This window comes from Syngnathoides biaculeatus, chromosome 8 (assembly GCF_019802595.1).
Source record: "Syngnathoides biaculeatus isolate LvHL_M chromosome 8, ASM1980259v1, whole genome shotgun sequence".
In the NCBI taxonomy this organism is placed as follows: domain Eukaryota; kingdom Metazoa; phylum Chordata; class Actinopteri; order Syngnathiformes; family Syngnathidae; genus Syngnathoides; species Syngnathoides biaculeatus.
In genome coordinates, this window is record NC_084647.1 from 17,787,759 (window position 1) to 17,854,276 (window position 66,518).

A 66,518-nucleotide genomic window follows, 5' to 3' on the forward strand; every position below is an offset into this window, starting at 1 on the left:
ACGGCTCGCTTGCGCCCGCGCGTCGGCAGGCAACTCTCGGAGGAGAACGCCAACCTGCACGTGCACGTGGAGAAGGAGAGCACGGAGAAGAAGCGCCTGAGCCGCACCAACGAGGAGCTGCTATGGCGGCTGCAGACGGGCGAGCTCAGCCCACGCATGTCGCCCGGCGGCTCGCCCGTCCACCGGCAGCCTTCTCTGCCCGGCTCGCCCGCCCGCCCCCACTCCTACCACCAGTGACCGCGACCACCTGGATGCTACACTCAGGAGTGCTGCCATTAGTGGTGTTTTTTTTTTTTTTTTTTTTTTTAAAGACAAACTGATACTTTCATTCTGCCCTTTTCTGTCATCCACCACTCAGGACGACGGAGGAAATGAATGTCGTCCATTTTCTGCCACCAGCGACCTCTTCTAAGGACCAAAAGAATAGTTGTTTCTTTTTTCTTCTTCTTTAAACACACTCGGGAAATGGGCAGCTTCCATCTGGTGGCATCTTGGTGCCAAGGAACTGTTCAAGTGAGCTGAGGAGGTTCATTTTGACAAAAGTGGTCATTGCCAGGCGGCACGGTGGATCATCTGGTAAAGCGTTGGACTCACGGTTCTGAGGTCCCCGGTTCAATCCCGGCCCCGCCTTTGTGGAGTTTGCATGTTCTCCCCGTGCCTGCGTGGGTTTTCTCCGGGCACTCCGGTTTCCTCCCACATCCCCAAAACATGCAACATTAATTGGACACTCCAAATTGCCCCAAGGTGTGATTGTGAGTGTGGCAGTTGTCTGTCTCTATGTGTCCTGCGATTGGCTGGCAACCAGTTCAGGGTGTACCCGGCCTCCTGCTTGTTGACAGCTGGGATAGGCTCCAGCACTCCTCGCGACCCTCGTGAGGATAAGCGCAAAAGAAAATGGATGGATGGATGGATGGATCGTCATTACCACCGTCTTGTGGCATCTCAAGGTAATTACAGTACTTTCTAAGTGGGTTTCTATAGTTTTGGTGGCCACAGTTGTGTTCCAGGTCAAACTTGATACTACCTACACCCCCCCCCCCAAAAAAAAAAAAGTTACACATCTTACAAATAGTGTTTCTCTTGTCAAATGCTTTTGAGAATTAGTGTCTTGGATGACCCCTTCACTAAGTGATAGACAGAGTTTTACCAGTAAATTACTTTCTTCAAATTCCGTTAATCAGCACGTATGATATACTTGTCAAAGATATACAGTAATAACAATACCATATTGCTGATGAAAGTACGTAGTGCACATGTTCCAGATAAACCTCCATCACAGTTTTCCGATCCTTAATGCACTCAAACGTAATGTTTTGTGTGTGTGTGTGTGTGTGTGCGTGTGTGTGTGTGTGTGTGTGTGTGTGTGTGTGAAAATTTCATTTTTCATGGATGGTCAATGAGGTGGCACAGTGGATCAGCAGGTAAAGCACTGGCTTCACAGTTCTGAGGACCCGGATTCAATCCCGGACCCGCCTGTGTGGAGTTTGCATGTTCTCGCCGTGCCTGCGTGGGTTTTCTCTGGGCACTCCGGTTTCCCACCGCATCCCAAAAACATGCACCATCAATTGAACACTCTAAATTGCCCCTAGGTGTGACTGTGAGTGCGGCTGTTTGTCTCCACATGCCCTGCAATTGGCTGGCAACCAGTTCAGGGTGTACCCCGCCTCCTGCCTCTTGACAGCTGGGATAGGCTCCACCACTCCCTGCGACCCTTGTGAGGATAAGCAGCTAAGAAAATTGATGAATGGATATATTCAGTGATTTGGTGTAATTTAAAGGATTACTCAAATTGCAACAGCCCCCCCCAAAAAAAAAAAGAAAGTTGCAATTAAGGTGAATACGGTAATTAAATTCATAATTAACTCTATGAAAGGCACCGCTGGGTGTTACTTCAACTATAAATATCATTTATGCTGTCAAAATTTTCAAGGATACCTTTTGTTTAATCATTGGAGTGATCTTTTCACATTTTTGTGATGGTAATGCATTACCAAAAAAATCTTACTGCAATTTTCATGCACTTAGAAAAATCTGAAATATTTTCTCAAGTGGCCACTAAAAATATAGCAACCCCCACAAACCATTTTGGTGAGGTTTTCCGTTACTCGAGTTCAGCGAGTTGGGTGCCTTGCTCAAAGGCCCGATCTGTATACCGACCGCAGGAATCAAACCAGTTGGAGGCCACATCCTCATGTCCACCGGAACACGGGTATTTTTCATATTTTCTTGTGCTATGAACACATTTGTGACGTTGCTACAGAAAGGAAACCAGAGATGACGTATCGAAGAGAACAGGAAATTGAATTTTATTCAGGAAATTGGTACACACATCTCTTTCTGTCCATTCAACACTAAGATTGAAGGTGCAAAAAAAAAGAAACAAATGGAATGGAAAATAAAAAATATTTTAAATTAATATAATGTTCATAATATGCATAAGCAGCCAAATGAATAAAGGACATTTTTTTCTTTTTTTAAAAAAACGTGTTCACATTTCAGTCATCTTTGCAGGATGTTTGTATAAAATGAGCTGTATCGCATATTTTAAAGTTCAATATGAAAACTGACTAATTTTACTTTAGTAAAAGGCCGGTAGACTTTTAAAATTAGGACACATTTTAGAGAAAAAGGAAAAACTGGTGCGAAGAAGAAGTTTTAAGGCCACGCCTAAAAGAAAAATACTGCCTGACAAATTACACTTTAATTTATAGTAAAGTTGTGAAATCACAAAAGTTGCGATCGTAAAATTGGAATGAAACACGAAATGTTGTAATAATTAGAAAACAAAGCGGCTGTAGTTCTACAGTGGGTGTCATATAACCAAAAATGTGTAACAAGAACAAATTTGTGAAAATAAGTCATAATTTTACATAGACTAAAGTCTTACAACAAGTTGAAAAAAAGACCTAAAAACAATGAAGTTGCAATATTGACGTTTTCCCAAAACTACATTTGTAAAAATATGACAATGAAGATACTGCGCCAAAAAACAAGCTGAATTTTATTACATCGCTCACATTTTGACAGCAATAAAGCCCAATATTGCCATGATATAAAAACAAAACCATATTATAATAAACCATAATGAAAACAACCATAGTAAAAACTATATGTGGAGTCAATAATTTTACGAGTGGTTATGTTGCTTTAAGAGTAAAGCTGGGATTGTTTGACAAAAAAAATATTTAAAAGAAGAATTGTAATATTATGAGAGAGATATACTTTATAGGAATAAAAATTCTAATTCAATTTGTAATATTTCAGGCAAAAACAAATATCGTGTTGTTTGTTGGTGTGTGAATTTTGACACACACGTCATTAACAATTCAAATTACAAAATTTCCTTTGTTAACGATATGGCCCTGCTACATAATACGTCGACTTTATTCTTGTAATATTATGTCGCTTTTTTTTTCTTTTCAGCGTGGCCCTTCTCATATTTTGCAGCTCCTCGTTGTCATCACTGACAGCATTGATTTCTCAGTCTATGTTTACATTTCTTCAGATTGTATTTATGGATTTGTTTTGTTAAAAAAAAGAGCATGTCCTTGTGGGTTTTTTGTGATGAATATTTATTCGTTTTCTTTTTCATTGGTCCTTGAGCAGAACTGCAAATGTTATCTTGGCGGTTTGCAAATATTTGTATCATTTCCACTGTACATGTTTGCACTTTGTAATCTAGTATTAAAATCAGAAAGGGAAATCACGGAGTGAAGATGAACCTTTGAATACAGTACACATATTTATATATAAGCAGAGTAGAAATTGTGTGACAATATAGAAACCGATCAGGGTTCCTCACTTCCTCGGTAAAAAGCTCTGCAGTATGTCGATGGGAAGCGGGAAGACGATGGTTGAGTTCTTCTCGGCGGCGATGCTGTTAAGCGTCTGCAGGTAGCGCAACTGCAGGGCGGACGGAGCCTCTGCGATGACCAGCGAGGCCTCCTTCAGGGCACGGGACGCCTTCATCTCGCCCTCGGCGGCGATGATCTGCTCGCGCGGTCGTCGCGAAAAGACATCAGAAGCGGTTTCTCAGTCGACGTGTCATTTGTCAAAGAGCTTTTTTGCCATTTTGCTGCATTTATAGGCAATTACAAACCATTTGAGATCGGCATCAATTACTCGCAGATATTTGCTATTTGTTGGGCGGATCAATCCCCGTCCCACTTGAATTGTTGAAAACAGTATTTTGTAAGTAGAGCAGAAAGTAAATGTTCATAAAGTAGTTCTGATATGTTGCGTGTCAGATGTAAGGCAAGAAGCGGATTATAATAATGCCTACTGTAATGCAGCTGACAGATCATGTGATGGATCGTGATTGTGGTCTTGATTGACTATTGTCGCCAACCAGGCATACAGTGAAGAAAATAAGTATTTGAACACCCTGCTACATTGCAAGTTCTCCCACTTAGAAATCTTGGAGGGCTCTGAAATTTTCATCGTAGTTGCATGTCCACTGTGAGAGAGATAATCCAAAAAGAAAAACCCAGAAATCACAATCGATGGATTTTTTTTAACGATTTGTGTGATACAGCTGCAAAGAAGTACTGGACACCTGAGAAAACCAATGTTAACATTTGGTACAGTAAGCTTTGTTTTTGTAATTACAGAGGTCAAACGTTTCCTGTAGTTGTTCGCCAGGTTTGCACACACTGCAAGGGGGGATTTTGGCCCAATCCTCCACACAAAACTTCTCCAGATCAGACAGGTTTCTGCGCTGTCGCTGAGAAACACGGAGTTTCAGCTCCCTTCAAAGATTTTCTATTGGGTTCGTTTTCCATTTTCTAATGATTGCTTCAACAGTGGAGCTTTTTTCACCAAGCTGCTTGGCGATTTCTCCGTAGCCCTTTCCAGCAGTGTGGAGTTGTACAATTTTTGTCTCTGGTCTCTTTGGACAGCTCTTTGGTCTTGGCCATCTTACAAGTCGTATTGATTGTATGGGGTGGACAGGTGTCTTTTTGCAGCTACCCACCTCACACAGGTGCATTTGATTCAGGTCTTTGAGGGTCAGAATTCTACCTGATAGACAGGTGTTCAAATATTTATTTGCAGCTGTATCACACAAATAAATTGTTAAAAAAAAAAATCCTACATTGTGATTTCTGGGTTTTTCTTTTTGGATTATCTCTCTTACAGTGGACATGCAACTACGATGAAAATGTTAGACCCCTCCATGATTTCCAAGTGGTAGAACTTGCAGTATAGCAGGGTGTTCAAATACTTATTTTCTTAACTGTAAGTCTAAAATTGATGGGGGGGGGGGTGTGTTAAGATTGAAACAAGACTAAAGACTAAAAAAGTAACCTGTTCCTTTGCAAATGGAAAGAAGGACCGCTACGCGACTTGTGGCCCACCTTGGCGCGGGCCTCCCGACTGGCCTCCGCCTCGGCGGCCATGGCTCTCTGCAGCTGCTGAGGTAACTTGACGTCTTTAATTTCCACGCGCTCCACTTTGATGCCCCACGCGTCCGTGGCCTCGTCCAAGGATTCCTGACGTCCGACGTCTTTATCAGTACAGCGTCAACATCTCCAAGCTCAACTTTAAGGGATAACTTTTCAACTCAAGAACTTTACGACAAGTACTAAAGTGGGAAGTACCATATTATTGACAGGGATAAGGTGTGTTGTTTTGCGACAGGACCTGCATGCTGAGCGAGATGCCTTCCCTGTCAGATAGCAGCTCGGCCAGGTTCTTGGTGCCCAGCACGTTCCTCAGGGTGGTCTGAGCCAGCAGCCTCGTGGACGAGTGGGCGTTGCTCACGTTGGCCACCGACAAGATGGGGCACTGGATGCGGAAGTACACCACGCCGTCCACGCACACCGTCACAGAGTCCTTGGTCAGGATCTGACCAGGTAAGAATGATAAAACAAAGCAGATCAGTATCGTAGAGCTACAATATGGTAGTATCACGGTAATGCCCGTGTGTGTTACCTCTTGTGGCGGGATGTCAAAGGAGACAGTTCTCAGGTCGACTTTCACAAAGTTATCAGTGCAAGGGATCACAAAGAAAAGCCCTGCAAGCAAAAACAGATCCCGTTCATCACCGGCGAAGGTCACGGAAGGCCCAGAGCCGGCCGGAGGCTGCCAACTCGTACCCGGTCCCTTGGCTTTCCTGTCCACGATTCGACCGAGTCTGAAGATGACGGCTCGCTCGTACTCCTTGACGATCTGTGTGTACACAGGAGTTCATTGATAATAGAGTTCAAATGGAGTCAACAGCTTTTGTCACTCTGCAGCAATTAAATGTGAGTTTGTGGTGTCCTCATCTTGGCCACCTGGGGGCAGTATAAAACAAACAGATATGCTGTTCATTGAGTTGTTCTTATGAAACCCACTTGGGCTCTAGCCAATCATATTCCAGCAGACCGTGTCTTGCCCAGGAGTGGCCTTCCTATTAACATCTGAACTCCTCTTTGAGATCGTCAGTGTGACATTAATATTAGCTGTTCTACGCAGGGAATATGACTGAGTACTGCTATCTGCCTCCATGTTGTTTCTGAACCGTTTGTGTTCAATTTGTTGCTTAAAGGGTTAAAGCACCACAACATAGATGCTAAACTGTCATTAGCATTAAGCTAGTGGGACCTTTCTGCGGGTGGTTTGACTGTTTTGAACACACAAAGTGTAATCTCTTTGTTTTTGGGTTTGTTAGATAGCAACAAACAGCATGAAGCAGTTTTTGATGAAATGTTAACTATTTGATAAAACGCCGTTTATTCTAAAGTATGTTGGGTTCATGGCCACCATAATATGGTCATATCTTAAGGATGTACTTGCAAGTAAAAGCAAAAAAAAAAAAAAAAAAAAAAAAAAAACCACGACTCGAAAAACTCGTAAATCGGGTCACTGGTATGTCAAGGCACCATTGTAACAGATACAATCAGGTTCTTCTTTACCACCTCATGCTATGAAGATTTTAGCCCCGTTACTGGCTCAATTTTGCCATCGTGGTAAAGTTTTCATTTTTTGTCAAGAACAAAAAATAAACGAGCTAGTCGGTGTGTGACATCATCCACAATCAACGATTTGATGTCGCGGAAGACATGGCACCTTGAGGTGGACCACTAGGATTGTGCCTCACAATCGCAACTTGCCTCCATTGCTCGCCATTGTCAACATTCATTTGCTAGCATCGTGGCAAAGAGAAAAAGGGATGAGTGGAACAATAACACTGAAATCAAAGCTCGTCTTTTCCTCTCTGGTCATTGTGGCTGCCGTTATCGTCTTCTTTTTCTTTCGGCTTGTCCCGTTAGGGGTCGCCACAGCGTGTCATCTTTTTCCATCCAAGCCTATTTCGTGGTAAAAATACAGGATACGGTGTGACTGTAAATCTATATTGTGGAGTGTTTTCAGTGTTCTGACCGAGACACGACAGGATTTTCCGGCATTAAAATAACATAGTGCCACCGTGCGAGCCCAAATTTGTCTTGTAGTCTGATCGAGGGATTTTACAATCTCATTGAACTACTCGTGTGTTTACCTTGACACACATGAATAATGTAATTGGGAACGTGAGCCCGATGAAGAGGAGCGAAATGACCACCAAAATCCACCCGAAGCATCCCAGTCTGCCTGATGTTTTATCTGCAGGGAACACAAGAAAGACACATCAGGGGCCCTTTTCCATGATGACACAAGCGCTAATGCTTAGCTACCGTCGCCGTTGGCACTGGTGGCCCCCAAACACGGTAAGAAAGTGTCCTTTCATTGAGAAACATGAATGAAAATCTAATAGTCACCTTCAACAACGTTCATGGAGTTGATCTCGAGTTTACCCTGCGTCACCATGTTGGCTGTGCTGGACGTCGTGGAGATCATCTGAGATCAACTGTAACATTTGCGTGTGTGTTGTGTTGTGTTGTGTTGTGAGGGGCAGGGCCCGAAGCGACGAGGGGCCCGTCCTCGCGGGTGCCAACGGGGCGGCGGCTACGAGGCACGCGCCTCTTTGCGCGGTCACGGGGCAACTGCGACTCTGCTGAGTCATGAATAATCGAAGCGTGCCGTGCGACCCGACACTCGCCTCAAGCTCGGGTAACGTGAGCATTTCGGACAGAATCAAGTCAACGCGTTAGCGCAGAGAAATAATACTGTGCTCTACTACTATTCCGTTTGTTTTTTTTAGCTGTTTTTTTTTGTGCACAAATCTGACATCGAATTAGTGCTTTGGGGCTTTGTGGTATCTTGGTGGCAAGGAGCACTCCCGCAACCCTCATGAGGATAAGCGGCACAGAAAATGGATAACATTGAGTATATGTTACAAGTACTGTTAAAAATGGTCAAATTGTTGCAGTGTTGAGTATTTACACTTGCTGGCCACAGCTCAACGCGAGATAGCTCTCATTCATTTACGTCTCAGTACGGCAAAGTACTCAGGTGCGCCACTCCATGCTAGATTTACAATCATGAACATTTAAAAAATTCAAACACAAGTCGACGTTTCATGTTTTTTTTTTTTTTTTTTTGAAATCACAATTTCAATACAGCTCTCATTAGACTGACCTGAACTTTAAACAATGAAAGCCTTAACAAAAATGTTTTGCATTGGGAGAAACAACGCGATCCACATCAGGCGCCCACTGCGTCTAGCATGAACTTTCGAGTAACCTCGTAGGCCAAGAAGAGGGCGCCGTTGGCCGGGAAAGTTCGTATCATGGTGGGCGTGAGGCCTGAGTAGAGAGCCCGGAACCCTGCCAGACAGAATAAAACCTCATTTGCGAAAGGCTTCTAGAAAAAAGTCCCGCAACAAAACTATTTTAAAACGTACCCTCGTTGCGTAAGATCCCCGCGAAGGTCTTCAGGAAGCCCTCTTGCCTCCCGGCTAAGGAGTACACCTGGATCCTGGACTTCACGCAGTCGATGGGATAGATCAAAAGCCAAAGACAAGCGCCGCCGAAACCGCCGCTGAACATGAGCGGAAGAATACCTGCAAAAGTTTGGACTGCTAAGCTTCGGAAGCATGTGACAAGTAGACGGAGGCGTGTTGCGACGTAACGTACCGATGCCCTCCTTGTTCGTACCCAGGTAGCGTGCAAACGTGGAGCGGCTGAGCTCGTAGCCGCCAAAGAAGCAGAAGTAACCCGGAAACTCCCTGATAATGGAGGACGTCAGACCTTGGTAGAAACCCAGCGGACCGTTTGTCTCCATCACCGACTTGACCACAGTCCAAACTCTGAACAAGTCACAAAAACACAACCCTTCCAAAAGGACGTCCACCTGACAACTTTTAAAGGTCTTCCGTCCACCGCACGGACCTCTGCTGTCCTCGGGCGATCTTGCCGGATGCTTCCATTTCGTACATGGCCTGCAGGCGACACTTGACCAGCTCGCAGGGGCAGAGCACCAAGGATGAGAAGATGGAGGCCAGGGACCCGGAGAAGGCTTTCTGAACATCACTGATCAGTTCAAAGAAGTGCAATTGAATGGCGGAGTTGTCATTTGGGGACATCTTCAGGAACAGGTACCGAAGCAATTGCTATCACAAAACACACCCAGCAATCTACTTGATATCTAGAGGTCGCAAAGACTATTGCCCCACCAAATGACGGACCTGCCAATACTGCTCTGACTAGGACACGAAGTACCTACAGAGCAACTGAAGTATAACAACCTTGGACCCAACTGACCTACTTACCTACTGGTTGAGCAAACTACATCTGTTACCTTGTACATACCTACCGTCATTGGACAACCAAATTACCCGGCGACACAAACTCTGTACTACCGACCAATCAAAGTATGTACCTAGCTAGGATCCAGCTGACCTCCACTCAACCTATAAGTTGACCAAAATACCAACCAATCTACTGATCTGCAACCTGATAACTGACTGACAAATCGAGCAAGCTACCAACCTTGCTAACCTAATAAGTGACTGAATAACTAACCTGCCAACCTTGCTACTTAACAATAAATCTACCGCTCCTATCGATCAAATTGCCGATTACCAACGACCAAGCTATTGACCAACCAAAGGATCTACCTTCCTATGATCAAACTATCTTGCCAACAAAGAGAACCATCTTACCAACATCGACCAACCAACCTACATTGTTACCTATCAAACAACCGAGCTACAGTATTTACCTACCAAGTAATTGACGAGGCACCCAAACCTGGTGGCTACCAAAATAGCCTCTTCTGTACCTACCACATGAAGGCCCAGCCAACAAACCTACAGTAACTACCTACAGACCAACCAAAAGTGCTGCGTAACTAAGAATGAACTGACCTAAAAACTGGTCGATCAACAAACCTCTCAATCTACCGACTGACCAATCAATCTGTCCCTCGAACTGACCGTCCAAACAACTTGCCAAACTTGCTTCCTACCTGTTGACCAATCGTAGATAATAACCAAACGACCTTCTTAGCTACCAACCGAGCAACCGGCCTACGCATTTTTTCCAGTAACTGACCGACAACCAGCACGCAAATCTAACCTACTGAATAGTTAACAAAGATGTACTAACAACGCTTGTGGCCGTGAATTTAAATAGATCAGAATATGCATAATGAAGTCATCAAACAGGTCTTTTTTTGTGTTGTAAACTGGGAAACAAATTTTCAAAGCGAGCACGATATGTCACACCTGAGTTCGGCGCCGGCGTCTACGGCGGCCAAGGAGCGAACGGCGTCCTGGCAGAAGCCGTAACTCAGAAAGAGCACCGAGTTCTCGCAGACGTTGGCCAGCAGGGCCGGCGTGGTGCCCTTGTAGAGGCCGCGGATCCCAACTTGTCGGAAGGTGGACACCAAGCAGTGGGCGAAGCCTCGGTACATGTTGGGGAACGTCTGCATCTTCACCTTGGTGGTGTCCAGCGGCTGCCCGCTCAGAACACAAGCTGTGCCACCTGTGACCACACAATAGCAAGAATCACAACAATAAATATGGAACACTAATTTAGTATAGTGATATGGAGAAAAAGGCTAAGGGTGCCACCGCAGTTGTTAATGATTTGTTGACATCACACCCCAGCTCATGACCTCATTTATTTCCTGAAATATGACAGGTGTGCTGCTCTTAGTCCTCCTGGGTCACGGGAGCGACTTTGGCGAACAATTTCCATTCTTTTCATTCAGCCTTGCCAAGAACAGGCAGCCCAGAGCGGGAAACCGACGGGGCTGAACCGCCAGTACAAGCATTGGGAGCATGAGTCAACGTACGTGTGTTGCAAAACTGCGTGTTTGATTTCTTTTTCATTCTTTATTTTATTTTTTTTTTCCCAAGTTTTGTTTTGACGTGAACTTGCCTGCTGCTCCAGCTGTGAAGTCAATGATGGCCTGGACAATGGGATTAGGAGCCATGTTGTGTCTGGATGTGCTGGAAACCCTGCAAAAAGAGAAATGACCTTAATGTATGTATATCTATCTATCTATCTATCTATGGAAACGAAGTATGCTTGCATGTGCCTCAGTAAAGCAATCAGTATTGCACATTGACTTCCTGCTCAGCTCACCTCTCTGAGTAGCTATCCAAAAGTATGTGGAAGACAAGGCCACTCCCAAGCAACTAAAAGTATCACGACTCTTTTTACTCTTTGTTGCTCCATGAGGGCGGGACTTCGAAAAGTCCTCTGCCGTGATGAGGGCAAATCAATACTCGAGGCGAAATGAATATTTTCCGGGGAATTAAAGCGTACGCCAGACGCCAAACCGGAAGTAACATATCACGGTTCACAGTTTTTAGCTTTCTTTAATATTGTTACTAAATTAATGCGTATGAAATTATTATTCGGATTCCCCGTCAACATAAATGCCATTTTTTTTGTTTGACACTAGATTTTGGAATGCGGAGGTGCGTTTGGCTGCTGTCACCCTTGAACGCCGCTAGGGGTCAGTAGCGCCCTGCACTTATCCTCCACGAGTCAGCTGACGACAGACAACAGACTTGTTGCTTTATTTACAACAGAAACATATCCAACAAATTTATGGTAACTGTTGTTGCCACTTTAAGATAAGCATGAGCTGAATTTGCAAGCTAGCTGACGGTGAACGCGAGTAATAAAGTGGTGACGGTTAAAAAACAAAAAGCAAAAAAATAAAAAAACACGGACCCGTATTTACTGGTTGCGTGCGTGCGTTTCATTTACATTCCGTTTATCTGACATTTGCTTCTTTTGTTAAGGATTTTATCCAATTCCACTTCAATATTTATTTCAAATTATTAATCTATTTATTGCGGGGATGTATAGTGACAGACAGAGCAAGGAAGTAGGAGAATGTACAGTTGACAGAATCGCTGTCAGTGTTGTTTTTTTTTTTTGTTTTGTTGGGTTGTGATTTTTCTTTTTTTTTTTTCTAATGTGAAATATGTGCCTTATTTTGATGTAAGATGAGGAAGACTAAAATAGAAGGCCGCGGTTGAAGAGACCAGATGTTTCAAAAAGACTTCTTTTAAAGTTGTCAATCACAAAAGTTCCCTTTTAAAACATGTCACCATGACAGGAATTCATTGTAAGCCAGCAACCTTTGGGTGCCCTCTTCTGTTTACTAGGCCAAAAGAATGAAAACAGGTCGCCTTACCCCCCACCCCCCCCCACTTCACCCCCCACCCCTTTTTTTTTTTTTGCTCTTTGCCCCGCCCCCCGCGCAAAGCCCACGGCTCCCGCTCATTGGCGCGCAGCTCCTGCCAATGAAGAAGTGGGCGCGGCCAGGCGCCCCCAAAACGCCAGTTCCGGTAAAAGCGCTCGGGCGCACGCACGCACGCCGCACATTCGACGCGACGCGCACAGGCAACAGGCTGCGCACTTACGTGACCTTCTTTTTATTCGCTCACAACATCTTTTGGACACCATTGTATTGTTTTTTTTTTTTTTTGTCAGAGTTTAACTTTATAAAGCGGTTTTGGGATGTGACTTGCAGAGTTGAGTGACTTTTTGCGGAGTTCCCGCGTTTCCCGGACATTTGTTTACTTCGCGTTTGATTTTTTTTATTTTTATTTTTGCACCGGCACCGCCGAAGGGGGGACGACGCGGTAACTCCATCCCTTCGGCCTCTCGACCACCATGGCGGAAGCGGGGCAGAGGCAGCGGCAGCCTGCCCAACTGGTGGACATCGACCCGGACTTCGAGCCCCTGGCCAGGCCCCGCTCGTGCACTTGGCCCTTGCCCCGGCCGGAGTTGGTCAACCCGGGCGACTCCGACACCTCGTCGCCGGTGCCGTCCGTTAAGCAGGAGCCCGCCTGCAACGAGTTCATCAGCAACCTCAGCCTGCTGGAGGAGAACGAAGACCTTTGCGCCGACTTCCAGTGCCCGGAGACTTGCGTCCACCGGCATCCTTGCACCCCACTGGCGCAGCATCAGCATCACCCCAAGCCTCCACTCCAGCAGCATTCCCATCCGCAGCCCCAGCAGCAGCAGCAGCAGGTGGCCCTGCTCTCCTCCCCGGTCACCGGCTCGCCGTCCTCGGCCGCCGCCGCCGCCCAGAGGAAGACCAGCTCGTCCCGGCGCAACGCCTGGGGGAATATGTCGTACGCGGACCTCATCACCAAAGCCATCGAGAGCTCCCCGGAGAACAGACTCACCCTGTCTCAGATCTACGACTGGATGGTGAAGAGTGTGCCTTATTTCAAGGATAAGGGGGACAGCAACAGCTCTGCAGGATGGAAGGTATTTCTTTATGCTTTCTTTTTCTCAAGGAGTTTCGCAAACTTTTTTGTTTCTTTGTTTGCAAATACCACCTTGGTGACGTTAAAAATCTAAAAGGCCTTTAGTGCTCATCCAGAATGAGGCAGAGAGCCAACCCCCCCCAATAATGTAATTATTGTAAGCTATCGTACATTTACAACAAGAAAGTCCATCTATCCATTATCTCAGCTGCTTATCCTCACGAGGGTCGCGGGGAGTGCTGGAGCCTATGCCAGCAGTCACCGGGCAGGAGGTGTGGTACACCCTGAACTGGTTGGCAGCCAATCGCAGGGCACATGGAGACAAACAGCCGCACTCACAATCACACCTAGGGGCAATTTAGAGTGTCCAATTAATGTTGCGTGTTTTTGGGATGTTGGAGGAAACCGGAGTGCCTGGAGAAAACTCACGTAGGCACGGAGAGAACATGCAAGCTCCACACAGCTGGGGCCAGGATTGAACCCTGAACCTCAGAACTGTGAGGCATTTGCTTTAACAAGTTGCGCCACAGTGCCGCCCTAAAAGAAAGTTAAAGAAAAAAAACGTATTGTATTGCACAAAGTTAAATTAAAATTGTACACAAGTAAATATTTGAGCCCTCTTTTTTTTAATATTTCATGCAAATGGATTTTACATAAAATTTTGATACAAGTGAACTTTTCTCAACAAGTGTACTGTATTGGATAAACAACAACAACAGCAAATTTGATGCCTCATCTACATAACGCACAATTTGAATTTGAACTAAGGGATTCTTTGGCCTACCACTAGAGGGAGCCCAACATAGTAACGACCCTTTTTTTGTAAAAAAAAATTTTGCAAGTTTTCCCCAGGTACAAAAACACATCTTAGGTTGGGTATTTCGGGTGTTTTAGTTTTTCATGTCTTGGAGCACATTGTAGTTAAAGTTTTGCTCAGAAGAATGTTACGACTGTGAAACCTTATTAATGTACTGTATTAACAATTACCTCCTCGTATTATTACAAAAACAAACGAAAGCCCTAATAAATTTTAAATTCGAAGTAAATGAAAGTAGCTTGTCCAACAGTTGTTCAATGTATTTTTAAAACCTTTAAAACAAAAAAAATCTCAATGTTATTACAATTAGCGGTGAGTGGAATTGCAAGCAATGCACTCGAGTAAGAAGTACTTTTACTTGAGTATAAAATGACTGAAAAAAGTCATACTCCAAATAATTAAGTAAGTTAGTACTCAAATAACGAAGTGGTAAGAACCTTTTTCAATAAGCGCGTGAATAAGTGAAAATATAAACGACAATTCTCATCAAGTATGCAACTTGATTCTCATAAAATTGCAACTCTGTTCTTTTACCATAATGAGTGTAACTACACTTATTGTTGGTGGAATGAGTATTGCGTGTACTGACTACTTCATGTCGTTCATTCATGTCAGTAGTTCATGTCATTCTTGTAATATTGAAACTTTAATCTAAAAAATATATACCGTATATTTTTCTGTGCTACATGACTCATCTTAACAATATATGATTTAATTATCGTAAAATTTCAAAGAAATTACCTTATCTGACTATTAAAAAAATCTGCAGTTTTATAAAATTATTACCTTATTCTCATAAATGATCATTTTGATTTAAAAAAAGATTTTTCTCAAATAAGTATGACATCTCACGTGTATAAAATTTTATTCTCTTGAAATTTGGACTCTTTTTGCTAATACAACTTTGTATTGTTGTATGTTTGAATTGAATCCCATTTTTTTTTGTGGTCTAGAAACACGTGCACCCTATCAAACTATTGTTTTGTACTTTTTTTTCCTGGGATTGTAAACACCAAGTAGAGTACGTCATTATTGTAATTAAATGAAAAACAACATTTGTGATGTTTTAAAGTTCACCCAAATTTACCTGAGCGGTACACGAAAGCCGGGATTTTGCCGTTAGCTCTAAAGTCCGATAAAAAGCGGGTTCTGTCAAAACAATATATCCAACTTTTTTCTCGGAATATTCAAAATTCTACCTAAAAAAAAAAATATTCAACTTACTTTTTAGGTCTTCATTTCATTCTCGTAACTTTACGACTTGAGTCTAACGTGTATACGAGTTATTTTCCTCGACAAGTATGCAGTTATGTCCTCCTAAGATTAAATCAAGTTTGATTTCATAATGTATTTTTTTTTTCTTTTCATTGTGACCTTAAAACCCTTTCGTAGCCTTCTGTGGCAGAACACACACAATTAAAAAAACAAGAGGGGAAAAGCCAAAGAAAAAGCAAAAATACACTTGCGGTTATTTCGGAGGAAAGTCTCTGGAGATTTGTCAACGTGATCATGGCGGCGTCAATTCGGGTTTTGCCGTTTGTCATCATTCGTTTTCCTCCTGCGCCTCACCCGAAGCGTCCAATTGAGTTTCATCGCTATCGCGCTCCTTGACAGTCATCGAACCCCCCCCCCCCCCAACTTTGATTCGACGCCGGGGCGCGTGATTCTCGGCTAATTTGCGCAAAAAATGAAAAGAGCCAGATGAAAAGGAACCCGTGAGTCGAGACTGGACGGGACGCGAGGGACGGCTCGGGGGGGGTGGGGGGGTTTGGTTGCCGAGGTTCTGGATGTGGCGTGACCGGCCAACTTGAATGCTGTCTGGACGTAAATTGATGGCGTGAAATCCATCAGCGATTCATCACGGTCGCAACCCCCGACGGAAGTTGAAGCGCGCCGGCGTGACCCCTCCGTGTCATTAATGAGGCGGAATTCAGCCGAGCACACACGCACATGCTGTTCGCCATTCATCCGTTTGACCCGGCTGTTTACAAAAGCTCCCGACTAATGTGGGGCTGTCGGATTGCGTCCCGTCAATCAGATTAGGCCAGTGGGCAAAAGAAGGGGAAAAAAACTCGCTCACTGTGGCCGAAACTTGAAAAGGAAAGTTCCAGGTGCACGCAGGAGGATGAAATCGGGGATTGCGATAAGCGGCGCAGTGGCGCATTCTGGAAATCTCGCAAGCTAGCTTCATTGAGCGTTTTTAGCTTCCCCAGCTCACCTGCAATTAGCGCTTTCAGCACATTTGCTCATTTTCAAGCTCCGGTGACAGATCGACTTGCCCGATTGTTCGGACAAACGGCCTACAAACGACCTCCAAAATGGCGACACATGCGATACGTTTAAATTTGCATGAAGTCGACGTTAACGCAGTAGCTTAAACGTTGGTTGACGTGTAGACGCCTTAAAGCGGGGCTCAGCAACCTTTTTGAGGCTGAGGGCTACTTCGTGAGCACCGATCATATGAAGGGCTACGTGACCTGTTTGTGGCAAATTTTTAGACTCAGTTCATTACACGTACATGAAATATTTTTTTCAATTTATTGTCTTAAATGACATTACAGGTATTTTAAAATTGTATTTCACGTAAGCAAGTCTGATTCAAAATTTAAAGCACAAATAATGGTAAAAATTTGTGACAAATGGTATTTTTACAACATACCTCGCAGGCACCTTATATGGTCCTCGCGGGCTACCATTCACCCGCGTTGGTGACCCCTGCCTTAATGAGCCCCCCCACACACACACACACACACTCCCCAAAAAAGCAGCATTAGTGAAAGATTCTTTAGCTAGCACTGCCTCCGTAAACGCTGCAACATACAGTGTAGCTAACGTCGCGTTGTAAAATTTGGGCGACATCTAAATGCATCAAAGTTGCTCGTTTTATCCGTAGATATCAAAGGGGAAGAGCCCCCAAAATATTTGCTCAAGTAGGAGTACCACGACTAACTAACTAGTACTGAGTAACTAAATTATAATATACAAAATCCACTGCTCCCTTCAATTTTTTTTTTTGTTTCGAGCTTTTGTGTTTTTTTGTACATTTTTTAAGCTAAAAGAGTAAAAAAAATTGAAATGCTTCATGTGATGTAAAATTAGTTTTATCCTCGAGAATATGTTTTTTTAAATGATTTTTTTTATGCCATTATCTTTGGATCATGATGTCACTGTTGAAACATAAATATAACTTATATGCTCAAACAAATACTTAAAACTCAAAAGTTGTCCAGTAGGCGCACGGTGGATCAGCTGGTAAAGCGTTGGCTTCACAGTTCTGAGGTCCCGGGTTCGATCCCAGCCCCGCCTGTGTGGAGTTTGCATGTTCTCCCCGTGCCTGCACGCGTTTCCTCCAGGCACTCCGGTTTCCCCCTACATCCCAAAAAACATGCAACACTATTTGGACACTCTAAATTGCCCGTAGGTGTGATTGTGAGTGCGGCTGTTTGTCTCCATGTGCCCTGCGATTGGCTGGCGACCAGTTCAGGGTGTAGCCCGTTGACGGCTGGGATAAGCTCCAGCACTCCCCGCGACCCTCGTGAGGATAAGCGGTAAAGAAAATGGATAGGTGGAAGCTGTCCAGTAACATTTTCACCAAATACCTTTTTACATATTTGGGGCAGTAGTTGCAAGGTCTGAATATCTACAATTGTCTGTTGGGTTTTCATAACTGCGCAGAAGTTGTATTAGCTGGTATTGGGTGTGCATTTTCAATTTTTGGTCCCTTTCTACCTACAAATTGGAGACAGCACAGATAGTACCATAGATGTCTTTGGTCATATTTTCAACTGTAAATCACTCGTGTCCATCGTTGACATTTGTCGGGATTCTTTCCGGGCAAAGGAAACCTGCCGCAGGAAGAGTCGGACGAAGTGTCTGGGGCACAGGTGTCAAACTCAAGGCCCAGGGGGTCAGATCCGGCCCGCCACATGGTTTTATGTGGCCCGCGAACGCAAATCATGTATGTCAACTTCCGTGATTCTTGTTCACATCTGTACCAAAATTTCAAATTGCCATATCGTGAATCATAATGTTGTGGTATTGCAAGCATTTTTCCGTTACCAAACATCTACAAACCCATTACGCTTGATTACTGATTCCAAAAGTAATTCATAAATTTCGCATGTCATATGATGAGGCGATAAACCATTTTTATGGTTTCACAGTCATAACGGCCCTCTGAGGGAAACAGGAACTACAATGTGGATCCGCGAAAAAAAAAAAACGAGTTTGACATCACTGGTCTATGTGGAGGGAAGTCTGGCCTATCCTCCTTGTGGAGGAAAATGGATGGCTGGATAACGATATTGAATGCGGCTGTGCGGTGGAACTTTTATTTTGAAGGTCTGACTTTTGATAGAGACACGTTGTCAGAGTTTTGCAGAGCAAACCGAGAGGGTTATTGCTTTGGGTTATTAACAAAAGCTTGCATTGGTGAATAGTACTCGCCACCTGTTGAAAACTTTATACATCTGTCTAGTTTTTGATCCACTTATCCTCACGAGGGTCACGGGAGTGCTGGAGCCTATCCCAGCTGTCATCAGGCAGGAGGCGGGGTACACGCTGAACTGGTTGGCAGCCAATCGCAGGGCACATGGAGACAGACAACAGTCGCACTCACAATCACACCGAGGGGCAATTTAGAGTGGGAACACAGCTGGGATAGGCTCCAGCACTCCCGCGACCCTTGTGAGGATAATCGGCCAAGAAAATGGATGGATGTTGATGCTGTTATGTTAGCTCGTGACACAGTTGTTGTTGTTATAAGTCCGGTCTTCATTTACTCTGTCGTTCCCACCGCGTTGCCTCACACCCGCCGATTGAGTCATCGAGCCGCACGCATCGACGTGAACTTTGAACCCAGCCGGTCCAGCGTCTTGAATTGTATTGGATTTGGGGTCGGTTAAAATCACTTGGGTTATGTAATATAATATAATCACATCATAACAGTGACTAAAAAGCCGTTTAAAACAAAAGGTTCTTCTTCAAATATAGCAAAAAAAATAAAAGTTATTCTACATATGAATATGATTATTTAAAGTCCTTGTCTTGGGTGTTTTGTTTCCGATATAGAGAAACAGTCCAATAAAGTTCGAAGAGGACTGTTTAATATTTCATAAAATTATGAGTAGAGAGAGGGGAAAAGGAACATTTTAAGAATTTGACCTCGCGCATTTTGTGTCATATGCTCTGTGAAAAAAAAAAAAAATCAATCATCTTTCCTGCTTCGACATCAGCGAGCGTTGCAAAGTCTCACAGCGGTCGTATCGATGTCGCTTCGCGGCGGCGTCAACAACATTCGCCGCGTTCATAAAATACTCCAGCTGTGCGCTCGACACGTCTCGGGTGTGTTGCGAGGTTACCATAGTGCACAATGATTCTCAATCAATACAATAATATTCAAAATACAATAAGACATGATCTTTGTGTGTGTGTGTGTGTGTGTGTGCACTGCTGGAAAGTTTCACACGCGGCAAAATTAACAAATAAAAACAAATGCCCCGTGACCCTCGTGAGGATAAGTGGCAAAGAAAATGGATGGATAATTCAAAATACAACTCGTGCTAAACGTAGGGCACAGGTGTTAAACCCAAGGCCCGGGGGCCAGATCCGGCCCGCCACATGATTTTATGTAGCCCGCGAAGGTGTATGCCAACTTCCGTGAATCTGTACCAAATTGCCATATCATCAATCATAATGTTGGGGTATTGGAAGCGTTTTTAGTTGTGATTGGCACAATATCTGGGACCATCTTGAGGTAATGAGTAACAATACCATGATGTCGAAAAGTGTGTTCTTTTCTGCTCTGGAATGTTGTAGCGGTCGCAGTCATGCTTATATTTTTGCTCATATGATCCCTTTCAAATCAATTATCCTCAATTCCCAGTTATTTCCCATAATTCCCAAGCCCTGTTTCCAATTTGGAAGATTTCCACAATCCCCTGGCCAAACTTTCCATGGAAATTTACTGGGGAACTACTTGGAAGTTTACCGACCAAGTACAGGGGCACAAGTGGGACGCACCTGCTTCCAAAAGTAAAAACCCCTTTCAAACTTTTAGTCCAGTCTCAGTGTGGGCCGCAGACTGGTCCCGGCCCGGTGGTCGGGGACCCCGGTATAGCGTCCCGCCACGCATCACGGCGGCGTCGCGCTTCTTTATCTGAGGCGACGCTACTCCTTTCAGGGAAGAGTCATTGTGGCGGCCGGGCGATGGGGGCGCTCGGCCTCCATCGAGGGTCTCGTCGTGGATACAGTGGAAGTGTGGGAAAAGCAGCGTGCCTTTCACAGCGGCAGCGGGGCCTCCCGCGCCTCCACACAGGGGGGGCGAGCACATTGTCTCCTCGGTTTACTCGCGATCGTGTCTGGCTTGTAAAGTGACACCACACTTTTTGATTTTTTTTTTTTTTTTCATTATGTGAACTAGACGTGGTGGACAAGTGGTTAGCATGGCTGGTCACGTTTCTTGAGGTTTAGAGTTCAAAACTCCCTCTCTAGCATTCCCGCGTGGAGTTTGCTGGTTCCCCTTGTGCTTGCTTGGGTTTTCTCAGGATACTTCGGCTTCCTCCCACGTCCCAGAAACATGCATGTTAGCTTGACTGAATACTTGTAATCGTCCAAAAAGCCGGTCATTGTCCATAAGGATTCTTCTGATTGATCAAAATGATTCTCAAAATCAACAAATGGCTTTTTGGCTCACCTGTGATGGTTGTTGAGCATTTGGCTCCATTTGGCATCTGTTTGTGTTGTTTGACGAGAAGTTGTACTGAGTGAAAATGTAGCCTGTGCTAGCTTTTAGCCTTGGCAGGCTAGTTGCCTTCTACCGATGGATTGTGGGCAAAAGGTAGCTCAAAGTCACTCTTCCTGATCCTTAGTCAGGCTAAAGATGCTTTATTACTTTCACCACATGCCCAAGTGTTCCTTATTTTGAAATCCAAGTCGTAAACAAACTGGCATCACCATTTCCACCCCCTTGCCGCGACGCCACCCCCGCCAAAAAACTCCTCCGCTGCTTTTGGCACGTTAGCTCGTCTCCCGGCGGGACGCGCGCCCGCCAACTGAGTCACGATGGCGGGCAGTTGTGCCAGGTGGCACCGGCTCCTACGAGCTCTCTGGCTGGGATGTTGGTCCGGCCAGGAAGTGGAAGGAACGCATGTCGCCAAAAGTGGCAGAAGTGTGCGCAGGCCTGTTTTCTTTCGAGTGTCCTGAATTGGTCTGAGAGGTGGCAAAAGTCATCAGAAGTACAGAGACTAAAAAAAAGAAAAAAGACTGGTAAAAGAACCCTAGCATCTTCATTTCTGCTACCTCAAGTTCTGCTTCCTGTTGTTTTTTCAAGGCCACCGTCTCTAATCCGTACATCATGGGTTCGCCACCGTTTTATAAACTTTACCCTTCATCCTGGCGGATACGCTTCTGTCACATAACACACCAGACACCTTCCACCAACTTTTTCACCAAGTTGCTTGGCAATTTCTCCATAGCTCTTTCCGTGTGGAGTTGTACAATTTTGTCTCTGGTGTCTTTAGACATCTCTTTGGTTTTGGCCATGTTACAGGTTTGAGTCTTACTGATTGTACGGGGTGGACAGGTGTCTTTATGCAGCTAACGACTTCACACAGGTGCTTTTGATTCAGCATAATACATGGAGTGGAGGTGGACTTTTAAAGGCGGACTAACAGGTCTTCGAGGGTCAGAATTCTACCTGATACACAGGTGTTCAAATACTCATTTGAAACTGTATCACTCAAATAAATCGTTAGACATCATACATTGTGATTTCTGGATTTTTCCTTTAAGATTATCTCTCTCACAGTGGACATGCACCTACGGTGAAAATTTCAGACCCCTCCATGATTTCGAAGTGGGAGAACTTACAATATAGCAAGGTGTTCAAATACTTATTTTCTTCACTGTACCTGTTTTTGATTTAGGTTGTTAATGTTCATAGTTGTCATAACACTCAAGTACAGATCTAAAATCTACTTTACAATACAATAACCGTGTATTTGTACTTGCCGTCATGGTTGTTATTGAGCGATTAGCTTTGCAGTGGTCCACGCACCCTTGCAGTCGGCTGTACTTTCCCTGTGTTGCCGCATCCCGCGTGTCACTGCGCAAATATTTACCGCGCTTTGATGTCGGCGCGCGGGTCAATACAACTGCGTCGTTCCCTGTGTACACGCCGCACTCGCGACCCAGCATTCCTCACTTCACTCGGGGTAAACACGCACTCCCACGCCTCAAAACAAACTACGGTGTAGACAAATATGGCGTTCCTCGCAGGTTCAGGGACTGCCGGTCGCGAGGGCGGACCCGCTGACTTCACTCGACAATACGTTAGTATGGCGAGGGTCATCGATGTAATTAAAAAAAAAAAAAAAAACAACCCGCTTATTGTTTGTATGAATTGGAACAATTTAATTACATTTCAAATGAAGCCATACCATCTGCTAGCCAGAAGCTAAGCTACTCCGTGTTTGTATCATATAATGTGTGCAGTTATACTTCATGTCCCTTACCAACAATATGTTCTGTGTGGCAACCCGAATAACCCCCCCGTCATCATTATATAATTGTCCCTGCATTTGATGGTTATCATTTTTATGATGGACTGACCTTGTTGGAGCAGAAGTCAAGGGAAAATGGCGTGAGCTTTTGCGGTCGACGCAAAATGACACGAAGAGTTCTTAAGTTGGAGACTTCTTAAGTTTGTCACCTGTGCTGCGGTGGGCAAGGAAATTGTTCATTTCCACTTACATGCAAGCGTCAGCCATTTTTGGGGAATGTTATGACACTACCATTTTGTGATCTTTGAACGCTTGACGACCCCGCGTTCTTGCAGTTCTCGGAAACAGTACTTATTCAACAAAATATGAGTCCATCTTACCATTTTCTCAAGTCCTTGTCGGCATGAATGTTGCAGGCGAGCTGGACTCCATCCCAGACGATTCTGGGTGAGAGGCGGGAAACCCTGCTGCATTAAAGCCCAAGTGTTATGCCTATAAGCATTCTAAAATAGATATTGGATGAAAAATACGTATAACATTATTCGCTTCAATGTCTATATGAAAAAATATATATGAGCGGAGAGCGCGTCATCCATGCGCAAAGTTGTGGAAGTGTCATTCGACATCCAAGTGGTCGCCGTATTGGCTGCATCTTCTGTCCGTGATGTCACACTGCGACGTTCGCCATTGAAAACACGCTGTGGCCCCTACTGTGGGACACGCCCCTTCAGGCACGGAAGCTCTTTTCAAAGAAGAGAACATCTCACAACCGGGCGAAGTGACCGGGGCAATATTACCCGATTGTTTCGAGCCATATTTAGATGATGTTCGGATCACGGCCAAACTGCATGCGGTCAAACCACCTCCCCACCCGATCCACCTCCGCAGTGGCGATGAACAACGGCGCCCGTGGCCGCAAGCGATGACGCCCCCGCCCGTGAGCGACGACGACGGCGCGGCCAAACCGCCTCCCCGTCTGGTCGCTGGTGGCGATCCGCAAGGCCTGCAGTGGCCGTCCTTCAGCGGCTGCTTCACGGAAGCCTTCCGATGCGCACATCGACATATTTAGCAACCCTTACTTATGGATTAGCAGCTGTATCCACACCTACCTGTCATTTGGAACCCACGAAGCTCTCGTCCTTTGCACCCGTGAAATCCATTTTTCACGACGAACCAGGTCTTTTGGAAAAGTATGAAGACCGAATCCATCCTCCCGAGTGTTCAAGTAATATTCAGCAATGGAACGAGCCGGCATTTTGGCTAACACGAAGGAACAACGAGCTACCTTCCCGGAGGTAAAACTAATAGAAAGAAACAAGTCCACTTGAGGGCGGTCCTGCCATGTACGTCACTTCCTGCTCCTTCTCGAAAACAAATCCCTCGAGAGGATTTTAATGGCGGGAGTTACAAAAAGCCATTTCCATCCAAATCATGTTTTGTGGTGAAAAAAACAGACGGGTCCATACCGGCTGCTGTTTTTTTTTCCATTAATAACACAAAAAATCATGCATTTCATGACAGTGCACCTTTAATAGCCAGTCAGGGTTGTGTACACATAGACAAACGGCTTTTCTGATGCATATTCGCACCGATTTGGACAATTTGATCTGAAATGAATCCAACATGCTCGAACCCAGAGCATCTCGACTTTAAGGCAGATGCGCTCGCCATGACGACACCGTGCTGTCGACTTTTGTCCGCTCGGTGTGCACTTTCTACCACTGCCAGCTTTAACCCAAGAATGAAAGTATTCTAAGTCTCCTGTGCAAAGCTGATTTGGTCATCGACGTTCCGAAACAAGCTCATAGTCTGAATGTGTATTAGTGGGACGACGGGGGTGCCGGGTGGGGGGGATTACATAGAACAGCAGTGCTCCTGTTTCTTCCCCCCCCCCCCCCCACACACACACACACACACTGAAACATCAGCCGTGGAAGCGGCGGAGGGGTCCAAGCTTGGCACGGCCCCAGGACAGAAGGGGCAGCTGTGTTTCTCAGGCAAAAGCGAGCTCAGACGAGATCAGCGCATTTTCTGCCGCCGACGCCCGCCTTTTCCGTTCCTCACCGACGCCGGGCCGACTCCCCGGGGCCCGTCGTCGCCGTCTACTGGCCCTCCACCACCTTTGTCCCACCGTATGTAGAGTGGAAGGAGCAAATGAAGCGGCCGTGAGCAGTTGAGACTGTTTGCCACTTGTTAGGAGTTGCATAAGAAGAGGTTTACTGGAATCAGGGAGCCGCAGGCCAAAGTCTGGTGCCGTTGGTTAGTCAGCGGAACTGTGAGGCACTGTGTGAGAGGTGGTGTGCGTGTGCGCGCGTGTGTGTGTCTGTGTGAGAGCGCATAACCTGGGCCTCGTAATTAAAGCCCTGCTGCTGGCAGATGCACAGACACGATGGCAGACAGACAACCGGCCCGACACAGGGAACATTCCAACACATCTTTCTTTTTCTTTTTTTTTTTTTCACCTCATTGTGGCCTCAATTCTTGCTTTTCGCTTCGCTCCCCCGCCTGCTTCACGCTTTAAATCACTTTGACCACCACCGGCAGCAGCAGCAGCTGTGCCTGATAACATTTCTGGCTCCGATCCTGTTAACTTCTTTGCCTGTGATAGTTCGGTAATCTCCCAATTGTCAATTTTTTTAGTAGTCGCCTTTAAAAAAAAAAAAAAAAAAAAAAATCACAAAATTAATAAATCTGAATACTCATTATGTATTGAAAGATAAAAAAAAAAAAAAAAAAACAAGATATAGCTATTTTAGCTGGCACTGGCAGTCCTTGACCTTGTGGTTTGTCCTGAGGTTTGGGGTTCCAATCTCAGCTCTCCACTCCAGCTTCCGCCCACATTTTAAAATACGTTAGTTTAATGTAAAACTCTCAATTGTCCATAGGTGTGAATGTGAAAGGTCTTTTGTACATTTTGTGTCCTTTAGACTTTACACCAATCTGATTATCTTAATCGCTATCAGATGATAATTAGCATTTGCCGATCCGATAGATGACGCCACCGATCGATCATCTACGCAAAAGACATTTATTCCGCATTGTACAGTATATTTGAATCCAAAATCTAGTTCATTTTTAGCCTTGGTGTCTTTTGAAGTACTAAAAAAAAACCAAACAAAAAAAAACATGATGGCGGTGTGAAACAGGCAACACGTAATGATGCCTGGATCAGATTACGAGACAAATTTGGTCTTTCACGATCAGATTATTGCCATAAAATCTTCGTATCCCGTCTTTTACGGTCATTGGGCTTTATCGTGTCAACTCAAATTAAAATGGATACACATTATCATGGCGACGACATCGCAACGCATGTATTATAAGAACAAAATGGTGGAAAAACGTGTGGTGGGGGTCCCCTGTGCTCAGGGGAGGATGTTCGTTTACGGCTTGCTTGAGGTCATGTTCACATACTTTTAATACGATAACACTGGCAAATAGGCAACAAAACATGATGTAGTTCTCCCCGTGCCTGCGTGGGTTTTCTCCGGGCACTCCGGTTTCCTCCCACATCCCAAAAACATGCAACATTAATTGGACACTCTAAATTGCCCCAAGGTGTGATTGTCTCCGTGTGCCCTGCGATTGGCTGGCAACCATTTCAGGGTGTACCCCGCCTCCTGCCTGTTGACAGCTGGGATTGGCTCCAGCACCCTCCGTGACCCTTGTGAGGATAAGCAGCTAAGAAAATGGATGCATAATTCTATTATAGTAAGTTAGCTCCCATTCTGTCTATCATGCTGTTATGTTGCTTTGATAGGACTACGTGACTTGACTACAGCAGTGATTTGCAACTTTTCGGTAGCAAAGGTCCATATTTAATATATATATTTTTTGGGGAAAATCTCACGCCACGCCAACAAACCAAAATGTCACAAAAAGTAGACGCACAGTAATTACTGTATGTAGTTTCTGGCATCTAGTAGAGGAGCATGTACCGGTATTTGTTCTGTCTGTCAAAGCTACATTATTTCTTGCCTATGAATATTTTTTTGAGGAGTAAAGTACAATTTGATAATTTCCCATGGCACTCACTGGTTGGGGATCCATTTGAAAAGATTCCGTATACAGTACACAAGTATATACAGTAAATGAACATGTCGTTTAATTAGAGACATCTCGTGACAGGATCGATGATGGGTTTTCATATATTTTTCAACTCATTGATCGTTGGTCAGCCCCAAAAATCCTCATCATGTGTCTTGCAATTGTCACGGCACTGAGGGTCACATGAGGTGAGCCGGGGGCTCGCACAGTGTGCTGACCCAGTGAAAAGAATAAAATGAAATTGTTCATCGTTCTGCTAAAAATGTTTGTAGAGCTCCAAATTTTATGATCTTCAGGGGATTAAAGTGGTGCCAGTGCACAGCTGGGGTCCATTTGATGTCCCTTAAGGTTCAGTCACTGGTTTACTATTCGTGACAGGGCGTCCTCAGTTTTGCGGTTCCAAATGGCGCGCGAGAAACTGCGTTGTCACGGCACGCTCAGTGAGTGCCGGCCGTACTGACTGTTTTTCCATTATATTTATTGCCTGGAAGTGTTTTTCACTCAAATATTGACTATAATTTTAACTATAAATGTAGTAGCTCTGCTGCAACAAACAACTATTTTCATGTATATTCATATTCATCCCTTCATTAAAACCGGACATTTTTTTTTTTTTTTAAGATAGTACAGAAAAGACACACAAGTCACTTGATTGTGATTCAGTTCCCGGCAAAAATAGGCAAAAATGTCGATGATTGTTTACCAAAGTAAAAGCAGATGTTTGCAAAGACTTCATTTTCATTCAACACACAGATCACAGTCCGCTTTTTGTGGAGGACTGCAGATAGAAACGGAGGCTTTGGACAGTTTTAAGTTAAACAAAGTTTCTCAATGATTAGTCGATGATCAAAATAGCTGACGATTAATTTGATAATCCTCAAAACAGGCATGGTAGATTGATTGAAGACTCTAAATTGCCCGCAGGTGGGACTGTGAGAGGGGATGGTCGTTTGTTTCTATGTGCCCTGTGATTGGCTGGAAACCAGTTTAGCGTGTGCCCCGCCTCCTGCCTGAAGATGCCCAGGATAGGCTCTGGCTCTCTCGCGACCCTTGTGAGGATAAGCATCTCGGAAAATGGATGGATTCGTTGTCAATTAATCGAGATTCTCAGTCATCCAGTCCATGGTAGTCTGCAAAGGTTGAGTCAAGGCAAGTGGACTGTTCTTGAAGACATTTTTCTATCCAAAAGGTTTCTTCCCCTTCTTATAACTGGGGATGTTGCATCGTTCAGAACAAACACATCACATTTAAACTCACGTTTAGTGGAATTGCGCACACCCCCTGCCATGGGCCAGATCTGGCCCACCACATGATTTTAGGAGGCCCGCGAAGCCAAATCTAGATTGTAAATTTCCACGATTCTTGTAAAAATCTGTACCGAAATTTTAAATTCTCACATTTCATTAATGATGAAGTTGAGATATTACAAGCATTTTTGTGTTACCAAACGTGAATAGTTGATAAACACATTGCCCTTGATTTCTGATTCCAAAACTAGTTCATAGATTGATGATGTAAATATGATGAGATGACTAAATTATTTTTGTTTCACAGTCATAACAGCCCTCTTAGGGGAACCGGAACAACAATGTGGCCCGCGACAAAAATGAGTTTGACACCCCCGATTTAGATGAATGGATGGATGGATAGATACATAGAAAGCTATATAATGGTCATTTATTTTCACGTATAATTCAATTCGAGAAATTACCATGAGCAAGTGCTAGTGGGACCAGAAAGTCAGCGTGTGTCCTTACAGTCCATAGGAGTCCATTATCACGCTAATGCGTGTGAAACGCGACACACATGACTGAACAAACACCGTCATTGTGTTCGCCGTGATGTCACCACACCCGTGCAGGATTTTGGGATTGAGCAACGAGCAGAATCGAGAACCAACCCTGTCGGTGATTTCACAACCCGCTGTTTTCTTTCCCCGGGAGTTCCCGCTCCCAAATTCTCTCACCGTGAGGAGTTAACGTCCGAAGTTCGGACTGGAAGCGGTCGAGGAAAGAAATCGGCTCGGAGGCCATGGATATTTTGATTTGATCTATTTTCTCTTTTAGTCTGCGCTAATGTACAAACAAATAAATGGGCATTTACTGATTATCCACGTGACATTATGGCAAATATTATTGCAGCTCAGTTTCCTGAGCCTTCTTCTGGGTTTTATTATCAAAATCTACTTGAAGTAAGTATTATGCTGTCCGCCAGAAGAAGGAACACGATGCCCATTGAATCATCGTGATGCACAAACTGTTCAATTCTTGAGATTCAATTTCATTTTATCATAGGCGTATGTTTCGATAAGGTGCAATAGAATATGAGTGATCTGTCTTACGAGCGTGGTCAGGAAACAAATTCAGCTCGTAAGACAAGGCAGCGCTGTCGTTCTGATTTTGTTGAGCCTAAAGCAAACTGCAAACGTTGGCTCTCCGAGCGAAGCGTGCGATGGCCACCGATGGGATGCGTGTTCCCTTCTAAAAATGACTTTTTACAGTCCAAAATGGAGTCCAGCGCTTGTTAAAACTGTTTACTAGTAGTAGCTGCTCGCGCCGCCTGCGTGATGCTCGTATTCACGTGGAAGGGATCCAGGAAACTTCCCCGCAAAGTGGCTCTTTAATCCGACGAGTTTGTGTTTTCCAGCCGGCTCTCAAAAGCGGCGCGGCTCACGACCTGCCAAAGGTGAGCTCGTGAGATCATCCCCGCGTCGCCGCATCCAGTTCGGAAATAGCGCCCGTGGTCAGGTAAACATCTATTTGGGATGAGTCACATTGTTTTCGCCCTTCGAGCCGCTGGTTAGCGGAACGGGGAAGCGACTGTTTCGGTGCTGGTTGTGGCCTGGCTTGTGGCGTAATACGCTTGTGGAATCTCGACTCGTCATAAAGGAAGAGCTCAGCTCACGTTTGTTCACACATGAGAAACGATCCCTCCCGTCAGCGCCCTCTAGTATGCGTGCGTGTACGTGTGTGTGTGTGTGTGTGTGTGTGTGTGTGTGTGGGGCGGCCGACACGCAGCGAGAGAGTAAGACTTTTACGGCACCAAAAACCACAGGCATTACCCAGACACACATTGTTGCTCGATTCCCGCCCTGAAGCTATTATGCATGGAGTCTGTCAGACTGGGCTGGCATTTCGCGCACACACGCGAAAACACACACAAACACGCAGTCACGCGTGCTTCCAAGCTATCGATTGGAGCTGCGCGTTATGTCGTCACCAATGCAAACAGTGGAATCGCGACGCCAGGGGACGATCCAGTCTGCGGCCATAAATCCGAATTTGGTCTGAGTGGGGCCCGTACTACGAGAGGCTTGAAATAGCTTGACGTCTGCAGCGTGACACTGTGTGTGTGGAACCTGCCGGGGAATTCAATCAAGATGAAAAAGAAATCCACATAATGAACTTTAAAAAAAAAATAAAGCTCACTGAAGACATTCCAGCAAATTCCGTTCCCATTTGCTCACGTGGAAGTGACCAGTATCTGTCGACCAATCAACACTCTCCGCTCTGCCTATCTTTAGTTTTAAACGAACGGCACCCATTTCGTACAAGCGAACCACTGTTCACCTCACCCACTTCTAATGTGGGGCGACAGGTTCTATTACCATGACAACCGGACACCAGTTATGTCTTATGATGACACGTTTCCCAAAACACAAATTTCCCAGTTCGGGAAGCGGGTTCTCTGTTAAAACCATGTCTTAGCTAAGAATATTGGAGATAGAGTGGAAGTGGGAGGAGCTTCATTTAGTTCCTAGATAAAGTTCCACTGTACAGAGCCTACAGAAAAAACAAGCGCAATGCTTGTATTGTCACTCGCAGAGGCAGCACTTCCCTCTGTGCAGTCCGGCTGTCACTTGAAAATTGCGATTCTTCGCGCAGCCTGGCTGCCAAATCATGAGCGGAGAAACTCGACGTGCTTTGTGGATTGCCGGCATATTTTCAGGAAAATTCGGCGAACAAAAGCTTGACTGTTGTGAGGCCAGAAACTCCAGAGATGTTGCATGAAAGCACTCAAAAATCAATTTTCCATATTTCCCCTTGAACCGACGCTTGTCTCCAGATGAAGACTTTCTCGCAGTGTCTGAGGAGAATGGTCTTTTCAAGTTCCAGTCCTCGTCCCCCCCCCGGTCTCCCCCTCCCACCCTCACGGGCTCGAAACCCGTAGCTGGCAGGAAGTGCGCGTGCACCTTGTTGCCGCACCACGGGCCGTGATGTCACCGCAACGGCGGAAGTGAAACGCCGCACCAGATTCTTCTATCTCTAGCCTTTTTTTTTTTGTCATGTATTCCATTCTTCCTCTTTGATATTTTCCCACTGAGCAAGCTTTCCACCGGAAGTCATCAAGACCAGCAGGAATTGTGCTGCGCAACTGTGCAACTTCATGAGCATAAAACGCCGACACCTCGACTTCTTAACTTCCTAACTTACACGATTTTGCGAGCAAGGGTCAGACACGGTGGAACATTGGAGTGAAGTGGTAAACAAAAGGAGCGCCATTCGATTTAAATATATTTATGTAAAATATGAAAAACTCTTTAAATGACAAAAAAAAAAGAACAAAATGACATGAGGATTTTTCTCTTCCTACTAAGTACGGCAAATCATGTTCTTCAGGCTTTGGGTCAGGGTTTCAGCTCCAGTCCTATTGCGTATCAAAATGGTTTATTTCTTTACCGTCTCTTTAATTATATTTTCATCCAATTTAGTTCAATTTTTCTTCTTTAAAAACATAACAAAGAAGACATCGGTCGTTTATGAGTGGGACGAGAACGGATGAGGGGCATTTCAATTCATATCAGAGAGGAAAAGTGTTCTGTAATTTGATTGTGGTCCTTGTTTTCTTTTCCCATGTATGTACATTGACCTTGAGTGCCGTGAAAGCTGCCTATAAATGCAATAAATTATTACCATTATTCAAATGGATTTGATATGTGAGTAAATTCAGGTAAAAGCTCGGTCACGGAACTAATTCAACTCTTAACTGAAGGGACCACAATGCGTGCCATGACGTAATTGTCACTTGTACAACTCCAGTTCCAGTCTCCAGCAACGCATCCCATAGGGTTAATTATTCGTCTCCAGGGGAACCGTTTGTTTTTTTTTCCCAAACCAAAAAGCAACAGGTCCGTCCGCAAGCTGCAGTATAAAAAGTGTCAGGTGTAAATGACCTTGCAACACTAGCAAACAACAAAATAATAATAATAATTCTGATTTATTTTTGGTCTGCTGTTTTCAAACAAAACAAAGCAGTCGTGGCTTGACTCCATCCTGTTAATTTTCGAGGCGGCGCCAGGTACGCGCTTTTTTCCGTTTCCTGTGGCGCACTTTGGTGAGATGGGCAAATATTTCTGCACTGCAAGCCACTTTTCGGCGCTCGGGTGGAACGACCGCGGCGTTTGGGAGCTGCGTTTAATGCAAAACAGTTCACACTACGTGGGCGGCCATTGTCGCTTTTGATTTTCTGTTGTGTCATCCGTCATCTCTCCCCCCGCCACGAAATTTTTTGTGGCCGTGCGAACTGTCAGCGGCTGAAAGACCGACCCAACTGCTGCGGCTCATTAGGGCCCATTTGCATGAGTTTTAAGGAGAAACTTTCACACACTACAACCACCCCCAATCTTCACATGTAATAGCCGCAAACAGTGTAGGAATTTGAGAACTCCCCCCCCCCAAAAAAAAAAGTTTCACATATTAATACTTACATTACTAAGTATTAATTAGTACTTAGAGTACATTTGTTCAATACAGTTCAGTTGTATTTATCATTAACAATACATCTGGATACTGTTAGTTTTCAAATATTCATTCATACAAATCTAACATTGTGTTTTTGTGTTTTACATTTTAAGTGAATCACTAAAAGTGTGTTTCTCGGTTGTTCGTGGGGTACGGGGGTAAGAGCCAGACCGTGAATAGTCAAAATCTGCGAATATCTGGTGGTCATTATTTCAAATACTTTGGCATATTTTTGTTTGTTTTTTATACCCTAATGGTTCTTGAATAATCGTGGTTAACACTGGATTATGTTTTTTTTTTTTTTTTTTTACAGTTGGTTCCTTCAATAAAGAAAGAACAAAGAAAAACTCAAATTAAAAACTGAAAAAATATGTAAAAGTAGACGTTGCAAAAAATAACTGTCATGTCTAATGTTTAATTGGAAACTCTAAATTGCCCCTAGGTGTGATTGTGAGTGCGACTGTCGTCTGTCTTAATGTGCCCTGCGATTGGCTGGCCACCACTTCAAGGTGCTGACAGCTGTGATAGGTGCAAGCACTCCCGCAACCCTTGTGAGGATAAGGGGCTCAGAAAATGGAAATGATGGATGGATGTCAACTGTGTGTCGACATCACCTTCACAACCTGTAAAAATGAGCAGTTGACAGCCGTCATTTGATGACTTGAGCCACTCAACACGTGCGCTCCGTGAAATACCAAAACCGTCAACCTATATTAATTCAACATACTTCCTTGACACCAACTACAGTCCGACTTGCCTATTCTCCAGGGTTTGGGGGCTTTAGGCTTTACGGAATGAGAGCAGAAATAAGTGAACTCCGTGACCATCAGTTTCTGATTCAATGTTGGAGGAATTCCACAATAAAACCAGCTCGGGGATTTCCTCACTTTTGCGAGGTTGAAATAGGGTAACGGGAGCGTAAGCGTAGCCCCTCCCTCGCTCCCGTTCCCACCGCCGTGCGGGGCCCTCCGCACACTGCATCTTTATCCGGGGCCGGCGCGAGGGCAACGACCCAGCCCGGTCGCACGAGCCCTCGGAGGCGAAAAATAACCCCAGTCCACAGATGCCGCTCTGTGCATTGACAGACTGGCAATTGTGTGGCATACAGCGGCACATGCACATATTTAGCACGGCGAGCTTAGCCAGCACAACACGGGCCCTGTCTCTGTGCACATGAGCCGCACGCTCTTCGGGTCCCGGTCAGGAAATCACTCTAGCGTCGCACCCAGGGCTAAAAACGTGAAAATAGCCGCTCGGGATCGTCTGCGTTAGAACCGGGGGAAGAACATGCAGAACAAGAGCGTTCAAACATGCTCCGGACGACTCACTGACACCGGCACCATCTGGCCGATCGTCATCAAAATGTTTCGCAAAAGCTCTTGAAAGCAGTTTAAGGCACGTTGGGCCCACTTTAGTTGAACATCAGCTACAGAACTATTGAATGCGTGTATGTGTCTGAATCTGGATGAATGAGAAAGAAATGGACAATACTCTCACTTGTAGTCAATACCTTATTTTCAGAGCAATTCAGTGAAATAGGGTGAATTAAACATTAACAAACATTATTCTTGTTATAGAGTTTATTTCGAATAATGATGATGATTCACATGGAACAAAAAATTCAACACTAATAAAACAACTAATGAAAAACAAAGCCTTGAAAATAAGCAGTATAGCTGGGAAACGTGCATAACAAGCATATTACATTTCTTCCTTTTATAATTGTATTTTGGCCTATCTTTAAACAGTTAACGTGTCAAGGTAATTTGTCTCCATCAAATTTGAAGCGCCACAGACGCTCGGCGGCGGCGGTCTCGCCGAGCGCCTCGCGGAATAAATTAAGCGGCGTGCAAAAGCTCTTTGGGGCCCTTCGACGGCCAAAACGGTCAGTCAGTGTCACGCAGCTGCACTCTCCATTTGGACCAATGGGAGGAAATGCCGGAAGATGAGTCATTCTCGCGGCGCGTTTACGTTTAATGCGCTCTTAACGTACTACTCGTACTAAATCAGCTAAGTCGAACACAAAAATTGCTCGATGCAGAAAGTTTTGCCTCAAGGCAACAAGAAATATTAATAAAAGATGTAGACCGCACAGACACTGCCGCACCAGTGAAAAACACGACCAAAAACCACAGATGAGCATCAGTAAATTATTTTTAAGACCCTATTAGATGTGAAATATTCATATAGCATGGTTTATGGTTTTTGTTTTTGACCTAAATGGTAACGACTTTGCGTGTAATAGCCCATGCTGCCCTTTTTTCCCCCTTCAATTCTGTACAGAGTTTATATCGTATGCAGTTTAAGGCTTGAAGTCCACGGCTCGTAAACGGGAACAAACTGGATATTAGTTGTAAAAAAATAATGACGGTCAAATGAAGTTCACCTGTAAAGTCCATATTGTGTTTCAGGTTCAACTTGAAGTTTGCCAAACGTCTCCCCGACCTTTTGTGACTACACAACTCGGCCCGCACGCTACAATCTCGCCCGACGGGCCGAGACGAACTCCGTAGCCTCTCTTTCCTCTTTTGACGCTTTCCCATTTCCTCTCGTTTGGCCCGCCGACCGCAGAGTTTGGCTTCGGAAGGAGCCGCCAGAACCCTGTTTTCAATCTGCCGCCGCACTTTTGACTGTTTTGCGTAGAAGCGCGCGTTCGAGCGGGATCGGTATCAGGAGCCGCCAGCTCTTCCTGTGCGGATACGACGTGGCAGGAAACTCGCTAGTACCCCGTCCCCCGCTCTCGTACGCCGATGAAAGATGCCGAGGTGTCCGTTCCTCGGCGGCCCCTCGTCTGACCGTCGAACAAGTCGGAGATCCGGGCCGAGGGGTCGTCGGTAAATACGTTAGCAGACACATTTGCTGCTCCTGCAGGACTTTCTTTCTTTCTTTCTTTTTTTTCCTTTCTTTTAATGAAAGCAGCTGTTTCCAGAAAGGTTCCTCCCCAAACGTCACAGTCAGCCATTTGGCCTTAAGTGGATTTAAGGACATCCACGCTGAGCGCTCACTATGCGGACCTCCAAATTGCATTATGGCACGAAAAGAGAGCCCTTTTTTTTTTTTTTTTCCCCCCAACGGGACTACACGATCAGCTGTGCGTATGTGCGTGACGTCCCTGCGGTGCGGCGAGATGGCGGGCCGAGGGCGGGGCGCGGAGGCGCGCTGGCGGGATCGCGGCGCGCAGACAGCTCGGTTCCAGCTTGTCACTTCAACCCCGGGTGTTGCTTTTTTCTGCATCGCGGATCCTATTTTTAAAAAGACAGACTTTTTGCGGTGTCTTTTTATAACTCGTTTTAACAGTGACACACTTGTGTGCAGTCAAACCTGAGGCCATGTGGTGTGCTACATTAACAACAGACCTCTTTTTTTTTCTACCCCCTCCACCCCATGCACATATTTAATGAAGCAAATAAGGTTTAAAAAAAATAAATAAAAGTCCTCGCTTCCAGTTATTTCCTTTGTGCGTCCCTACCTCTTCCCCCCGCCCCTACAAATTTCCATTGCCTTTTATGCCCTATTGACTCAAGTTATTAGGCCAGTGATTGTGGCCAGTCACTTCTTATTGGCGTTGATAACGTATCACACTGCAAACATGTGAAGTCAGCTCACTCTGTGCCGATTGAATGTGCTAATGCGAAGAAGGTGTGTGGTATTATTTATCTTTTTGTGTGTGTGTGTGTGTGTGTGGTGTGTGTGTGTGTCTGTGTGTATGTGTTCTCATAAGCATTTGCAGGGCTAACCACCGTAGTAGGATCACATGATGTTGAGACCTGGACTATGTTCTCTTGTATTTCACTAACATGGCAGACTTGCTGTTGTGAAAATGCTTGAGATTACTCCAAACGAAAAAGCAGTTGAAGTTGAAGTAGTAGTAGAAGTTGGGGTATATTAAAACGGGGGTGTCAAATTCATTTTTCTCACGGGCCACATTGTTGTTCCGGTTTCCCTCAGAGGGCCGTGATGACTGTGGAACAAAAATATTTAATCATCTCATCTCATTTACATCATCAATTTACGTGCTAGTTTTGGAATCAGAAATCAAGGGTAACACAAAAATGCTTGTAATATCTCAAGTTTATCATTTATGATGTATGACAATTTGAAATTTTACAAAAATCATTGAAATTGACACTAGATTTGGCTCGCTGGACACATAAAATCATGTGGCGGGCCAGCTCTGGCCCCCGGGCCTTGAGTTTGGCACCTGTGCATTAAAATGTTCCCAAAACGTTTTGTATCAATGTACAGCAAACACACCACTCAACCATAAGTAAAAATAAGGTGTGTGGGGGGGATTTAGTTCTGGGGCTGCAACAGATTAATTGCATTTCCATGCATTTCTATGGGAGACATTCCCTCGGTTTCAGTTCCGGAATGGATGAAATGGATCAAATTGTTCTATTGAGTTTCTGCTGTACACTGCCTTTCCATAACTTCCTCCAACATCTCCCCAAAAATGAACCCGGGAACAGGCGAGCAAGCTAACCTTCAACAGGAGTTCCTAGTCTCCGTACCCATCCGTCATTTTTCGATCCCGCTATCCTGTTCGGGGTCATCCCGGCTGACTACGGGCATCCTGGACATAAATTGAGGCAGACAACCATGCACACTGTCGCTGCGTTCGTGGAACTGAGCCCGTGCTGTCAGGCGACTTCGCGACTACACCGTCAGTGACTAAATCAACAACAAGAGAATTGTCTTCAGTAGGTTACAAGAGATTTTTGGTACATTTTTTTGGAATGCCCCTGGCAACTAGGACTGACATTGAAATCAGATGATTTTTAATGTCTTCTCTGTAATCATGTGCAGGAAAAGTTAAAAAGTTAGAATATGAAGGAATCTTTATCTGATTTTGTTGTGAAATTATTACTGACCAGGAAATAATTTTAGTCGCTCACTGTCGCAACTCAGAAAATTCAATTAGAATGATTGTTATGTAAGTCAGCATTAGTATAAACACAAGTCCTTTGTGTTCGTTGCGTCGCTGCCGCCCAGACGATAACCATAGCAACGTCCCCAACACAGCGGCCAAAACTATCATCCCGATTATCAGACAACGTGCCGGAAAATGATTAGCTCGATATATTTATTTTCTTCATTCATTTGTTTGTTCGTCTCCTCGGAGGATTGCGCGAATGCTCCTGAGCAGAACTTCGGAATCAGAGTTTTTGCGTTGTTCATGTTCAGGGGTGGAAGGCGCAAGACACACGAAATGAATGGCGAGTCTGGCGTAATCATATTTCGGACAACTTGGTAAACCCGGTGATCTTTCGTCGGCCTGACGTCTTAGCCTGAAGTGCGTAGTCAGCTCCCCGGCGCCATTTAGCGGGCAAACGTTTCTTTAATGACAGTTTTATACATTTTTCAGCAGTAACCACACTTCTCCTACTCAGCATTTTCCCTCCAGACATGACCGGGCCTCAGCTTTAGGGTGAAGTTCTTTGGCGGTTAGACGCAAAAGTATACAATCAGCCTGCAGAACACGGTCAAGCAATTCGGCGGCTCAATCTGAATGAGTTCGAGGGGCGCAAAATAAAACAAAACAAAAATGCAGGGAAACCACATTTCTTTCCGCTCTTCTCGTCTCCGTACGTCACAAGAATCTTCGCTCAGAGGGGCCGCTGGCATGTTCGCACCTGTTGCTCGTCGCTGCAAACCGCCGGCGCTTACGCGTCCGCTCGGCCTTTTTTTTGCAGCCGAGGTTTCATCTGCGGCTTTTCTTCTGATTCAGTCCTGCGTGCTGTCGGAGGCGTCACGCCCTCGCGGGGATTTTCTCTCGCTGAGCGAGCTGACATTTTGTGACGCTGTTGAAAGTACGAGCAGTTCAGTCCGTGCAGCAAAGGAAGCTGCCCACTTTGGTGCATTAACATCCTGCAAAGTCAAGCTGCAAAGTCTCGGTGCAACCGGCTCTTACCTGAGTTCGCATTTGACCTTTCTGATAATAGTGCTTTGGCATTTGGAGAGTTTGAAAGAGCCCGGGAACGACGATGAAAAAAGTGATTCAGTGGCTTGTCGCTCTTTAAGCTCTTGACTTTTTCTTTTGATGTTTTTTGGCTTCGGAAAATGTACCCTCTCAGAAATGTACCAATAATGTCAATTTCCAACAAGCACGAGAGTTCATTTCCAATTAGGGTCGGTGAACACTTATCAGCGATGTTAGTTGTTACGTGGGATCCTAACAGAGAGCGTGTACTTCATTCACGCCGGGTATACATTTCGCCAAATCACAGAAGATGACGGACAATTCTAATGACACGAATCCAGACAGGTTCCACCTTGCACGAGTGGAGGAAGGGCACCACTGGAGCTCCCATTGAAAAGGTGCAAAAGGTAAGAAATGAGTCCAAAACTGAAGCCAGTCAAGTTGATGCTAAAGTGAAGTTCCAAGACTTCGATTGTATTCGTTTGAGACGGAAATGTGTGACTCCTGTGTCCCCTTTTCCAAGTTCGTACAGATTAGACGGATCCCCTGCAATTCAAGGGGGTAAGGGACACCCACTTCAAAAATTTAGACTGTAATCATTCTACAAACTATGATCTTAAAACAGATGAATACCATTTCAAACTCGTTTTACATAATCCCTTAAAATAAACGGCCAACAGATTGTTTTGGGACAAGACTCTCTGTAACTTTCACTGACGACCCAGACTAAATCGAGTTCTTCCCCACACATAGAGCTTGTTTCTCAGTCCACTTTGACGTATTTCCGTAGACCCCCAGTTACTGTACTACTTTGGGCTCTGGCAGCATGTTTCAGACATAAGAAACACTGAAGGGAGTGGCTTCTACAGGAAAAAACCCAAATGGGTAAATCTGTCAATAGCGATGTTTGAATACGTAAGGGAAAGGAGACAAGGGGCGTCAATTGGAGAAGGAAGGCCCGAACACTGCGGCCTTTCAGTGCGACTGACGCAGCGTGTTCTTGAGCGATTCTTGGCCACTTTGCCACACACTGGCCGCTTTACTCCCGCTTCCGTCGTGCGCATTCACACCAGCAGCCGTCGCCGCCTCTCGCTCAAGTCACGGTGCGGCCGGTCCCATGACAAAGTCAGCACCCCCCCGCCGCCGTTTGTGTGAGGGAGCGTGACCGTTGAGGAGTTCGTGCTCGCAGCGGTGGAAAGGGGGGCAGGTGATGGAAGAGGCGGAGGAGGAGGGCAAAAGTTAAATTGCCGCCGTTGACTTGGCTCGCGCTGCCTCGCATTCCTTTGCTTCACGAGCTCGCCGCTTCCTGTGACGCAGGAAGTGGACTGTGCTTCCTGTCCGGCTGCTCTTTCATGTGGTCACTTCCTCGTGTTTTGCCATCTCCGTCGCAGTCGTGTGTTGACTCAGAGCGCCGTCCTCCCGGCCGCGGTCACGCGCAACGCCCGCGACGCGCTTTCCTCGCTCAGACTGCACTTTGCGTAACGTTTGTTATCGGCCAGATAATCCAATCCCAAAGTAAGACGAGCGTTGTCTATCAGATGAGAGATTCTTTTTGCCGCTTTCAGCTTTCCGCAGTGCCTGCAAAACCTTGGCTTTTGTAAGCACGGTGAGGAATGTTGATTGTGATGACTGGCTGGCTGGGAATTCTGTCTCTACTGTTTCCTAAGAGATAGTAACACGTTGGCTGTGATTACGATTGAACTTTGCACACGATGATTTGCAGGAATGTTGAGATTCCTCGTGCGCTGCAAGGTAAGGCAGACATAGGGGAAGTCACAAGACTCCTGACTTTGGGACACTTGACAAAAAAAATAAATAAAACAATTCCCGATAGACGTGGTGAACAGGGACAAACCGGGAGCAGTTGACGCCCCCTAAGATAGTTAAAAATTGCCGATAGCAAGAGTTTGTGGCAGAAGTAGACCGCAAACGATCAACCCAAATATTTTAATAATACTTAAAACTCATCTTGCTAAATTATCCATGGAAAATGAATGGCTCACCTACTAACAACTCGGGTGAAACTGACAAAATGCATCAATTTAACATCCTTTCGATCAAATCTTTTTTTTTAATTTGCTTGGACGGCAGACGCCAGAAATTTAGGGTTCAATGTCTTGCCCAAGGACACTGCAGCAGTGGACAGTCGGACACAGGAGGAGCTGCCCTCCCAAACACCAGAAAATCAGGATTGAGCATGTAGCTTGGTTTGAGGGTCATGGTCTGGTTCGCATGGGGTACTATCCAGAAAAAAAAAAAAATTGTGCATAAACTGGAACATACTTTATGTTGTTTCAAGTGGGAATTGTTTACATCTTTCAATTAATGTAAAGGGTGGTGAAATGCCTGAATTCGGGTCTCCACGGCAAAATGGGAATATTTCAGTTCGAGTGTCTTTATCTAATGGTCTTGAAAAGGCAAGTGGATCGTGATTGGAGGGCGAAGGATGACAAATGGCCGACGTGAAGGTGCATTGGAAACCAGATGTGATGCGCAGGAGGAGGAACACTCTGAGGATGTGAGCCACCGATTGCGAGTTCGGCCAAAGCTCGTGACACAAAACTTATACGCATCCACGGCTCGTTGGTTCTTCGAAGCTCATTTGAACTCTCCAAATGGCGGCAGGGTAGATTGTGCTTATTTCTCTCCGTATCGCTCTCTCTCTCTCGCCTTGTCGGTGCTTTGCTCAGCAGACCTTTGCCCAATATTCCCCTTCATTTGTTTGCCGTGCTTTAGCTACGCCCCACTTGCTCCCGACACAAAAATACTCGTCGCCCGGCAACGATAGTGCACAGTATCGCGTTGAGAGGTATGAAAAAGAAAACAAAAAACAAAAAGATGGATTTTGTGTGGAGGAGACACAAGTGGAATGTGGTTATCAGCGTTTTGTCCATGGTAAGTGATAAGACGGTCAGCATATGGACCAGAAGTGGGACAAAATATGGATTGTGGACCGCAGAAGGCCCACTCTGTTCTTCTAATCCGGCACACTGTGCGTTTACATCACACATCAATAGTACTGTCATTTTTAGTTCCTTCACTGTTAAGTTTCCAACTAAAAAACAAATAAAGGAATGATGACAATATATCACGTATATGGTTTAATTAAAACAAAATTATTTGCCACTAGAAGAGGAAAATATGAATCACCATTTCTCAAAATGAGAAATCATTGCGTGCCTAACTCCCTCATGTGTCTTAAAACAATTGTATATACTGTTTACTACCTACAGCTATATAAAGACATCCACTTATCCTCACAAGGGTCGCGGGAGGTGCTGGAACCTATCCCAGCTGTCAACGGGCAGGAGGCCGGGTACACCCTGAACTGGTTGCCAGCCAATCGCAGGACACATAGAGACAGACAACTGCCACACTCACAATCACACCTTGGGGCAATTTGGAGTGTCCAATTAATGTTGCATGTTTTTGGGATGTGGGAGGAAACCGGAGTGCTCACCCGGAGAAAACCCACGCAGGCACGGGGAGAACATGCAAACTCCACACAGGCGGGTCCGGGATTGAACCGGGGACCTCAGAACTTTCCAGCTGATCCGCCATGCCGCAGCTATATAAATGTTGTTTCTTATTTTATTGTATGACTATAGTGTGTAAAATCTCAATAAGTTGTATCGCCTTATTAAAAATGTTAAGGAAAATAATGGGTGCCTTGCAATTGGCTGGCAACCGGTTCAGGGCGTACCCCGCCTCCTGCCCAATGACAGCTGAGGTAAGCTCCAGCACTCCTGTGACCCTTGTGAGGATAAGCATCACAGAAAAAGGATAGATGAATGTGTCTTTATACTTTCCTTACCATTTCTAATCATGTGATCCAAGTAATTGAGTTTTGACATTGATTTTATCCATTTATTTATCTCGTTAGTTCTCCAGCCCTGGTAAGCACGATTCTGTGGTTGTACTCCTGAGTGACATTAAAGGGGCCACTTTCTTGCAGCGCCCCGAGTCGAGTCATCGGTCAAGCTGCGCATGTTTTCAAAGGAGCGGCAGCTGTAAAATGGATTTGCACTTGAACGCCACGGCAAATGCGCTGTATTGCTGTGCATTTGGCGGAAAGGGCAAAGCTCTCACACTCATGTGTCTCCACCCCACCCACCCCCTTCCCCCCTCCACTTCCAGAACTCCATCAGGCACAACTTGTCTCTGCACAGCCGCTTTGTCCGCGTTCAGAACGAGGGCACGGGCAAGAGCTCGTGGTGGATGCTGAACCCCGAGGGCGGCAAGAGCGGCAAGTCGCCCCGACGCCGGGCCGCCTCCATGGACAACAACAGCAAATTCAGCAAAAGCCGTGGACGGGCTGCCAAGAAAAAGGTAAACGGCGGGCGGGGTTGCGTCCAAGGGGGTCCTACGGAACCACGGACAAGTTTTCTAGGTTACAAACGGGGCGCAATGAACTAGTTGGCGCCGTGGCAAAAAAAAAATACATTAAAGGCACGCTCAATTAACCGCATACTTACCAGAGGTGGAAGTAAGTCACATACAGTACATATGTCATAAGATCACAAGTCTCAAGTCTTGACCTTCAAGACTGAAGGAAGTCCCAGGTTACCGTGGCAAAAACCAAATCGTGTCACTGGTAAACCTCCAAGCCTTCCTGTCACTGCATGCCAACGGCGTTGATAGCGGAACAAAGATACATTATTTGTAGTTAGAAAACTGATTTTTAGACCAATTGAGAAAATGTTGCTAAGTTTGACACACCTCACAGCACACTGTTTGGAAATCACTGCGCTAAGCGTCTCCCTGTCCGCCCGCAGCTGTCCATTCAGGGTGGCCCAGACGGGGGCGCCGACAGCCCGGGCTCCTACAACAAGTGGCCCGGCAGCCCCAACTCCCACAGCAACGACGATTTCGACACCTGGAACAGCTTCCGGCCTCGCACCAGCTCCAACGCCAGCACGGTCAGCGGGCGCCTCTCGCCCTTCATGCCCGAGGACGACATGAGCGAGGCGGAGGTACACATGGGCTACCCGGGCGCCCCGGGGCCCAAGATGACCGCCACGCTGCCCAGCCTCACCGAGATGACGGGCTCATTGGGACACAGCTCGGAGAACGTCATGGAGAATCTCCTGGACAATCTGAACTTGCTGTCGCCTAACAACTCTCAGGTTGGGGGAGGGGCGGTGACCCCCGGCTCGTCCCAGTCCTCCCCTTCCCCGATGATGCAGCCGAGCCCTGGGTACCCTCCCTACAGCTCTCCTAGCATGGTGTCGCAACCTCAGCAGGAGTACCGCAAGTGCGTGTACGGTCAAGCGGGGATCAATGCCATGTCGCCCATCCCCATGCAGACCCTGCCAGAGAGCAAGCCCAACTTCGGGCCCGGCATGGGTCCGTACAGCCACGGCTCGGTGCAGCTTCCCGGGCTCCTCAAGGAGCTCCTCACGTCAGACACAGACCAGCATGGAGACCTCCTGCCATCAGTGGACACGGTGGTATCTCAGTCCAATGGGGGTTGCATGCTGCCACCGTATAGCAGCAGCCAGCACGCGGCCAAACTCATGGCGGCGGGGAACGCTCACCCTCACGGCTTGTCCCACGCTCACCCACAAGCTTCACCGGCCATGAACGGGCGACTGCTCATGTCCCTCAACCATAGCGGGGGCACGTCGCACCTGCCTTCTGCCAAGAACCCGATGCAGATGCCCTACGGCTTGTCGAGCCACCTGGGCGGCGGGGGTATGCCCGGCGGCTTTTGCCCCCTCAACACCAACGGATACGGACGACTAGGCCTGGCGGCGTCCCCCCACCTGGAAAAGCTGCCCAGTGACCTGGACGACATGTCCATCGAGAAGTTTGAGTTTGACATGGAGACGGTCCTGCACGAAACTCTGATGGACGGCGACTCGCTGGACTTCAACTTTGAGCCGATGGCTACCCAGCAAGGGTTCCCCCACGGGGTAAAGACCACCACCCACAGCTGGGTGTCTGGCTAGAACTGGAGGTGTGAGAATGTAAAGAGATGGACAATCAACCAGATTTTTCCTTTTTGGTAAGACGTTTCACTACCTTTAACATTCCTGTTTGAAAATACTTTAATCGATCACTTGAAAAATAGAAGTGCCAGATTTTGATGTACTGGACTTATCAATCTTGACAAACTATGTGCCAAATTTGCCTTAACTTAGGAGCCATCGGTCGGTGTCTGGTGAATCATCCACGGAGGTTGAATAAAAGGCAACTGGGCTTGGTGGTTTTCGGAAAGGCTTTTCAGCTGTAGGTGTCTGACAGACATAATCAACTCCACTGCAGCAACTAGATCAGTCATCAGTTCCAGAATGTCTTTGATGATGGTCCACCTCAATACGAACGAGAGTCTTTTTTCTTTTGGTAGTTTGAGCTAATTAAAAGGTAGTCAAAAGTAGCTCAAGTCCTTATTTCCAAATTACGATTCTGGTCCACCTGACTGAAAAACAAGTCTTGATGGAGCTTGTCTTGACTAGTTTGGTCTTCAAAAGACTTGACTTTTGAGTTTCATGCAGACAAATTCAACTCTCATGGCATCTGAAAAAGGTCAGTCCTTAGTTCCAAAACGTGTCTGGCAGTGGTCCACCTGACTGCTAAAAAGAGGCCTTGGCAAGACGGTCTGAAAGACTACGTCAGCTGGACGTGTCTGGTAGACATATTCGACTTTAGTGCAGCAACTACATTAGTCACCAGTTCCAAAATATCTCTAGCAGTCGCCCACCTCTCTGCAAACAAATCAAGGTTTTTTTTTTTTTTTTTTTTTTTTCAAAAAGTTCAGACTTAGGTCCTAAGTGTTTGGTAGACAAATTCAACTTTTTAGTAGCACCTCGGTAACGTCAGTTCTTAGTTCCAACTTGTTTGGCGATGGTCCACGTAACTTTTGGCTTGTTAGAGGCAGTCAGTACTAAAGGGTTTGAGGTCTCTCTCAAAGTCTATCCAGACCTACAGTATCGAAATCCTGAAAAGAAGATCCCTAATTCTCGAGGCATCTTCGTAGTCTTGAACCAGTTTTTGTCCCTTGTTGCCTTCCATTGCAACCTTCCTACTGCCAACCATGGATGAGTGAGAACCAACACCCCCCTCGACCCCATCCGCCATTATCATCAGCATTTTTCTGCAATTATTTTTTTTTCCAGTGCGGTCAAACTGGCAAAGACTTCTTGGAATCTTTCTATTTTTATCTGAATGTATGTAACGCCGCCGCACACTTCATGCAACTGGGTCTTGTGTGCTTGTGTGTGCGTTGTCTAATGATTACATTAAGTTTACACAACAAACAAAAACACAACTTAGCTCCAAGAGAAAACTGGATGCTTTTTTTTTTTTTGTATTATTATTATTTTTGTAGTTGTTGAGCCGTTCCGTGGCTCACGAACGTCTCAAAGGTTTCTGCCTGTACATAGCTCAAGATTGTATATTAACATTGGATCGTATATGTTTACTAGATTGTAGTGTATATACAGCATATATACAGTATATATACATATGTGTGTTTGTGTGTGTGTGTTTTTTGAGATAAATTATTGTTTGATAAAGATTTATTCGAGTGCACGAGCTGCACTCTGAATGTTTATACCACAGGGGCCTATTTAAGTAATTCTTTCCTGTGGGCTTGAAGTTTTTTTTTGGGTTTTATTTTTTTTTAATCATTCAAGTCCAGAAGATTGGTCAGATCTTCTCTTAAAGTAAAGACGTACGTAACGCCGGGTCTTGCCTTCTCGTTCCTTCAAGAAACTCGAGAGAACGTGAAAGTCGGTCGTCATTGTGAGCAGTTCTCGAAGTGCTTTTTTTTTTTTCTTTTTTTTTTTGCAGCTGTGAAATAAATGAGAGGTCAAGGCGCCGTATCCTCTGTGCTCTTGTTGTTTTCATAATTCATGCATCCAAAAACCTTTCGCTCTTAAACCCTCCTGTTGTATCGCAAGTTGAACTGATTTTCAAAAACGAGGATACAACTTCTAGTCTGGCCTTGTTTCACAACACAACAGGCGAGTTCAATGACGTCACTGAAGCCACGGTTCCGTCTCGCTCGACGGTTCCGTTCAGCTCGCCGGCGAGTCTCGCTCGGCTTTCGGCCGAACAGCTTTGAATCCTCCCTAGCGTGTCTCATGAACACTCTGCAAGTCTAACGTTGTGCCGCTAAACATCGTCGGTAGTGCCTTAAGGTCATTGGGTTCACATTCAGTACAGTGAGGGAACAAAACGTAAACGAAAGAGGAATGCATTGAATGATATTTTGTCCATCCATCCATTTTCCTTGCTGCTTATCCTCACAAGGGCCACGGGGAGTGCTGAAGCCTATCCCAGCTGTCAACGGGCAGGAGGCGGGGGACACCCTGAACTGGTTGCCGGCCCATCGCAGGGCACATTGAGACAAACAGCCGCACTCTCAATCACACCGAGGCGCAATTTAGTGTCCAATTAATGTTGCATGATTTTAGGATGGTGGCACGGTGGCTTGGTGGTAAAGCGTCGGCCTCACAGTTCTGGAATCCCGGGTTCAATTCCGGACCCGTTTGTGTGGAGTTTGCATGTTCTCCCCTTGCCTGTGTGGGTTTCCTCCGGGTACTCCGGTTTCCTCCCACATCCCACAAACGCAACATTAATTGGACACTCTAAATTGCCCCTAAGTGTGATTGCGAGTGTTTGGCTATTTGTCTCCATGTGCCCTGCGATTGGCTGGCAACCAGTTCAGGGTGTACCCCGCTTCCTGCCCGGTGACAGCTGGAATAAGCTCCAGAACTCCCTGCGAGCCTTGTGAGGATAAGCGGCAAAGAAAATGGTTGGATATGATTTATTAAATAGTGAACTGCAAATGTGCAGAGGATTGCCGTATTTGCCAAGTCAGCCGTTTCCTTTCCTTTCCTTCCCAAGTCTTGGCCGTAACGCCGAGCATTTTGTCTCGTACCCAGCTGAACGGAACCCGACGGCTCGGCGGAGGGAGGTGGCCTTGCGGCGCTTCATAGAAACGTAAACGCTGCCCCTGGACCAAGGAGGGAAAAACAAGCGCCGCTAAGTGTCGAGTGCGTCCAAGTTAAGCTTACATTTACATTTTGCCGAGTCACACGATTACGGCGACCTCGACAAAGTGAACCACGTCCCAGAGTCCAAGGTGTGACGGCTTCAGGCTGAACTCTCCTTTTACGTTCATTTTCTCAGGAACAGCAATAACTGCATATTTAACTGTCCAAAAATAAACTAAAAAAATGAATGCTCATTGCAACTCCATTTGTCGTTTCTATCAATATTTAGCGCGAGCAAGACATTTTATACCGAAAAAAAACAATTTCATTCAAACTTAACAGGAGGGTTAAAGATGAACTATTGCACATTTCAAATGTCTTTTTTTTTTTTTGTTAATATTCTATTTTTTGATAAAGAGAAGCCCTTTACGAAGCTGCTGTTTGGCTTTTGGTGCCACACGTCGCCTTTCAAACGCGACTAAATTTGCCTTCAAGTTCGTCTTCGGAATGACGATGACGAGGGGGGTTATTATACGCGTATGGATATCAAGATATATACTGTATTGTGTATATTTGTGCCGGTCACTCAAGTTAGAATGAACTGTAATGAATCAACAGGGTTCACACTAAAAGTAAAAATAATAATAATAATCATCAAAAAAAGAAGAAGAGTTGTAAATGATATCTCAACCTTTTTAAGTGATTCAATCTATGCATCGTATTCCTTAATTTTGTCGTCATTGTTATATTTCTCTCTCTTTTTTCAAACCTATTAAGACAGATGTTTTACTGTAATATACAGAGCGCTGTTTGGTTGTTGTTTTTGTTGTCTATGTTCCACATAGTTCTATGGGGGGGGGGGTTTATTTAGAGTAGACAGCGTGATTTGTATGCTAAGCTTTTGTAAACTGACAACGTTATTTCTTGTATTTAGCTCACGTTTCCACGGCATACAAAGCTAATTATTTTACGATATTTACATTTCTACATCAGCAGACCAGTTTTGTCTTGTTGTTGCCATTTTATGCATTGAAAACAAACAACATTGCACTTATATATATATATATATATATATATATATATATATATATATAAGTGCGCAACAGCGTGAAAAGTTCCCACACATTTGAAAACAAGACATCTGTTACATTTAACTTATATCCTACCACATGTGCTGTGTCATTTGCAATCAATACATCTATGTTACTTGTTCAATATAAATGTATTCGATCATGAATAAATGTACAGTACTTATGTGTTTAAGCTCTGCCTGTGGTTTGGTTTCTTGAAGTGTTCATTCTTTGGAGTCTTAATAAAAAAGTACAGGTCAGTAATGAAGGTTATGCTTGAAATAATTCAAAGGATATTGATTGGAAATATATTTATAAAATTCACAACGAACAAATATTCATAGATAAAAATAGCTGCATGCTTAGAACAGTCTTTTTAATAATTGTAAGTGTATAAAAAAGTATTTACTAGAGTTTGGGATTCAAAAAAGTGACGAGAAAATGATTAAAATAATTAACAATATGTTTGATGAAAGGGCAGCACGGTGGATCAGCTGGTAAAGCGTCGGCCTCACAGTTCTGAGGACTGGGGTTTGAATCCCGCACCCACCTAGGTAGAGTTTGCATGTTCTCCCCATGTCTGTGTGGTTAGGCTAACCCTTTCCTCCAGGCACTCCAGTTTCCTACCACATCCCAAAAACATGCAACATTAATTGGGACACTCTAAATTGCCCCGAGGTGTGATTGTGGGTGCGAATGTTTGTCTCTATGTGCCCTGCAATTGGCTGGTAACCAGTTCAGGGTGTACCCTGCCTCCTGCCCAGTGACAGCTGGGATAGGCTCCAGCACTGCCTGCGACCCTCGTGAGAATAAGCAGTGAAGAAAATGGATGGATGGATGGATGGATGGATGATGTGTCGTTCCATTTGTTGTGTAGGCAGCCGAGGAGTAAAACATTTGCTGCTATAATGATCAAACTCAAGACGTTTTCAGGTCTACTTCTGTGCGGCCTGAGGTGCGACTTTCACGGTCAGCTAATGAACGCTTGACATTTCCAGGTCAAGCTTGGAGTTACGGCGTCACGAAACCTGCGTGGCGCTTCAAGTGAGAAATGAAAAAAGTTACAATTCCCACTTGCGCCGTCTTCTTTCTCCCCGACAGCCGCATTCCGCATTGTGCCCCCCTCCTCCCCCCGTTCTCCCCTTACCCATGAACCCGCTCACCCCGGACTCCAAACCGCGGGGCCTGCCTGGCCCCCCCTCTGGCTTTGACTTTGACTCCCGAGTAAAAGATAACTTTTTAGCCAGCGGGGACGGGATGTTCATATAAATGAAAGGCTCGGCCGAGTGGGAGGTGTGCAGCGGGGGCGCACCACTTGTGTTGCCAAAGCACTCCACTTGCTCGCAATTCATCGCGCAGCGCAATTCAGTGTCAATGAGGTGCGCAAAATTGTTCCTTCGATCAAGGATAACTCAGCTGTGGTCTAAGGCGGGAGCGCAAGCCTCGTTGAGTCTCAGCATTTCCCCCCATCAGTTTCAAAATGACCCACATTTTTGGTGAACCTAAAAACGGCCTCCAATGACGCACTGGGACTCCTGAGCACCTTGTTTCGGATCAGCGGTTACCTGGTGACGCCTCAGAAATACTGTACATCTACCTGTCGTATCCGCTGACGTGCCCGCGTTAGGGTGCCTCGTTGTCAGCTGCAAGTGCACGCACATCACGCAGAGACAGAATGGTAAAGAGGTGGAGGTCCGATTTGACGTGGTATTCAGACTGGGTTTATTAGAGCGGCTCGTCGTTGGCCGCGAGTGCGTGCACGGCGGGCAGAAGATCAAAGGGGGAGGGCATATTTCGACGCGGTATTTCATACTTGAGCGAGGTGTGTTTTCAGTGCGTTCAGCCATCACGTCCACTCGGCCAACTTCATTTTTGTCATCATTTAGAAACCGATTTATTATTATGATTGGAATCGATTTCTTCTGTAAGGTGTCAATGAGGTCACACATTTTCCCAAGTTGGTGCACCCCTCTGGAGAGTGCATTGGACTGAAATCCACATTTCCTTTCCACAAATTCAAAAGGCTAAACGGGAGCATTTTGCGTGTAAAATGACATTCGAAAGGGGGCGCGTGGCTGCACTCGATGCACTCGAGCTTCTCGGCCCGATCCAAGAAGGCGCTTGAAGAGTGCTCGCTGTGTTTGCATTTCTGTACAGTCGACGCGGGCCAAAGTGTTTTGTTTTGGGGGGTTTTTTGGGGGGCGGGAGAGGACGGTGCGGGCAGGCAGGTGGGCGGGGTGCGAGGCTCGTCACACGGGAGGAATGTGGGTGTGGACGGCTGCCAGAGCCATATGCGATCCTTATGTCCCCACCCCCGAGTGCGAGCGAGGCCGAGTCAGGACACAGCGTGAGAATGCAACGTCATTAGGTTCATGCGCGAGTGTGTGTGTGCTTGCTGCATTTTTGTCCTTCTGTGTGCACTCGAATACCATAAAAGCAGTATTTCTTTCTTTTCATTCCCTCGAGTCAATATTTGTAGCATGCGGTTTTAGTCATTTAAAAAAACAAAAAAAAAGAGAGAGCTAAGCAAAACGTCTTGTAATGTGCACGTCAGGCCAGTTGCTGGGGACAGCGACGAAACGAAGAAAGTCCTTTTTTTGGGAAACAATGATACACACATTGAAGTTATTCATCAATCAACAACAAAATGATTAAAACGTACTTTTACGCATCGAGTCTTGTAAGCGTTACTAATACTTTCACATGAATTCAAACAAAACGTTTCTAAGCGAGTCGCGGACTGGGCTAGTCGGCTCCAAATCCTGCGGCAATAACACTTGAAAATGTCCTCCACAATCGGCTAATATGCTGATTTATGAAACAAGATGAATTGTAACGTGACACGCTCGTGATTAAACGTGGCGAGTGTGCGTGGCGTCTCCAGGGCGGCGCGCGGCCGGTACAAATAAGTCTCCGAGAGACTGCCGGCCCTGAAGCAAACGTTCCCGTCGGTACTGTTTACCAGCCTCACTTCCATTGTTGATATTGTTAATTCTTGTTGGTTTGGATACTGGTCTGGTTTGCTATTGATAATACATCTGAATTATTATTATGTATTATGAATATTGATGATATGTATTAGTAGGTGTTACACAAGGTTTACACAGTCGCAAACCCTGGCATGTGAACAGGGGTGTGTAGACTTTTTTAACTACCACTAGAGCTCTAATCCAACCTAATGTTGAATTAATGAAGTAGTACACTGTATGTACTTTTGACGTTTCTTTACTCCCCAAACACTTAGTATGGTCCTCAGGATGAAGTTTTTTGAATGTATTTTTTTTTTCCCCACGCAAAGTACTCGAGTTCTTCCATTCCTCCATATTCACCTCAAGAGTCCTTGGGGACGTTTTATTTTGGGCTCTTTTTTTGTTGAGAGCCGAGCGGCCTCTCCAGCAGTGATACAAAAGCTTCCAGTAATCGCCCGCACACTGCACGCTAAATGTTTTTAAAAACGGAAAGCGCTCCGGACGGCCCCCGCGGAGGGTAATGCAAGGTGGGTGGGGGGAACCGCACCACCACCATCATCACTTCAATACGCGAGGCACAAATTGACCGTTTTCGACTGACGTCACACAGCGTCCGATTTAGACTGCGGGCACCATCTTGGTTTGGGGAATTCGCGTAAACAAACCGTAACTAAGCAGGAATCATTTCAGAAAGGCGTATGAAAGGGGGCGCACTGCTATGTTATCAGTTGCTCAAATGAAAGTGGGCGTTGTAAAGCGTCTTTCTTTTGACTGCCAACTGTGATCAAGAACCAGTGCGAGAAAACGGAGCAGTTAGCAACCAAGCGGCGCCAACTGCGGCTGTCTCGTATCAGCAGAGCCGATCTAGCGGCAAAGTCATCCCCTTACGTCCGGGTTTGGTCGGAGCATTTTGTTCTTTGTGAGGATTGGATACCTTTTAGAATTTCACACCTGTCATGTCATGTCATTATCCAAGCTGCTTATCCTCACAAGGGTTGCGGGAACGCTGGAGCCTATCCCAGCTGGCTTCGGGCGAAAGGCGGACTACACGCTGAACGGGTCGCCAGTCAGTCGCAGGGCAGATATCAACACCATCACTGAGCGGGAATCGATCTCACGCTGCCCGCACCAAATGCAGGCGTGTGTACCACTCCACCATCATTGCCTCTCACACCGAGTTCACAATAACTAAGTCAACTAGATAGACTATAAACTAGAGCGAACCCATCCAACATGGCCACGTGCCCCGGATGTAGTCACGTGGTTGAAAACGGTCTATACTGTGTTACTGTCTTCAATAGCGGTGTCCCGATCCGATTGCTGAGATCGGAACTCGGTCCGATGTCAGCGCAAAAAATGAGGATCCGATCGGACCGGGTGCAGAATCTACGACAAACCCGCAGTCCGTTCCCCGCTCAAGCGTGCAATATTTTATCAGATTGCTGTCAAAAAAAAGGACATTCGTACTACTTGGGTACATTTTTCAGGCATCATTACTCAAGTATTCATTTTTTTCTGGTGAATTTTAGTAATTTTCCTCCTGAAACTGGAAAATAGATACGTACTTTGTCTTCCTTATTTGGTCAAAATAGATTCCCCCCACCCCCCACCCCCCCAGTGTTGATGATGCAAAAACAAAAACAGAGAGACGTAAAGGCAACTGCAGTTTAACTGATTAATGGATTGAGATGTAGGACATTTGCGGGATTATAAAATGTATGTAAAAAAGTTTTGGAAATATCAATGACAACCATTTTAGTTGCATTTGAAAAATATCTTTTCTAAAGTCGAAGTTTCTGATTAGCTCTCTGTGATGGTGTGCCAAGTGGTGCAATTTGAGGTTGTGAAAAGTTCAGACTCTGTGACACTTTTGAAAACAAACGATGAGTTTCATCATTTTAATTTAATTTTTTTTTACGGAACGTTCACTTATATGGGTTGTCGTGTGAAGTGAGATTGTCTAAATTTTGCACATTTGTCATTAGGGGTTAGGGTTAGGGTTAGGGTCTTGTATGGTGCTTTTCTACCCACGGTATATACATATTGCAACATATTTTTTTATGCTGTGAAGACATTTCATCATATTTTGTGATCTGATCATTTACGCTGATCCATGAACTAAAAGGTAAGAGGAGCAAATCAATTATTTGACAATGAGAAAATAATTCAAACAGTTCCACAATTACATTTGCACAGGGTAACTTGCAATTGTAAGCGAGTACATTTCCTCAAATCCTGCAAACAATTCTCAGAAAGCTAAATGAATGCCAAGAAGAGCGGCCACGTGGAGTAACGTGAGCGTGACGACATCCCGCGAGATATTCCACATCTGTGGCCTCATTTCGGAGAATTGATTAATTGATTGTGTCATGTGCCAGCCTAAAAACTACCAGCTTCGGATGTGGAAATAGGCTAAAGTGGGAGGGGAGGGGGACACTGAGCAAAGTGGGGGTTTTCCCCCCACTCGTGTTCAATTTTTTTTTTTTTTTTTTTTTGCCTGTCAGTTCGCAACCAACCAAAGTTATGCGAACATGTTGAGCTCATAGATAAAAGCCTGAGCCTACGCTAGCTAGCGCTAAAATCGTCATTCTTCACTGTGCTGCGTTATCAAAATGGTTACAGTAAATTCACACCCATCTATTTATCTGAGCCGCTTATCCTCACAAGGGTCGCGGGAGTGCTGGAGCGTATTCCCGCAATAACAAACTGTCTCACTCACAATCACACCTAGGGGTAATTTAGAGTCTCCCAACGAATGCTTGTTTTCGGGTTGTGGGAGTAAACCTGAGTGGCCACAGAAGACCCACGCAGGGACGGGGAGAACATGCAAATTCCACACAGGCAGAGCCGGGATTTGAACCTAAATCCTTAGAACTGTGAGGCGAATGCTCTAACCAGTCGACTAGAATTCACAATAAACGTTCATTTTCACTTTCTACTTTTGTACTAGAGTACATTTTTCGAATTAGCGTCTTGAATTGTGAGGGGCGGCACGTTGGCCTCACAGTTGTGAGGACCCGGGTTCAATCCCAGCCCTCCCTGTGTGGAGAAGCCATGTTCTTCCCGTGCCTGCGTGGGCTTTCTCCGGGCAATGCAACATTATTTGCAGACTAAATTGCCCCTAGGTGTGATTGTGAGTGTGGCTGTTTGTCTCGATGTGCCCTACGATTGGCTGGCAACCAGTTCAGGGTGTGCCCCGTCTCCTGCCGGTTGACAGCCGGGATAGGCTCCAGCACTCCCAACGACCCTTGTGAGGATAACCGGCAAAAGAAAATGGATGGATGGATAGACTTGTGAGGGAGAGGCTAAAGTCAGACGTAGCGACGTCACTTGCCAGGCCACGCCCCCTTAAACGCACCTTCGATAACTCCCGTTTGTGCATCCCGTGTGAGACCTGTCATGAAACCAATTTTTCTTTAGGTTCTCATTTTTTATACTTGATTTTTTTTTCTTTTTCCATTTTTACTTTTTTGTTCATTGAAAACATTGTCACACAAAAAGAATGTGTTTTTTTTTTTTTAGTTAGGGGGTGGCTGGAATGGAGCAACAGCATTTTAATCCATTTCAGTCAGCAGAATTGAGTCGTAATCAGTAAACCGGGTCTTGTCACGGGAGGACTGTACTTTCACTTTTACAGGAATCTTTTTTGTTTTTTTTCCTTTCCTAAGCACACGTATGAGACTGTACTCCCGCTTAAGTACAGAGTGTGAGTACTTTGGAGCGGTGGGCCGAAGCGAGGCGGGAGCACGAGCGAGCTAAAGAGAAACAGATGGAGTTGTGTAAGTCGGGAGGAGACGGGCCGGGCGGTCGTGCGGAGGGGCGGGCGGGCGGACTGGCGCTTTAAATTGTGTCCTGACGTGACCTTCGGAGGAGCACAAACATGGACGGAGCAATCCATCATCATCATCATCATCATCTGTAATGCATATTTGTCTGTGCTCTGTAGTCCTATAACACATAGAGTATAGGTCACTTTTGTGGATTCATGCCGAGACACTTTTACATGGCCGAGGCTAACAATTGTGTGAGGGCCTTGAGGCGAACCCGCGGGTGTGCGGCGGCCTTTTAAAGGGCAAAAAAATGGCCGACGCCAGGCCTCAGCATGACGAAGGGCAACTGTGCCATGTCCACATATACAGTACTGAAATATATATGATATATACAGTATACATACACATAATAGGCTGTGGCGCAGATCGAGAGCGTTGGCCCCACAGTTCTGAGGACCTGGGTTCAAATCCTGCCCTCGCCTGTGTAGAGTTTGCATCTTCTCCCTGTGCCGGTGTGGGTTTTCTTCAGGCACTCCGGTTTCCTCCTACATCCCAAAAACATGCATTCATTGGGAGACTCCAAATTGCCCCTCGGTGTGATTGTCTCGATGTGCCCTGCGATTGGCTGGCGACCAGTTCAGGGTGTGTACCCCGCCTCCTGCCCGTTGACAGGGTAGGCTCTGGCACTCCCGTGACCCTCGTGAGGATAAGCGGCTCAGAAAATGGATGGATCGTTTTTGTAATTAAAAGTGGACTTCGAGATGTCAGTGAAACGTTGCAGATGCCTGTCCCGTCTCTAGTTGAGTAAACAAGCACGCCTTGCCACAGTTTTTCTCAAATATTGTAAAATAAAGAAAAGATGAAATAGAATATAATGAAGTTGCTTCCTTTGTAATTGTGGTCCTCGTTTCAGTGTCTGCGTGCATTTTTCCAGCAACGGGCATACAACAAGGAGAAGCCGTCCCGCCTCCGCAATTGGACGTTTGACCTCTGACGCTCCGCGCCGTGAACTTGACAACCCGCTCTCATCTCATGACTGACTGTGCCGTGCGCACAGAGAAAAGGAGGCCCTGTCAACAGCAAAAAAAAAAAAAAAAAAAAATGGAAAAGAAAGAGCATTAAAAATAGGCAACCCGCAGGCCCGCCTTTGTGTTGCTCAAAGCTGTTACTACACGCAAAGGGGGCCTTCTATTTACGGCAGTCGGCTCGCCTTCGGTCACATTCTGAGATTTTAGATCCAAAGCGGCCGCCGTCGGCCCCTGCGAAGTTTTGCGGCGGGCCGCCACTCCTGGCATTTCCGTCGGCGTGACGACGAGCGCGGTGAAAGGCGGGCAGGATGTAAACACAGCCGGGTGGAGGACAACAAAGAGAGAAGAGTAGGACGTGGAGGGGAGGGGGGTAATGCAGAGAGGGTGTCAAGTCAACATGAGGTGAAGCCACGCAAGACTGTTGTACTCATGCACTCGAAGTCAACTCCGTTTTAGTTATGTACAACGGAAGTCCTGCTCTTTGCTTTTAAATCGTTGTCCTACAATTCAACGCCAATGCCAGTCGTTAGCCCATCTAAGGCATTTTCTTTGTTAGCAAAATGCTAACCAGCCTTGTATAGAGCTCGTGCACCTACGTCACCGAAGTCATGTGACTGGCCATTTGACCATCTAGTAGAGCATTCTTCAAAGACGACACGAAAAAACGTCTTATAGCGCGATGCACAGAGTTTTCTCCGATACCATTAAACATTTAGAAGGTGATAATAAACAAAGGTAAAGTAGAAAACCCATATTTAATGCCGAAGTCGATGTTTTCCACGATAAGAAATTGGACTGTTAACCCGCTTCCGCTTGTCTTGGACAACTGGACCTACACATGCATCTGGTGAGTAAGTCGGCGAGATTTACACGGAAGAGTTTCAAAGCGTAGAAAAGTCTGGACGCAGACAAATACTTTGTTGCTGGATCTGTTCTCAGTCAAGAATAAATCCCAGATAGTGATGGAGCCACACAGATTTATTACAATACAAATACCAATATTTAAATAAATGACCCCTGGTTTTAAACAAACTCACATTCAATAACTATGATTGGAAAGAAAAAAAAAAAAAAGACAACGAGTCGGCTCCTCGTACGGCCACACATTGAACTTCGGTAAACTTCTCCGTGACAGCCTTAAAAAAAAATATATATATATATATATATAATAATAAACCGCTGGGATAGGCTTCAGCCACTGTACACGGAAGCGTGTTGCGGCCACACGTTAACCTACGTAAACCTCTGTGTGACTGACGGTCACCACAACACAGTGCTTGCCTCTCAAATTTCCGCTCTCAAGTCAAAGCGTAAAAATACAAATAAAACAAGGAGCAAAACGACGACTGGCATACTGAAAAACTCGTATCTCAAGGAACAACTGGAAAACAAAACGAAATGAAGCTCACAAGGTGAGTCATGTAAATAAAAAATACATTTTAAAAAGGAAAACCAGAACATACAGGCTGTGCTGCACAGATATTTCCATGAAATATGTTTTATATTTACTTTAACAGCTGAACGGTGGCACGTCATCTAAACATCCCATTTCTGCCCACAATATTAAGTACACCATGTCATGACATCCAATCGAAAATTCTGCCTGTGCAAATATAATATCGCTCATATCTGTGAGAAGTGTTGCAATCACTTCCGTGGGCTAATTTCGCTCCACAAGTGACCACACACACATGCACACACACACACACGAGCTGGCCCACATGCATGTGTATTCATCGGCGGTTTTTGTTGCAACGAGTCATGAGTGTTGCTCATCAATGGCAGAGGAAAAAGGTACAAACCCCCCCCCCCCCCTCCGTGGCAGCCGTGTGCCACTCGTGCTTATTCAAAAGCTCGATCAGATGTCATAACACCTTTTTTTTCTTTTTTTTTTTAAAGCATGCAGGGAACATAAGGGTTACCTGAGCCCCGTTTGAGTCATCCGCAACGAGCGTGTGAGTTAACGAGTGTCGGCAGAACATTTGAAAACAACACCTACGACAACAACATCGCCGTCGTCATCGTCAACACGCCTCGCAAACATCGACGCGGCGCACGCGCGCATGTCGGTCGGATGTTCCCGTTCGTCTGGACCCCGCCGTTGTCACGGCCGACGTTTGGCATTTACTACTACGGCTCGAAAACATACGCCTCGGCTTTGTTTGTCGGGATCTGGGATGTCCCTGGCGCAAAATAAGGGCACTGTGATGTCACTGTGTGGTGTAACCATGGAAGGATGTAGATAAAAGATAAGTTAGTGATAGGAGTGTGCATGATGCGCTATTTGTTGCGACATGTTTTCGAGAGAAAAAGTGCATAAAAGTCAGGCTGCCTGCTAGCGGCACTAATCAGAAGTGGGTAGTGTCGCCCAAAATACATGCAACCTCTGTTTTCGACCACAATTCGTTCCAGAAAACGGTTCGAGAAAAGATTTGTTCGAAAATTGAATCAATATTTCCCATTACAATTAATTGAAAAAGAAATAATGCGTTCCAAGCCTAAGAAAATTGGCTTTTTAAAGCATTTTAAAGCTTTTCCTGATAACAGCATAGTAGTAATACACATATAGTTTAAATACTTTATATAATAAATTAATTGAAGAAATTTTTATTTTTTGCTTGAAATGTATGGTTTAGTAGAGTAGCATGTGCTCGGAGTTTACAAGAAAAAAAAATCAATGCAAAACTATCAACTACTGTATGAAACCTCTGGAAGTTCTTTTCTTTTCCCAAAGAACTTATCTAGTGTCACTTCTTTGGAGCCATGATTGGGGGTTAATAGTCCTCAACAGGAAGAAAAACTAGTCAGCAAATGTAGCTACCGGGACACGTCTGCGGCTGCATTATACACAATAACAAAGCGCGTCGTGGGTCAGCTGGTCGGGCCGCGCGCGTTATGTTATTTGCGGGTTTTGTCGGGGGCATTCGAGTACCCATTTTTATTTGAAAACAGAAGCAAAAAAATAATGAAATTTTCATTTGAAAACTGATTTCTTCGTATCCACCCATGGGACTTTAATCCTGAAGCTGCATATGTTGGTGCATGTGGTATAAATGTGGTGGAAAGAATTTCAGACAGCAAAATATTAAATGCGAAACAGTTCCCAATAGGCGATTAGCATTCGTGCACCAGCAAACACCATTTTGGGGCGGAAAACACTACCTACGAGTCGACACTCAAACTATTCATGTTATATGTAGATTACGTATCCAACAATAAAAATCACGTACAAGATACTCCATTGTCATTTTTTGGCAAAGTTCATCAATTGAGCTGAATTATTGGATAACCCCAACTCCCCCCCCCCCCCCCCCCAGCCCTAAAGAAGATTAATAACTATGACTTTTATCTCCTGACGTAGTTCGATGACGTGATGTAATATTATTTTACCCTCAGATTCACGCACGTTTTCTTCTTCCGAAGCACGCCGAGACCTCGCAGCAAGCGGCATGTCATGCACGCTCTTGAATGAAGAAGATTATTTCCCATGACAGCGATCGGCCTCCTTCTGCGCTTTCATGTGGACTGAGTGGGAATTTCTGGGCCGGGCAGTTTTGACTCACACCAAGTCTAGACTGCAAACAACCAAAAAAAAGTTTTTTAATTCATTCCATTCACGTGCGGTTTTTGTTCTCATTCTTATTGTCTTGCTCACTCGCCTCAAAAGGACGACCCATTTAAATTCAGCCCCATTTCCTCCGCAATACTTTTGTTATGATATTTGAATATTGCCCCCGAGGGGGACGTTCCTTCATCCTAATAAACGTAATCTTGATGGGATTAAAGCAGGAGGCTATTTTGGTCAAATCCTGTGAGTCATGTTCAAAGTATGTGAAACTATGTGACGTTGCCACAGCAACAGCGCTGAGAGTGGCTCGCAACACCTGCACGGAAATTGAGGGGCGCTTGATTTGATACACCCGAGGAGCTCCGAGACAAAAAATATCGGCAAAGAGCTCAACTACAATAATAAACAGAAAGATTTATACTACGTTAATACCGCAAAGGGCTTAAGTCCAGAAGGCAAAAGATTAAAGTCAGAGAAATGAACGACTTAATTCAAGACAGTGTATGATATGCTGCCACTTGCCTTGCTCATCGGCGCTTTAACTACTGAGATCTATCATTCAAAAGAGTGCATGATATGCTGCTTTTCTGAAAAAAAAAAAAAATTCAAAACTTTGGATGACAAATAACAACACTGTGCTAACAGTTTAGAAGCTAACAAGTGAGACTTGATAAATTCCCCAAAATTAGATATGCGGCATGACTTGCAAAACTCACAAAGACGAGCACAAATCATAGCACTGTACTTGCATTCTATGATGCAACTACAGGAAGAGTCGAAAATCGTGAAAAAAAAAATCGTAAAAACGAAATGGATGATATGCTGCTGTTCTCCATCCATTATTAAAAATTATAAATATGATTGTGAGTGCGCCTGTTTGTCTCCATGTGCCCTGCAATTGGCTGGCAACCAGTTCAGGGTGTACCCCGCTTCCAAATCCCGCCCCCGCTTGTGTAGAGTTTGCATGTTCTCCCCCGTGCCTGTGTGGGTTTTCTCCAGGCACTCCGGTTTCTTTCCACATCCCTAAAACATGCAACATTAATTGAACACTCTAAATTGCCCCGAGGTGTGATTGTGAGAGCGACTGTTGTCTGTCTCTATGTGCACTGTGATTGGCTGGCGACCAGTTCAGGGTGTACCCCGCCTCCTGCCCGTTGACAGCTGGGATAGGCTCCAGCACTCCCCGTGACCCTCGTGAGGATATTCGGCAAAAGAAAATGGGTGGATGGTTACATGTAAGGGTAAAGAGTGGCACTTTTCTAACATCTCATAATGTAACTACTGACAGACACGATAAATCTCATGAAAATGAGCCAGTGAATGATATGCTAATTGAGTCACTAAACTACAGGAGACAAAAACCAAATCTCAATCTTAAAACCGACTGCCATGTACTCGTGTCGGGCAATCAAAATGCTGGCAAAAAAGGAAAACGTCGAGAAAAAAACTTGAGACACGAAAGTGCATTATATGCTGCTTGCTTTGTTGATTTGAGGCTGATTTCGCCCCTTGGACTGGCATCCTGTGATCGAGCTATGGAGGGAAATTGCAACAGTCACGGGGCGAAGGTTCCCCAGTCAAGTGAGTGTACGATATGTGGCTTTCATCCGTCAACGCGGGATGCCAAAACTAAATCAATATTTAGGACACAAAACAAGCGTTATAGGACCAGCTTGTGACCTTACAATGGCAGCAGTCCACAGTAGTCAGAAAGTAGTAGTCACGTAAATTTCCTTCTTTTGTCAAGACTGCGCATGATAAGATGCTTGCCTGGCTGCAGCCCGCAAGACAAGACAATGGAACTTTCCAATGGTGATCTTAAGCTCCGCCCCCTAAGCCATGTCCCACAAGCTTCCAAAATGGCAACTGAACAGAACATGTTTGAAGTCGATTCTCTAATCACGTATTCCAGATAATATTGGGGCATGTTTTTTGCCAAATGTGCCAGACTTGTCCACGAGAGTTCTACAGAGAGGTCTCAACTATTTTCCACAAGGATATGTACACGGAATTAAGATTTTGGACGGAGCAGGACGCAATGTCAGAGTTGCAGCGAAATGTTGGCGATCGAAGCAAAAAAGTTTGACGCCTCACAAACGTCGTATTGAAATCCAGCAGGATAAAATAGTGGAATTGTACTGCGCATGGAAAGCAGGGTGAGTAATTTTTATTTGGAAAGATCACGAGCAATATCAGTGTAGTCTTTGGAAGTGAGTGCGTGTATCCATTTGACTTGGCCAGTGCTGTGTCTTAAAAGTCCGATGTGATACAAATGGGCAAATAGACATTTCTCTTGCATGACGTGGCGCATTTATGTACCACTAACCCGACTCTTCGGCATAAAACATGACACACTTCATTCGGCAGGTCAGTGATACGCTAACAAAGTGAACGTTGTTCTCCTGCAATGTTATAAAGCACTTATAATAATGACATCAAACTCAGAGAGGATACTTCTCCCTCACTTACCTTCGAACATACAGCGTTGTGTTTGTTGACATTGTCCACATTTAGTTGTAAGCGCGGTCTTCCGCAAGCCTTAATCCATCGTAGACACTTCGTCAACTGTGTTTTAGGCTTTGGAAAATTAATCAAGCGGGCTCCTTGTAACCTAGCAAGATAGCATTCATCAGAATTGCAAGTTCCCCAAGTGCATCTGAGGACCATTTTCTTTGTAACAGTAACTTTTCCAAGCGCACGCTACTGACAACCGGCATTGCTTGTGTGAAAATACGGCGAGAGGGGCGTGTCAAGCCAGGTGTTAAGACAATGCGGCTATCTGATTGGCTTTTATTGTACGAGTGATTGAAAGGTCGGAAAGGTCCATTTGAGGACAAATAGCCGCACAGTTATGACATCACATGATCCAGCTATATAATAATGAAAGCCTGCTTGGCTGTACTGCTAACCTATAGTGCAGAAATTAGCATCGATGTCAAAGAAATTATAAAGCTATCAAATGCTGCTTTAACCCATATGGAGCAGAAACGCAAGTAAATGAAGCGTACAGGAATACTCACAAGCATGTTCTCTTTGCTCAGTGGAAACAACGATTACTACTGCTTAGTAGGGGACCCTCTTTGCTTCTTCTTCTTCTTCTTGCTCTTAAATATACTGCATATCTTCCAGTATAGCTCACTACTGTTAGCATGTTGTGGCACAACATGGTACTACACTGAATTCAGTCATCATCAATCATCTACACCCCCCCCCTCCCCCCCAAAAAAACCACCTGGTGAAATATGCGTATGCTTTCTACTGTCGTAATTGAATAAGATGGCTTCTCTTGTGTGTTCTGTGTTATTGATTGTGAGAGGAACGAGAAGGGCTTGCTTGGTGGTGGTGGGGCGGCGTGGAGGGGGGCTTGTTGGTAATTTGGGGACAGGCCGGGGGCACGGTGCCAGCGAATTAGCGAGGCGACCCGCAGGAGACATTTTAATTTGCGCTGCCATGTGCACAGGCATGCGCCTCGAATCCTCTCATTAGAGCGGCCGGCGTCTTCTGAGAAGCGCCAATCAAGAGAGACGCCAGGCCACCAGGCAAAGGCTCGCTAAACCTATTACAACCTCATTTAGTGACTTACTGCTTTTGCTTACTCCCTCCACCAAAGTTGTGTTTTTGGAGCTGTTTGTCAGATAGTGTGCGTGTGTAATGGGGGGGCTGGCATTTAAGTGCTTTCTAGGTAACTTTGTGAAGGCACCGCCATTGTGAGGTTAAAGTGCTGTAAATCTGCTGAAGAGGTCGGATAAATATACGTATATATATATATATATATATACGTATATATATATGTATATATACATATATATATATATATACATATATATATATATATTTCTCTGTGTGGGTATTTTACGTGTGCATGTTTTACTAAAATGTAAATGTTAAATATTTTTTTGATAATGTCATTGCATTTTTATCATTTTTTTCTATTTCTAAAGGCATTTTTAAATCGCTCCTTATTTCAGGATTGCTTGTTATTGGCAGGATTTCACAAATGTTTGATGTACGGTATTTTCTTTCCTTCATCAATGCGCTCACAGTTGTAATACAGTACACAGAACAAAATAACACTTTGGCAGCAATCTGGATAAAGTTTTCATTCCAATTTATCCACCAATATTTATGAGTCAATATTGTTATGATTATTTTATTTATTGATATTTATTTTGCACCTCTTTCATTTGATTGTTTCAAAAAGATACATTTTGAAAATATATTTTTTGCAAGTTTAGGATTAAGCAAAAACAAAAACCATGAATATTTTGTTTTTTATTTGTGCTCTCTGTATTTATTTGATTTGACTTATTTCTGTATTCTGTATTTCTGTATATTTTTTTTAACATCAGTCAGCAGGCACGCTTCTGTTAAAAGTAAAAGAGTAAAAGTTGCTTACTGTTGGTGGAGATCCAAATATATATTTTTTAAATTTCTGAACACCAATAAAGCATTTTCTCCAGGATTTTATTGTAAGACTGTACATGAACAATTAATTTTCATTTTAGTGTAGCTCGGGATAATATTAGATGCCTAAATTTGTGAGGTTTGAAATGTTCACATATATTTATATATATATATATATATATATATATATATATATATATGTTCAGGTATTTCCGAGAATATTACATTGAAAATATTTTAATTTTAATGTATTTTAAAATATAAATGACTTGTTTTTTTATTATTATATCTTGAAAATTAATTTCTGGGTAAAGGTGCAAAATATCATATCACCACTGACAGTTTGAAAACATTTCTATATTTTTAATTTGAGCTACAAGTACAAAATAAAGCTAACCCATGTGTAATAACCATAAAATAACCTGAAAACGACTGTGGTGATGAAATATAGTTACACATCCAGTCCATGTGAGGCGTGATGCCCGGCAGAAAGAAAGCAGGTTACGTCGCTTCATCTGCCAAGTAATTGGGCCACATTAAGATCTCCGTCCGCGATTATCATCTCATCATCTCGTAGATGATGGCGAGGGTCCAGTGGGATGCTCGGGCCCATCCGTCTCCGCTGACTCGGCGAGGAGGGAGAACGCATAGCCGTCGCCTTGGCGACAGATTCCCAGGGGAGGAGAGGCGAGAGCCCGACACTACACAAGCCAGGAGCCCCCCCCCCTTCTCATTTGTGCACCTAAAATACATTAAACATCCACTAATTGTTCGTATTTTTCTTTAGTCCACCAAGAACTTCATTCGCCCACAAGGCAGATGGTATACAGTACAGGGGTATCCAGTCCGAGTATCATGTGTACTTATGTACTGTATATGGTGTAGAAGGAATGAGCTGCTTCTCATTAGTGCGAGGATGCTAATTAGCACTCAAGAGTCCCACGGGGAGACAATAGCGAGTCCGAAAGGACGTGCTAGGTCCGTGCTACATGTTTGCAAGAGCACATTCGTAGAGATACACACCTGGATACTCAATGCAGGAATACATTTTACATCAAGTGAAAAATCACTCAGAATAGGGAGACGCGTTAGTGGACTGTCCAGGGGTGTCAATCAAGCTGATTTTTTGGGGTTGGAGGGCTGTGATACCAGCAAATGCATATTAATGTATCATCGCCTCATATTACTGCATACTGTACACATAAATTGATGGATAACTACTTTTAAAATCAGAAGACGGTGAAGGTTCTTTCAAAACGGGAATTCATGAAAAAAAAGGCATGGAATATTGCAATATTTTTAAAAGCAAAGACAATATGCAATGTTAGTAATTTAGCAAGAAATAGGAAGTCAGTGCGCATGATTAAAATGTTGTGGCGGGCCGGGTCTGGCCCACGGGGCCCCAGTTTGACAACTGTGGTCTCAGACTCGGGTTGAAGTTCAGCATTAGGGTTAGGCTGAAACGCCTCTAATCTGGAACATAGAGTTGGCACAGCATAGATCTTCAACATTGCTTAAAACACATCACTCTTTTTTTTGTTTCGTTTTGCACAAAATATTGCACAACAATGAAGTTAAAAGAAAGGAAAATGTCTTGGTCATAGAAGAACAAAATAAAAATGAAACTAAAAAGGCCAGAATGTCCATTAAAAGTAAAGCCAAAGTCCGCGTTCTGAACTACCGTAATTCCTGGCCCAGAGAGCGCACCTTGTTATAAGCCTCACCCAGTACATTTGTAAAGGAAATACCATTTGGTGCATACATACGCCGCAGCTGTGTAAAAGCCGCAAGTGCCCACATTGAAACACGAGATATTTACAAAGACGGTACACAGGGAGTTCAACGTGAGCGTCGCCGCGCTAACGCTAGCGCCGCCCCGCTAACACTTACGCTAATGCTAGCACCACGCTAACAGGGCTGGTTAAAAAAAAAAACTGGTAAAAATCACTGACACATGGCAGGAACACGCTAACGCAGCACTAACAGGGCCAGACTTGTAAAAGTCACTTCCTCGGGACATATATTCCACCAGTCTCACTCTGACCTTTTCCACTCGAGTGCCGCCTTGCAGCCGTTAGAAAAAAAATGCACAAATTAGCCACATCACTGCATAAACCGCAGGGTTGAAAGCGTGTGAA

The 66,518-nt window shown here is 44.9% G+C and overlaps 3 protein-coding genes across 3 annotated transcripts; 1 reads left to right on the plus strand and 2 right to left on the minus strand.

Moving 5' to 3' along the window:
- Positions 1–2,490: 2,490 nt before the first annotated feature.
- On the minus strand, positions 2,491–7,912 carry stoml3a (stomatin (EPB72)-like 3a). Its single transcript, XM_061826817.1, has 7 exons — positions 7,740–7,912; positions 7,481–7,584; positions 6,096–6,168; positions 5,932–6,014; positions 5,641–5,844; positions 5,355–5,489; positions 2,491–3,990 (listed from the first exon to the last, which is right to left on the minus strand). The coding sequence occupies exons 1-7, from the start codon at positions 7,816–7,818 to the stop codon at positions 3,799–3,801; spliced, it is 870 nt and encodes a 289-aa protein (XP_061682801.1). The 5' UTR covers positions 7,819–7,912; the 3' UTR covers positions 2,491–3,798.
- Positions 7,568–11,801, minus strand: slc25a15a (solute carrier family 25 member 15a). The gene is made up of 8 exons (XM_061826816.1): positions 11,454–11,801; positions 11,247–11,326; positions 10,589–10,847; positions 9,252–9,392; positions 8,997–9,169; positions 8,765–8,923; positions 8,500–8,687; positions 7,568–7,584 (listed from the first exon to the last, which is right to left on the minus strand). The coding sequence occupies exons 2-7, from the start codon at positions 11,299–11,301 to the stop codon at positions 8,566–8,568; spliced, it is 909 nt and encodes a 302-aa protein (XP_061682800.1). The 5' UTR covers positions 11,302–11,326; positions 11,454–11,801; the 3' UTR covers positions 7,568–7,584; positions 8,500–8,565.
- Positions 11,300–48,768, plus strand: foxo1a (forkhead box O1 a). Its single transcript, XM_061826815.1, has 4 exons — positions 11,300–11,351; positions 12,958–13,604; positions 42,767–42,958; positions 43,405–48,768. The coding sequence occupies exons 2-4, from the start codon at positions 13,002–13,004 to the stop codon at positions 44,578–44,580; spliced, it is 1,971 nt and encodes a 656-aa protein (XP_061682799.1). The 5' UTR covers positions 11,300–11,351; positions 12,958–13,001; the 3' UTR covers positions 44,581–48,768.
- Positions 48,769–66,518: the final 17,750 nt, after the last annotated feature.

Coding starts and splice junctions, on each gene's coding strand:
- foxo1a (XM_061826815.1), top strand. CDS start 13,002: ATGGCGGAAGCGGGGCAGAGGCAGCGGCAGCCTGCCCAACTGGTGGAC. Junction 13,605..42,766: donor ACAGCTCTGCAGGATGGAAG/GTATTTCTTTAT, acceptor CTCCACTTCCAG/AACTCCATCAGGCACAACTT. Junction 42,959..43,404: donor GACGGGCTGCCAAGAAAAAG/GTAAACGGCGGG, acceptor GTCCGCCCGCAG/CTGTCCATTCAGGGTGGCCC.
- slc25a15a (XM_061826816.1), bottom strand. CDS start 11,301: ATGGCTCCTAATCCCATTGTCCAGGCCATCATTGACTTCACAGCTGGA. Junction 10,848..11,246: donor CTTCACAGCTGGAGCAGCAG/GCAAGTTCACGT, acceptor GTGTGGTCACAG/GTGGCACAGCTTGTGTTCTG. Junction 9,393..10,588: donor GACGCCGGCGCCGAACTCAG/GTGTGACATATC, acceptor TGAACTGATCAG/TGATGTTCAGAAAGCCTTCT.
- stoml3a (XM_061826817.1), bottom strand. CDS start 7,818: ATGATCTCCACGACGTCCAGCACAGCCAACATGGTGACGCAGGGTAAA. Junction 6,169..7,480: donor CATTATTCATGTGTGTCAAG/GTAAACACACGA, acceptor GTGTACACACAG/ATCGTCAAGGAGTACGAGCG. Junction 6,015..6,095: donor CAGGAAAGCCAAGGGACCGG/GTACGAGTTGGC, acceptor TTTTGCTTGCAG/GGCTTTTCTTTGTGATCCCT.